This window comes from Lissotriton vulgaris, unplaced genomic scaffold (assembly GCF_964263255.1).
Source record: "Lissotriton vulgaris unplaced genomic scaffold, aLisVul1.2 SCAFFOLD_582, whole genome shotgun sequence".
NCBI classification, from domain to species: Eukaryota; Metazoa; Chordata; class Amphibia; order Caudata; family Salamandridae; genus Lissotriton; species Lissotriton vulgaris.
In genome coordinates this window covers 93,244-165,332 of record NW_028254378.1, presented here as the reverse complement: position 1 = coordinate 165,332, position 72,089 = coordinate 93,244, and positions in this window count along the sequence as shown.

The window sequence follows — 72,089 nt, the reverse complement described above, 5'->3', positions numbered from 1 at the left end:
AGTTTTCCTTTTTTCCGTATTGTTTAGTGTTTGTGGTGTCTTTGTCTGCAATTCTTTTAAGGGCTGTTTTATTGTTCTTATGAAATAGTGTATGTTATGCATTGTAAAGATTTATGCTGATAACGTTTTTTCTACTAATTGCGTTCAATTAGCACTGCCAATGAGACCTCCTGAGACTGCACTACCCAGTAGGTCAAGAGGTACAGGTCTTACGAGTGGGTTTCTTAAGACAGACCGTAAAATGTAAGTTAGTGTGGTCACATCTTGCTGTCATCCCTTCTGCTGAGCCCAGATTTGGCAGGTATGCAGGTCTGGAACAGCAGCTGGGAGAGGAGCAATTAGATGATGAAGGTGGAACAGTATCTGTTGACCAGTGGATCACAGCACAGAAGCCGCTTGGTGGCTCAGGTGCAGTCCTCCGGAGCCCAAGGAAACTCTTGCCTTTGTAACTCTCCCAAGCTAAAACCTGGAATGTGCGAAGTGTGATACCAAGTAGGCTGGACTACTGCAACGCTTTATTGCTAGGAATACTGGATTTTCTGGACAATGGATTGTGCAGAGTGCAAGCAGCAGCTTCAAAATTCTCATTAAACAGGCCAACATTTCCCTCTTCGCCAAGCGCAATGAAGGAACTCCACTGGCTGCCAATTAAGCAAAGGATCGCATTCACATCTCTCAGCACAGCTTTCAAAGCATTTCAAGGCAAGGGCCCTTTGCCCCTGCAAAGCAGACGAAAAAGATACATTCCAAAGAGGAACCTCTGTTCAGCATCTGCTAACCCTAGCAGTGTTGCTACATTTCAAACAAGCATTTACAATGCAATGGTTTCGCCTTTGTTAAAGTTTGAGCTTTTGGTATTGCTTTTGACAAATGGTCTTTTCTAACTTCTTTGATGTTATGTGTAAAACGTTGATGTGTTTTACTTTACACAGAAATATGGATTGCATTTATAATGCAATTAGTTGCAGATGCACAGTGAATTAGAATACAAGTTATTTTATAAAGCATGTTAGCATTTTCTTTAGAGCTTTAATATATTTTATAGCACAATAATATATATTTATGTACTTTGTATATAATAATGAAAAGACAAGAAAAAAGTTTAACATGTTTTATTAAAGTAAATATTTTTTTTTTATATTATTTTTTATCAAAGCAAAGTTCTGTGCAGTATTTTATTAGTCAAGTATTTGTATGATGTATCCATTTTGGAAAATCACATTAACTGTTTTTGGTAGGTGTTGTATTAATGCTTCTTCAAAGTCATCAACGTCGGCTGGTATATTCGAGTAGTCCATCAGAACTGTATTATTTATGTCAACGGATTGACAGTTTTCTACATTTTATATAGTGTGGGTGTTTGAAGAGTGGGTGTGAGTGTGGATTGTGAAAGAATGTGTGTGTAAAGAATGTAGTTGTGAAAGTGTATATTGTGAAAGATTGTGGGTGTGGAAGAGTGTGTGCGAAAGAGTGTTTTGGAAAGAGTGTTTGCGAACTGTTGTGTGTGTGTAAAGAGTGTGTGGAAGGGTGTGCGTGAAAGAGTGTTTGTCGAAGTGTGGATGTGAAAGATTGTGTGATAAAGAGTGTGTTTGAAAAAGTGTGTTTGAAAAAGTGTGTTTGAAAAAGTGTGTTTGAAAAAGTGTGTTTGAAAAAGTGTGTTTGAAAAAGTGTTTGAAAAAGTGTGTTTGAAAAAGTGTTTGAAAAAGTGTGTTTGAAAAAGTGTGTTTGAAAAAGTGTGTTTGAAAAAGTGTGTTTGAAAAAGTGTGTTTGAAAAAGTGTGTTTGAAAAAGTGTGTTTGAAAAAGTGTGTTTGAAAAAGTGTGTTTGAAAAAGTGTGTTTGAAAAAGTGTTTGAAAAAGTGTTTGAAAAATTGTTTCTGAAAGAGTGTGTGTGAATGGCTGTGTGCGAATGGCTGTGTGCGAATGGCTGTGTGCGAATGGCTGTGTGCGAATGGCTGTGTGCGAATGGCTGTGTGCGAATGGCTGTGAGCGAATGGCTGTGAGCGAATGGCTGTGAGCGAATGGCTGTGAGCGAATGGCTGTGAGCGAATGGCTGTGAGCGAATGGCTGTGAGCGAATGGCTGTGTGCGAAAGGTTGTGTGCGACAGAGTGAGGGAGCGACAGAGTGTGGCTAAAAGAGTGTGTTTGAGAGAGTGTGGCTAAAAGAGTGTGTTTGAGAAAGATTGTGTGTGCTTTTTGTGTGTGAAAGAGTGTGTGCGAATGAGTTTGTGCGAAGAGTGTGTTTGAAAGATTGTTTTTGAAAGAGTGTTTTGGAAACGGTGTGTGTGTAAAGATTGTGTGAAAGGGTGATTGTGTAAAGATTGTGTGAAAGGGTGGGTGTGTAAAGATTGTGTGAAAGGGTGGGTGTGTAAAGATTGTGTGAAAGGGTGGGTGTGTAAAGATTGTGTGAAAGGGTGGGTGTGTAAAGATTGTGTGAAAGGGTGGGTGTGTAAAGATTGTGTGAAAGGGTGGGTGTGTATAGAGTTTGTGAAAGGGTGTGTGTGAAAAGTATGTGTAATTTTTATGAGCTTACTTCAGATATTGTCCCCGATATGCTCATTAATGTGCGTAATTTTGCTCCTTTGACAGTTTTTATGGGTGAAATTGGTGGAGCAGGTGGTTGTAGAATATTTTCTGCCTCCTGCATTATTTCATGAGGAATAGTTAAGGGTATTAATCTTGATATTTTAGTTTGCTTTGTGATGATTATCACATTGTTTTTTGTTAGGAAATTCCGAATTATTATTACATTTCCTTCTTTTATTTGTTGATAAAAGTCCTCATTGTAGCATGTTGCTTTTATGGAAGCACTGTGATCAGCTAGAGCAAGGTGATATAATACTCTGTCCCCTTGTTTTGCGTTCTTATAGTTTGTTTTTGTTGAACATTTCACAATGTTAGCTCTGATGGATTTTTGGTAAGGTTTGCTTTCCGCTTGTTTTGTTTGTTTGAGTTCTTCTATGGAAATCATCTGAAACGAGAGTAAATGTTAGTACACATTCTTGACATGTTTTCCCCTTTGTAATTAGCTGGAATAAAAGTACATGTTGAAGGAGATTGTTTGCATTTCAAACTGCTACCCATAATGCTTTGTGATCACTATAATAGGATTCTAATGTACCATAGTGCATTAGATCGACATTACTATAGATATGATCTAATGTTGAATTGTAGTCTGTTGTGTATTGTTGTACTTTTTTCTGACATTGAAATTGTTCTAGCATATATTCTAATAGCAAAGTTGTGTTTTGTGATGTTTGTGTTAAATCTATGTTGAAGTCTCCCATGATTACATATTTATAATTTGGATAAAAGTTGAGTATGGTAGTTAAAACTTGTAATAATGTTTGTAGACGTACATGTGGTGGTTTGTATAGTGTAACAAATAAGTAGTCACAATTATTAAGATGCTGAGTGAAATATAAAATGTCGATTTCATGTTGTGTTTCATATATCGGTAATAAGCAAATGTTTTTCCTGTAATAAATGGCAATTCCATGTTTTGTTTGCTGATTGTTAAATTTATCAAATATAACTAGATGATATTGTTCTAGTAAAACTATTTATATCTGCTTTTCTAGTTGTATTTATTTCAGTGAGGCATATTATGTCACTATTCATGATATTTTTGTCAGATTTTATCGCAGTGTAATTTTTTTGCAGGGGCCTTATGTTATGCACAATTATGGTACACTGTTCGTTATAGCACTCTAACTGTGGTACTGATATGTGCAATTGAATGTCTGTGCGTAAGTGTGTCATTTCTTCATGTACTTTTGGATGTACAGCTATTTTGTCTTGCTGGAAGTTTTTTACATATATGTTGGCTAACGATTTAGCTCTGCTTAAAGCCACGTAATGCAAATGATGTACTCTGCTATTGTTAAAGTGTATGTAAAGTGGTTCTATAGTTTCTCCTTGTGTCCTATGTATAGTACGTGCAGATGATTGGCGCAATGGGAATTGTTTGCATATAATTGTTATATATTTTTGTGTAAATAGAAAATGCCGTGTTATAGCAGTAATTGGTGTCCAATGAGGCAAAATATTACTGTGATATATGTGTCTATTTGCTTGTCTTGTTAATTTTCCAACTGTTTCTTTATCAAAACTCATCCAAATTACACTTGGGCTGTTATTGATAGTTTCTACAAATTCCACTATACCTGTTGCACCATTTGTTAATCCATCATTGACATTTATATTGCAAGTTAAGTCATATCTTAATTGTAATGCAATATGTAATATGAATAACAGGCCCATTGTTTTAGTACTGTCTGCTGGTAACTGGTTTAGTATTTTTTTTTTTACTTCTTCACTTAGGTCTGATGCAACTGTATCCATTGCTATAGCGGTGTAAAGTGTGTATTGTGGTATATGTTCTAATAAAACTGCACTATTTATGTTATTCACTTCATTGTTAGTTCCCATATTATAATGGATAGTTTTGCTAATGTTTTCAGGTGGTTCTATTTCTCGTGTTTGTATCTGTCTTATATCTTCATTAGTTTGTTTCCCTTCTCTTAATCGGTTTAGTAGTTAGGCAAATGCTAAATCATTTTGTTGTCTTATTATTTTAGTTAACTCAAATAACTTAAAATGTGTCTGCCATAAATTGGTACTTACTGGCCTGTATGAATGTTTTGGATTGTCAAATATGTATGTGTCGAAAACTGGCTTTAATTGGTAAAAGTCTCCTATTGCTAAAATAGATATTCCGCCAAAAGGGAGATTAGACATTTTTATTTCTTGTAGTCTATTATGTATGAAATTGAATACGTTAGCCCCTACCATTGATATTTCATCTATTATTAGCAATTTTAGATGCATTAGCTCACTTTGTAGTGTACTTCTATTCTCATGAGTTAGCTGTTTATAAGTTAGTGTTAGTGAAACTGGTATTTTAAAGGCACTATGTAGTGTCTTGCCCTGAATGTTATATGCTACTTTGATGTTGGAGCTGTAAGCAATACATGTATGTTATCTGGGTTTTCTCCTGCTTTTGTATTGTAATAACGTACTAATGTTTGGTAAAGTGCTGTAATAAGGAAGCTTTTGCCTACTCCTGCACCACCAGTACAAAATGTGTAGCAGGGTGTTTCTTTTGTTTTAACCCAATGCAAATGATGATATATAAAGTTAAGTTGTTCTGCTGTAAGATTTAGCATTATACTGTCATATTGCTCCTTTGGCATTATGTTATTTGTTAGTGTTTCTTCTATACTTGTACTTCTAATGCCTAAACCAAATGATAGGTCATATAATGGCCTTTAATTATCTTGCATTTCATGGGATATGGGGTCATCTGCTTCAGTATCTATTGGTGCTATTAATGTATCTAATACACTGTTTTCATTGCTATTAGTTGTTAGTTGTTTATTATGCTTATTATATTTATTATGATTAAAGTCTACTGTGTCTTTAAGTTGTAGATAGCGTTCATAATATGTTTCGTTATCATGAATTATCTGATCTTCATTTCGCCATGGGTAAAAAAGCATTAGCAATTCCCTATAGTAATTTTCTGAGTCATTTTTTACATTAAATCTGCAATAGCGAATTACTCGTTTTTTTTATGTAGTCTGTTTCGTCTTGTAAATTTATCTCAAGTTCTTCGTCATCTGAGCTATGAAAGTTATTTTCAATAAGGAAATCGTCATGCCCTGTTTCTTGTTTTTTTTTTAAAATTTCTTCTTTTCATTATACATAGATGCATAGTCAGCTAATGTACATGTTTCTACTTTATTAGGGTGTTTGCTGTACCTCACTATAATATTATGATATTGTATTTTACAAGATGTATCTGGTAACAAATTGATGGTTTCAATGTCTTTTAATAAGTATGTACGCTTTTCATTAGGACTTGTATTAATAAATACAAAAGATCTAGAACTTTTCCGTAAAGGAATTTGAAGTGTAAGATAGGCTGCTTCTTGTGCACTTATTTCGGTACAGTTTAAGAATTTGTTACCTATATGCTTAAGTTGTTCTTTAATACTTGGATTGTGATGTACTTCTTTAGCAGCTTGGGCAATTAATTTGCTCATTCCTCGCTGTGATTTACTTATATATGATACAATATGCACATGCATATGCATCTAAAATGTATTGTATATCTATATTTGCTTGCCATGCTTGCAAAATAGTCGGATTGTCGTAATTTGACAATGATCGGGTTAGCGTTAAGCTTTGCTACATGTATTTTCCCATATCTTGACTATAGTTGTCGGACGCCATTTTGTATGTATCGGCGGCCATTTTAGTGAATGCGTTGCCTCATGGTCAGCATGCCCTTTTGTCCTTCCTCTGTACCACTGACCACCCGAGTTTGCCCAGCAACAGGCTATTTTTAGTATTGGTCAAGCTCACACATGCACAGTTTAGATTGACCAGTCATCACTTAGGAATGTTCTCCAAACTGACCAGTGGTGTTGTAGCCCCTCCCATGAGTTGGCTGTGTTCCAAAAATGACCATATATGTACCTAAAACTCTCTAACTATGTACCGCCTATGTTTTTATTGCTGTAAAACTGTATAAAAGAAGGATTTGCACCGATGTTCGGTGTGATACTTCTTGCATTGCGGAAGGGTGCTGTAGGAATGTACCACCACCCCATGGGGTCCTAATAAACTTGTCTTTTGCATTTTCTAGTTTCCGTGCCAACATCTTTTATGGTGTAGAGGGTATTCTGCGGAGTATGTAGGCCTGGAGAACCCAATACCACAGGATTGTAGTTATTTATAAAGCATTCAGCTGGTGTCCTTTTTAGGAAAATAGTATTTTTTTCTAATACAGATCGTATACATAAAGTATATTGTTTTAGATCTATGTTCATTGTATGTAAAAACTGTTCAAAAGTATAAGTTTGGAATTCTTGGCTGTTTATAATTAGATGTATTAGTTCAATGTGCTGTAAGAGCTCTGTATCTGTTTTGTCTAGTTCTATTGGTTCTAGTATAAAAGTTTCAGGCATTGGATATCTTGGATAATGATATTTGCATGTTCTTTTATGTTTGATACGGCAGTTTTTGGTATGGCTGTGTCTTTGTAGAGGTAGTAAAGACTGTATAGCTGGATCTTGAGATTTTGCACATGTAACATACTTATTAATGAAAGTAGTGACTTCATCTATATCCGAACTTTCATATAGAGGGGCATTTTCGATCCATATTATAGCATGTATATGTGGTGATCCACATTGCTGGAATTCCACTCTATAAAAGTAATATATAATGTTGCCAATTGGATTACTTTCATGCAATAAAATACAATTAAATAATTTCCTAACTTGGAAGTCGAAATGTCTTGCACATGTAATGGGATTTTGCTGTATTAATTTGCATTTAGTTTCCCATGACATATTTTCAAATTCTTCTTTTGTGCATTCTGGTTGTTTTTCTATACGCAATAATATGTTAATTAAGTGATACCATTTAGTTTCTGCAGCTGATAATGTTAAAAAAAAGGTTGGTAATCCTAATTGTCTAATCATAGCAAAGAGGTATTTTTTGCATTGCTCCCAATATGGTGGTGAGCTACGTATTGTTTTAAGGATTTTGTACCCTTCATTAAACTGTAAAAAGGTATCTAATTTATCTTTTATGTCTTTTGCAGTTATAATGTTTCCATTAGTAAAGTATTTTCTAAGCGAGATAAATATTTTACTCTGTATTTGTTTAATGTATAATGCTTTTACTTTAAAGAAAAGATTAGTAATAGACTTTGCTACTCTTAAATCATTACTTCTTACTTCCGATTGACAGATTGTGCTGTAATGTATTGGTAAATGCCTTTCTTTATTAGTTGGCCTTCGTTTCCCGCAAAATATAGTTGGGAATGCTAAATATTCAGAATCTTTGTCTTCATATAAGCCTCTTGGGGTGTAATATGCTGCAGGTGCTAAACTTAAAATATTATTTGTTTCTGTAGTAATTGTTTCATTATCTAAAATAGTATCTAAATTTCCTGCTGGAATGTTGTCTGAAGAATCAGATGTATTATTTGTATCTGAAGTCTCCTCATAAGATTGTATATCTTGTGTTGTATAATCCCAAACTTTATTGATAGTTATTCCATGTTCTTGAAACAAACTGCTAGTAGTTGCTAAATATAAAGCTGCCCGTTTTACTTTTTTTGATCTAACATTTTCGAAATGGGTATAAGATTTATAACTTAATTTTCTTTTTAATTTTATAGGAATTGTCATGTTATCATTTATTTGTCTTGGTAAAACAGTTACAGTTGTCATAACATCAGCAGGTCCATTTACTACAGCACCTGATAGGGATTTTTGGAATCCACGTGGTAATGTTTTAATTTGTAAAAAAGGTATTCTTGGTGACACTAATCTTTCTTCTAAGTTATGCAAGTGTAATACTGGTGTGATATCTGGAAATGTCATCCCATTATAAATTGAACATGGAGGTATTTTGTCCTTACAAATATACGTGTAACATGTTTGGCATATCTCATCTGTTGTGTATTTGCTAATGTTACATTCTATGAATTTTGCCCGCTTACTAATATTGTTTGTTTTTAGTAGACTTTGCTTATGCCATAGTTGATTGCAAATAGTGCAAGTGTGCTCAGGACCATATCTTATTTCAGCATGGAATATACTAATTATATTATTTGTTGTTTGATCTGTATTATTTATGCTATTATTAAGTGCGTTTTCTGTGCGTTGTGTATGTTTTCTTTTCCTATTCCTGGTATTTTGTCGATTTTGTATACTATTTGTTGTTTGAGTTTCTGATTCATCATTGGCTGTTATTGTGTTTATTATATCAGTATTGTTAATAGCTATGTGCGAATGCAAATTAGTGTGTGTTGTTAAATGCAGTGTATTGGCTTGACTAATGCTCCTTTGTGTATTTATTATAGTACTTTCTACTTGTAAGTTACTTGAAGGAATCTCTGGTAATGCATTTAGAGATATATGTGTCGTATGGACATATATGCTTTTTATAGACTTACACTTTCCATTTTTATGGTTTTGTTGTGTTTTCTCTAATGATATTTTGCTAATTGTTTTTATGTTCACTGTAGTGAATTCTAAAGTAACACTTGCTGAATTTGTAATCTTTTCTCTATCAGCTAACTTTATGATGTATTCCATAATAAGATTAATAGAGTCCATTGGTATAGCAATACATGTTCCATTATTGTGAAAGGGTGTGTGTGAAAAGTATGTGTAATTTTTATGAGCTTACTTCAGATATTGTCCCCGATATGCTCATTAATGTGCGTAATTTTGCTCCTTTGACAGTTTTTATGGGTGAAATTGGTGGAGCAGGTGGTTGTAGAATATTTTCTGCCTCCTGCATTATTTCCTGAGGAATAGTTAAGGGTATTAATCTTGATATTTTAGTTTGCTTTGTGATGATTATCACATTGTTTTTTGTTAGGAAATTCCGAATTATTATTACATTTCCTTCTTTTGTTTGTTGATAAAAGTCCTCATTGTAGCATGTTGCTTTTATGGAAGCACTGTGATCAGCTAGAGCAAGGTGATATAATACTCTGTCCCCTTTTTTTGCATTCTTATAGTTTGTTTTTGTTGAACATTTCACAATGTTAGCTCTGATGGATTTTTGGTAAGGTTTGCTTTCCGCTTGTTTTGTTTGTTTGAGTTCTTTTATGGAAATCATCTGAAACGAGAGTAAATGTTAGTACACATTCTTGACATGTTTTCCCCTTTGTAATTAGCTGGAATAAAAGTACATGTTAAAGGAGATTGTTTGCATTTCAAACTGCTACCCATAATGCTTTGTGATCACTATAATAGGATTCTAATGTACCATAGTGCATTAGATCGACATTACTATAGATATGATCTAATGTTGAATTGTAGTCTGTTGTATATTGTTGTACTTTTTGCTGACATTGAAATTGTTCTAGCATATATTCTAATAGCAAAGTTGTGTTTTGTGATGTTTGTGTTAAATCTATGTTGAAGTCTCCCATGATTACATATTTATAATTTGGATAAAAGTTGAGTATGGTACTTAAAACTTGTAATAATGTTTGTAGACGTACATGTGGAGGAGGAGGAATCGCTATCGTCCACAAGAAATCAATCCGCATCTCAACCAGCTCTGACGCCAACCTCGCCAACTCCGAACACCTCCACTTCCAGATCCACATCGACCCCAAGACCACACTCAGAGGCACCCTCCTCTACAGACCACCAGGACCCCGCGCAAAATTCAGTGAAGACATCACGGACTTCATCACTCCACACGCGCTCCCCTCCAAAGAATACATCCTCCTGGGAGACCTGAACTTCCACCTTGAGAAGATTAACGACCGCAACACCGCCACCCTCTTAGACAACCTCGCCAACCTCGGACTTAAACAACTGGTCACCTCCCCCACCCACATCGCAGGTCACACACTCGACCCCATCTTCACCTCTAGCAACCATGTCTCTTTCAACCACACTACGGAGCTCCTCTGGACTGACCACAGCTGCGTCCACTTCACCTACAACAAGCCGAAACCCATCATCCACCTCCAACCAACTCTACAAAGAAACTGGAACAAAATCACCACGGAACAGATCTCCTCATCGCTCCTTCAAACCTCCCCAGCCCTCTCTTCTAACGCCAACGAGGCCGCCTCCAACCTCACCCTTTGGTTATCCAACACCGCAGACACCTTAGCACCACTGAAAAAACGCCAACACAAAATCAAGAAGGCCTCATGGTTCAACGAGGACCTCAAGAAATCCAAGAAACTATGCCGCTCCCTTGAAAAGGCCTGGAAAAAAGACTCATCCACCAGCAACAAGGTCGCCTTCAAAAACGCCATCCGTACTCACCACCAACTGATCCGAAAAGCCAAAAAAACAGCATTCAAGGATCGACTCGACAACAACGCCCACAACAGCAAGGAACTTTTCAACATCGTCAAGGAATTTTCCAACCCCTCGGCCAACTCCAACGACATCACCCCCTCTCAAACCCTCTGCGACTCCCTAGCCTCTTTTTTCCACAACAAGATTGCTGACATCCACAACAGCTTTGACAACCAACCCGGAAGCCAACCCACCCTACCATCAGCTGACTATCTTCCCCCCGTTAACACCCTTAACGCCTGGAACCCAATCACCACTGAGGACACCATCCGCCTGATGAATTCCATCCACTCTGGATCCCCCACAGACCCATGCCCTCACCACATCTTCAACAAAGTAGACTCCGTCATAGCTCCGCACCTCCGAGACGTCATCAACTGCTCCTTCAACTCCGCTACCTTCCCAGAAGACTGGAAACACGCTGAACTCACCGCCCTTCTGAAAAAACCAACAGCAGACCCCACCGAACTCAAAAACTACCGCCCCATCTCACTTCTTCCATTCCCGGCCAAAGTCATCGAGAAAGCTGTCAACAACCAGCTCGCCGCCTTCCTCGAAGCCAACAAATCCCTCGACTCTTCACAATCTGGCTTCCGAGCAAAACACAGCACTGAGACCGCCCTCATCGCAGCAACAGACGACATTCGAACTCTACTGGACAATGGAGACACAGTCGCCCTCATCCTCCTCGACCTCTCTGCAGCCTTCGACACAGTCTGCCACAGCACCCTTTTACAGCGCCTCAGAAACATCGGGATCCAAGGAAAGGCACTGGAATGGATCACCTCGTTCCTCTCCGGAAGAACCCAGAGAGTCCGCCTCCCACCATTCAAGTCCGAGGCCTCTGAAATCATCTGCGGCGTACCACAAGGATCCTCACTTAGCCCCACCCTCTTCAACGTATACATGAGCCCCCTCGCGACCATCGCCCGCCAACACAACCTCAACATCATCTCTTACGCGGATGACACTCAACTGATCCTTTCTCTCACCAAGGACCCCAGCACCGCCAAAACTAACCTACACGAAGGAATGAAAGAAGTCGCCGAATGGATGAAACAAAGCCGTCTGAAACTGAACTCAGACAAAACAGAAGTCCTCATCTTAGGTAAATCCCCCTCTGCATGGGACGACTCCTGGTGGCCGGAAGCCCTCGGAAAAGCACCCATCCCGACAGACCACGCACGGAACCTTGGCGTCATCCTGGACTCTTCACTTTCAATGAACAGACAAGTCAGCGCCGTATCCTCATCCTGCTTCAACATCCTTCGCATGCTCAGAAAAACATTTCGCTGGATCCCAACCGAAACCAGGAAAACAGTCACCCATGCTCTGGTCACGAGCCGACTGGACTACGGAAACACCCTCTACGCAGGTACCACCACCAAACTCCAGAAGAAACTACAATGAATCCAAAACGCCTCAGCCAGGCTCATACTAGACATCCCACGCAATGAACACATCTCTGGCCACCTTAAAGACCTCCACTGGCTACCCGTCAATAAGAGGATTACTTTCCGACTGCTTACCCACGCACACAAATCACTCTACGACATCGGACCAGATTGCCTCAACTCTCGACTGTCCTTCTACACCCCCTCCCGCCAACTTCGCTCTTCCAGCCAAGCACTCGCCACTGTCCCTCGCATCAACAAAACCACCATGGGAGGCAGATCCTTCTCATACCTGGCTGCCAAAACATGGAACTCACTCCCCGCTTACCTTCGCCTCACCCAGAATCACCTAGCGTTCAGAAAACAACTTAAAACGTGGATATTTGACAAATAATCCCCCTCCCTAAGGATATCTAGCCCCCCTCCCCTCCCCAAGCGCCTTGAAACCCTCCGGGTATGTAGTGCGCTATATAAATTTTATGACTTGACTTGACTAGTTTGTATAGTGTAACAAATAAGTAGTCACAATTATTAAGATGCTGAGTTAAATATAAAATGTCGGTTTCATGTTGTGTTTCATATATCGGTAATAAGCAAATGTTTTTCCTGTAATAAATGGCAATTCCATGTTTTGTTTGCAGATTGTTAAATTTATCAAATATAACTAGATGATATAGTTCTAGTAAGAAACTATTTATATCTGCTTTTCTAGTTGTATTTATTTCAGTGAGGCATAATATGTCACTATTCATGATATTTTTGTCAGATTTTATTGCAGTGTAATTTTTTTGCAGGGACCTTATGTTATGCACAATTATGGTACACTGTTCGTTATAGCACTCCAACTGTGGTACTGATATGTGCAATTGAATGTCTGTGCGTAAGTGTGTAATTTCTTCATGTACTTTTGGATGTACAGCTATTTTGTCTTGCTGGAAGTTTTTTACATATATGTTGGCTAACGATTTAGCTCTGCTTAAAGCCACGTAATGCAAATGATGTACTCTGCTATTGTTAAAGTGTATGTAAAGTGGTGGTATAGTTTCTCCTTGTGTCCTATGTATAGTACGTGCAGATGATTGGCGCAATGGGAATTGTTTGCGTATCATTGTTATATATTTTTGTGTAAATAGAAAATGCTGTGTTATAGCAGTAATTGGTGTCCAATGAGGCAAAATGTTACTGTGATATATGTGTCTATTTGCTTGTCTTGTTAATTTTCCAACTGTTTCTTTATCAAAACTCATCCGAATTACACTTGTGCTGTTATTGATAGTTGCTACAAATTCCACTATACCTGTTGCACCATTTGTTAATCCATCATTGACATTTATATTGCAAGTGTAGTCATATCTTAATTGTAATGCAATATGTAATATGAATGGCAGGCCCATTGTTTTAGTACTGTCTGCTGGTAACTGGTTTAGTATTTTTTTTGACTACTTCACTTAGGTCTGATGCCACTGTATCTATTGCTGTAGCTGTGTGAAGCGTGTATTGTGTTATATGTTCTAATAAAACTGCACTTTTTATGTTATTCACTTCATTGTTAGTTCCCACATTATAAGGGATAGTTTTGCTAATGTTTTCAGGTGGTTCTATTTCTCGTGTTTGTATCTGTCTTATATCTTCATTAGTTTGTTTCCCTTCTCTTAATCGGTTTAGTAGTTAGGCAATTGCTAAATCATTTTGTTGTCTTATTATTTAGGTAACTCAATTCAATTCAAGGATTCTTTATTCGATGATTAAAAATCACCATAAAAGCACATAATAATAATAATAATCTTTATTCGGTTTTTGCAGTTGAAAAAACCATAAAAGATAACATAGTTATACAAACATTCAGTTTAAAAAAGATTACAATTGAATATTAAAATCAAAAGATCAGTTTTGCCGTCTTATTACAAAAAGCGGACAATAGTAAGTTACACTTACAAATTATTTCTGTGTCTCATGATAGATTTTAAAAAATTTAATATGTGGTACACAGTGCATTCAGAGTCCAGGAATTGGAGTGCTAGCATCGCTGGGCGACATTGTCTATAGCCCCATTTTTTTAATAAGGGAATAAGCCAAGTCTTTCGGAAAGGATGATAGAACTTGCAGAAAAGTATTGTATGGATGGTGGACTGTTGGGAATGGTCGTCACAAGGGCACAAGGCCATCTGGGTGCTCCAGTTGTTTTTTTCTGGAAAAGTCACCAGTCTGAAGAATAGGTTCAATCTGAACCTTGTTAGGAGCATCCTTTCATACGTGGTAATCTCTAGTGTGAGATATGGCTGAATTTTCGGAGACTGCTGTATGATGATTGCATGCGCAACAGATTTTTTTGTGGCCAACGTTGATAGTCTCAGGGAATCCAAGTGGCTCAGTGCCATTTGCTTTAGTTCTTTTTTAGAAATTTCCTTTAATTATTCTGGGTTGTAGTAATATTTCTGAATCTCCAGATCACAAAGGAAATGTCTAATATAGGAGAGCCAGGGTATTTTTTTGACATGGCCCAGCTCCATGATATCCCGTAGGATGCTTTTTGTCAGGTTGTTTTCCTCGGATAGCCAGACTCTTCTCCAGAGCATAAGAGGTTGGATTTTGATCAAATCTTCGATAAATGGGATTCCCATTTCTATATGTGAGGCATTGGTGGAGGTGCCTCGTGGGATTGATAGAAGGAATCTCGTAAAGATATTTTCCTCTTTTTGAATGGGGCCAGTATTTATATGCCCCCAGATCCCTGCACCGTTTAATGCTATGGATTGGCATTTCGCAGCATATATTTGTAGCAGTTCCACTGGAGGTCTTTTTCCAAGTTTATTTGAAAATTTCATTAGTGCCATAATTGCTCGTTTAAAAAGATGTCTCCTAGCCTCTACCGCCGCTTTCCAATTTAGGGCATCATCTATCATGATACCCAAGTAGGGGTATTGCGAGGTTCTTTCAATTTTTTGTTTTTTCAGAAAGATGGACTTTACAGGTTTTCTTGTTCCACCAACCACCATAACAAAGGTTTTTTTAACGTTTATATGTAGGTCCAAGGCAGCCATAAAATCTGCATATTTAGTTAATGATTTCTGCAATTCATTCGGAGTTCGGGCTAAAATGACAGCGTCGTCCGCGTAGAGCAGTGCGGGGATCAGACGGCCTTTTACTTTTGGGAGGTCTCTCCCCCCTCTCAACATACACTCTTCGAGGCCGTTGGTATATAGTGAAAAAAGAAAGGGGGCGAGGACACAGCCTTGCCTCACTCCCCGCTCTACCCTAAATGGTGCTGTTAGTTCTCCTCTTGTCCCGAACCTCACTCTAGCCGTGGCTTCGCTGTAGAGTTCCCTTAGAAAATCCAAAAGAGGAGGATCTACCCCCATCTCGCTCAGCAACGACCAGAGCTTAGTGTGTGAGACACAGTCAAATGCGGAGGACAAATCCACATATGTCATTAAAATAGTACCTGTTTTGGCATGGGTATATTTGGATGTCAACAGGCTAAGATTTAATGCTTGCTCGATGGTTCCAAAGCCCTCCCTGAAGCCAAATTGTAGGTCAGAGAGAATGTTTTTATCGGCAACCCACTGTTGTAACTTGCCAAGGAGGACTCTGCCAACCACTTTGCCCAGAGAGTCAAGGAGCGAGATTGGGCGGTAGCACTTGACATCTTGTCGATCCCCCTTCTTGAAAATGGGGACCATTATAGATGATGACCATGAATCTAGCAATCCGAGTTCCATAGTTGCAATACAGACTCTCGTGATTATTGGAGCCCAGAGGTCAGGAAGGAATTTGAATAGGTCAACAGGGACCCCGTCAGGGCCGGGGGCTTTTCCGGGCCTACTTAAAGATAGCGCCGTTTCAAAGTCTTGTAAGTCAACTTCCAAGGAAATAGGGAAGGTGACTGGATTATGAGTAGACTGGTACGAATCGCTATTGGATGTCGATTGAAAGATTTTCGAGAAATGATTCATCCATGTGGCCTCGTCTATAGCCACATCTATTTTTGGACCACTGGAATCAGTTAAGGAAGGGGATTTGACTATTTTCCAGAAAGCCTGGCTATATTTCGAGAGTGCGCTCTCGTGCAAGGCCTTCCATAAGGAAGTTTTTAATTCTTTTTTCCTCGTTTTCCTGGCGGTGATGTATTCTCTTCTAAGGCCTTGGATCTTTATTATATCTCTGTTAGGTTCTCCAAGAGCTTTCCTCAAGTTAGTCTGTGCTTTCGTACAGTCTCGGTTAAACCAACCTGTGGTGTTTTTCTTATTTTGGTTGGGAGTTCTAGTTAACAGGTTTTTGACGAATTCTATTATGATGTTGAAGTTTTCCAGAATTTGATTCGCATCCGCTTGGGGATCAAGACAAGTCAAAATGTTTTTATAGGCGGAAGTAACTAATCTCTTCGTAAGAATATTGGGATCTACTTTTTCCCATTTGATTGTGAAGCCGTTAATTTTGTTCAGTTCAAGCCTGTTCTGTGATAAAGTGTTGGCTATGTTTACCATCAAAGATTTCGGATGATGTAGTTGAAGACTTAGACTTAGAGCGGAATGGTCACTAAGACGGTTTTCCAGGATTTTAAATGTTCCCACTTGAGCTTTCAGTCCTTCTGTAACTAATATGTAGTCCACAGTGGTCTCGTGGCCCCTTCCTCTATACGTGGGTTCTAATTTGTTGGTTGTTTGTTGAATGGGATTCATAATTTGCAAGTCCAGGTCCAAAAGTATTTTGTTCATTGCAGGCCCCACTCCTGAGTGGGTAAAGTGGGTTAAAGGGTTATCAGACTCGTCTACTATTCCACAGGTATCAATATTGGGGCAGGGATGCAGATTGAAGTCACCACCCCAAATTACATGAGCAATGTCCACTTTCTGTTTGAGGTGAGAGTGTTCAGTTATTTTATCTTGAATTAGAGCAAGAACACTCACAAAGTTATCAGGGTCCAGGTTATTGTATGTGTTTACTATTGAAATACAAGTTTTTTTCCCTACGATAAAAGTGAGGATCTGGAAGTTCGAAAGGAGGTCTGTCTTGATGATCTTTGTGTCTACAATTGTGTTAGCCATGTAGATTACCAAACCCCCCTTAGGTCTACCTGAAGTACTGGGAAGGGCGGGAGAAATAAATGTTCTGTATCCCACTAGGTGAAGGGCAACCGTTGCCCAGGTTTCTTGTATGCAGATGATTTGGTAGTCATTCAAGAATGCGGCTGCCGAACCATCCTCAATCTTGTTTCGGAGGCCGGCCACATTCCAGAACACCACAGAAATCTGGGTAGGTTCATATTCTTGTACGTCGTTGTTCATGTGTGATATAGGTAGGGTAGACAATGGAATTGGGTGTGAAGGTGCCGCTTTTGTTAATGAGGGCTCTGGGGATTTCGTTGTTTGTCAATCGACAATTTCCAGGCCGCTAAACCTGTTCGTGGTCGGGAAGCCTAGCCAGTGTTGTCCATTACTGATGTCTTCGTAGTTAGGGCCAAAAGATTGATGGGGTGGTCTCTCCCATTGGTCCCAGTTTCCAAATCTGCTTTGAGGGCCCACGATCTGCCATGGTGCTTCTCTCTGCTGATAACTCAGATTAGATGGATACCGGGAGTTAGTAGGATCAGTAAATCGCATTGATGGATTAGGGGCGGCAATATCTAGCTCCCATGGTTGCGGGATTGGCTTCCTCCACATGTTGTCAAAGTTACGTGGGTGATTGTTATTATTGAACCTTTTTGGGTAAAAATAGGACAAGGGTCTTGTTACAATCCCCCCAGAGGAGTTGTTACGTTCCCAGGAGCATATATATTCAGCTATACTGGGGTCCTCAAACGTAATGACTATGCAGTCTCCCCGGATATTTTTTTTCCTGTAACCTACCCACGAGGTCCGGGATACTGATGCTATTTTACTCTTCCAAGGTGGCGGGACGGGACGGTTTGTATTCAACCAGTACTGGACCTTGGTTTTTAATGACCAGTTGGGTTCGGTCCCCTCACCTATGAGTTCGGGGACCCCCGTCATAACTACCACATATGGAGTGGCCTCAGGTGGTAAGTTTAGGGTAGGTATGTGTTCAGTTGTCCCTCTTGGGGCATTTTTTGTTTGCAATGTTTTAGTGTTTGTGATGACAGGGGTTTTAGGAGCGGGTGTTTTTATAGATGAAGGGTTTGCTGTTGGTGTTGGTTGGGAACTAACTTGTGGGGGGATTACCAGGGACGTGGGAGTTGGCTTTTGTGCGATGGTGGAGTTAGTTGGAAGGGTTAATGTGGTTTGTTTTTTGGACTGTGGGGGAGGTACGGTTGCAGTTTTCTTGGGAACAGGGAGAGTGGATCCTGGGTTTGAAGGGGGCTTGGTATGAGGTTGTGGAGGTAATGGAGGTATAGATTTAAGAGAGCCGATGATTTTTGTTAACTGCCTCTCTATGTTGCTGAGTCTGGTTTCTAGTGGGCGTATATGGGAATTTAAAAGGAAAGCTATCTCTGTGATTAGTCTTGCTGATTCTCTTTGTCTTCCTAAATTTTGTGGACTTAACGAGTCTGGCATTAAAGCATCTTGGAGGTCACGCGGTACGTGATGAATTGTTACCACGTTGTTAGTTGGAGGAGCAGAGTGGTTAGGAATCGATGAAGGGTTTGTATCGGTGACCAATATTGGATGCTTGGGTGTTATAGAGTTTACAGTATGAGCTGGTTTACTCTTAGCATTCCGTTTTTTTATGGCCCCCTCCCGCCTGCCTCTCATTTGCCTAGTTTCTTCAGGTGTCGGGTCGGGAAAGATATCAGGGGTTTTTTCGAGATCAGTTTCTGAGAAAGTTACAGATAATTGGGATGCTGAAAGATCGACGTTATTAGGCAGACTAAGTCTGTTTGTGGTCACCGCCGTTTGTGTTGGGGCTGGCTGTATTTCAGGAGTTTTTGCTGTTGCGAGTAGTCCCATTGAGGAACGACGTGCGATTGCCAGTTCGGTAGAAACTCTACCCTCGATTAAACTTATGCTCTGGTCAATGAAGGTATTTGCTTTGGCCAAAAAATCATACATTGGACCTAGTAATTGTTCTCCTATTCCATTCTTTTTTAATTTTTTCTGCTTGGTGGATCTCGTGTTCATTTTATAGTGAGTATTCCCCTTGAAAGGGTACTAGATTGGCCGATTGTAGAGGAGATCAAGATGTTTATAAATACCTGTGTTGGGGGAACCGGGGTGTAGTTGTTAGAGGGGTGGGCCGGACCGGACTCTCCCGTTCTCGAACGGCCTCAAACGGCCCGCTCTTTGCCCGGTCTTCGCCCCGGTGTTTGCCCCGCGCGCGTCCCGTGTGCGCGTTGCTGCCACAGGTTATCTAGGAAGGTCTGGTGGAGGGGGCGGGAAGAGGACCAGCTGCGGCCAATCAGTGCCGCGCTGCACGCTGGTCCTCGCAGTCCCGCCTCAAGCCTTAGGGACCAGATGTCGGGTTGCCAAAATCGCGTTGGTGCTCCTATGCACTTTTAGAATACCAGGAACAGGTGTCAGGCAGAGTCCTTAGCCTACGAGCGGCGCCCGCGGAGCGGGGGCCGCGAGGCGCCGCTCTGCTGTCGAGAAAGGCAGGACACGAAGGGATCAGCACTCTCTGGGATTCGGCTGCAGTACCCAGGCTGCTCACTCACCACAATGTTTTTGATGGGTGGAGGGGCGGGAAGAGGACCAGCTGCGGCCAATCAGTGCCGCGCTGCACGCTGGTCCTCGCAGTCCCGCCTCAAGCCTTAGGGACCAGATGTCGGGTTGCCAAAATCGCGTTGGTGCTCCTATGCACTTTTAGAATACCAGGAACAGGTGTCAGGCAGAGTCCTTAGCCTACGAGCGGCACCCGCGGAGCGGGGGCCGCGAGGCGCCGCTCTGCAGTCGAGAAAGGCAGGACACGAAGGGATCAGCACTCTCTGGGATTCGGCTGCAGTACCCAGGCTGCTCACTCACCACGATGTTTTTGATGGGTGGAGGGGCGGGAAGAGGACCAGCTGCGGCCAATCAGTGCCGCGCTGCACGCTGGTCCTCGCAGTCCCGCCTCAAGCCTTAGGGACCAGATGTCGGGTTGCCAAAATCGCGTTGGTGCTCCTATGCACTTTTAGAATACCAGGAACAGGTGTCAGGCAGAGTCCTTAGCCTACGAGCGGCGCCCGCGGAGCGGGGGCCGCGAGGCGCCGCTCTGCTGTCGAGAAAGGCAGGACACGAAGGGATCAGCACTCTCTGGGATTCGGCTGCAGTACCCAGGCTGCTCACTCACCACAATGTTTTTGATGGGTGGAGGGGCGGGAAGAGGACCAGCTGCGGCCAATCAGTGCCGCGCTGCACGCTGGTCCTCGCAGTCCCGCCTCAAGCCTTAGGGACCAGATGTCGGGTTGCCAAAATCGCGTTGGTGCTCCTATGCACTTTTAGAATACCAGGAACAGGTGTCAGGCAGAGTCCTTAGCCTACGAGCGGCACCCGCGGAGCGGGGGCCGCGAGGCGCCGCTCTGCAGTCGAGAAAGGCAGGACACGAAGGGATCAGCACTCTCTGGGATTCGGCTGCAGTACCCAGGCTGCTCACTCACCACGATGTTTTTGATGGGTGGAGGGGCGGGAAGAGGACCAGCTGCGGCCAATCAGTGCCGCGCTGCACGCTGGTCCTCGCAGTCCCGCCTCAAGCCTTAGGGACCAGATGTCGGGTTGCCAAAATCGCGTTGGTGCTCCTATGCACTTTTAGAATACCAGGAACAGGTGTCAGGCAGAGTCCTTAGCCTACGAGCGGCGCCCGCGGAGCGGGGGCCGCGAGGCGCCGCTCTGCTGTCGAGAAAGGCAGGACACGAAGGGATCAGCACTCTCTGGGATTCGGCTGCAGTACCCAGGCTGCTCACTCACCACGATGTTTTTGATGGGTGGAGGGGCGGGAAGAGGACCAGCTGCGGCCAATCAGTGCCGCGCTGCATGCTGGTCCTCGCAGTCCCGCCTCAAGCCTTAGGGACCAGATGTCTGGTTGCCAAAATCGCGTTGGTGCTCCTATGCACTTTTAGAATACCAGGAACAGGTGTCAGGCAGAGTCCTTAGCCTACGAGCGGCTCCCGCGGAGCGGGGGCCGCGAGTCGCTGCTCTGCAGTCGAGAAAGGCAGGACACGAAGGGATCAGCACTCTCTGGGATTCGGCTGCAGTACCCAGGCTGCTCACTCACCACGATGTTTTTGATGGGTGGAGGGGCGGGAAGAGGACCAGCTGCAGCCAATCAGTGCCGCGCTGCACGCTGGTCCTCGCAGTCCCGCCTCAAGCCTTAGGGACCAGATGTCCGGTTGCCAAAATCGCGTTGGTGCTCCTATGCACTTTTAAAATACCAGGAACAGGTGTCAGGCAGAGTCCTTAGCCTACGAGCGGCTCCCGCGGAGCGGGGGCCGCGAGGCGCTGCTCTGCAGTCGAGAAAGGCAGGACACGAAGGGATCAGCACTCTCTGGGATTCGGCTGCAGTACCCAGGCTGCTCACTCACCACGATGTTTTTGATGGGTGGAGGGGCGGGAAGAGGACCAGCTGCGGCCAATCAGTGCCGCGCTGCACGCTGGTCCTCGCAGTCCCGCCTCAAGCCTTAGGGACCAGATGTCGGGTTGCCAAAATCGCGTTGGTGCTCCTATGCACTTTTAGAATACCAGGAACAGGTGTCAGGCAGAGTCCTTAGCCTACGAGCGGCGCCCGCGGAGCGGGGGCCGGGAGGCGCTGCTCTGCAGTCGAGAAAGGCAGGACACGAAGGGATCAGCACTCTCTGGGATTCAGCTGCAGTACCCACGCTGCTCACTCACCACGATGTTTTTGATGGGTGGAGGGGCGGGAAGAGGACCAGCTGCAGCCAATCAGTGCCGCGCTGCACGCTGGTCCTCGCAGTCCCGCCTCAAGCCTTAGGGACCAGATGTCGGGTTGCCAAAATCGTGTTGGTGCTCCTATGCACTTTTAGAATACCAGGAACAGGTGTCAGGCAGAGTCCTTAGCCTACGAGCGGCCCCCGCGGAGCGGGGGCCGCGAGGCGCTGCTCTGCAGTCGAGAAAGGCAGGACACGAAGGGATCAGCACTCTCTGGGATTCGGCTGCAGTACCCAGGCTGCTCACTCACCACAATGTTTTTGATGGGTGGAGGGGCGGGAAGAGGACCAGCTGCGGCCAATCAGTGCCGCGCTGCACGCTGGTCCTCGCAGTCCCGCCTCAAGCCTTAGGGACCAGATGTCGGGTTGCCAAAATCGCGTTGGTGCTCCTATGCACTTTTAGAATACCAGGAACAGGTTTCAGGCAGAGTCCCTAGCCTACGAGCGGCCCCCGCGGAGCGGGGGCCGCGAGGCGCCGCTCTGCAGTCGAGAAAGGCAGGACACGAAGGGATCAGCACTCTCTGGGATTCGGCTGCAGTACCCAGGCTGCTCACTCACCACGATGTTTTTGATGGGTGGAGGGGCGGGAAGAGGACCAGCTGCGGCCAATCAGTGCCGTGCTGCACGCTGGTCCTCGCAGTCCCGCCTCAAGCCTTAGGGACCAGATGTCGGGTTGCCAAAATCGCGTTGGTGCTCCTATGCACTTTTAGAATACCAGGAACAGGTGTCAGGCAGAGTCCTTAGCCTACGAGCGGCTCCCGCGGAGCGGGGGCCGCGAGGCGCTGCTCTGCAGTCGAGAAAGGCAGGACACGAAGGGATCAGCACTCTCTGGGATTCGGCTGCAGTACCCAGGCTGCTCACTCACCACGATGTTTATGATGGGTGGAGGGTCGGGAAGAGGACCAGCTGCGGCCAATCAGTGCCGCGCTGCACGCTGGTCCTCGCAGTCCCGCCTCAAGCCTTAGGGACCAGATGTCGGGTTGCCAAAATCGCGTTGGTGCTCCTATGCACTTTTAGAATACCAGGAACAGGTGTCAGGCAGAGTCCTTAGCCTACGAGCGGCTCCCGCGGAGCGGGGGCCGCGAGGCGCTGCTCTGCAGTCGAGAAAGGCAGGACACGAAGGGATCAGCACTTTCTGGGATTCTGGGATTCGGCTGTAGTATATATGCACATGCATATATACATAAGTAAAAAATTCATTAAATCATTTTCAAGATCCCGATTGCAGTAATTATTATTTACATATTACAAAAAAGGGGGAAAGGGGTTATGACACATTTTAAAAAAAGATTAATAACAGTTTCTAAACATCATTTTTCTCCTCTGGTTACCCTTAAACGGACCGCCACTTTAATAAAGTTTGTTATGCAGCATAATGTTAAAGGATCAGATGCTTTCTGTAGGTAAATTAGGGCCTCTTTTGCTTGTTTCAAATTGGCTTGTTTTAAATTTTCACTAGAAATCTGCGCCTAGGCATGGTGAAGAAAGGGCAGAGTAGTACAAAGTAAAGGGAATCCTGCGGAGACCTATTGTCGCAGCCGCAGGATCCCTTCTGCTCAATTGTTGTTGAGAACCCTGTTGGTGATGCCAATAAATAAGGAAGTAAATTTAATCTAAAGCGGCACATCAAAAATCTATCCTGAGCGTTGTGCATGAGGTACAAATATGGCTCCATACCCTCGACACTCTTGACCAGGTTGTGCGCCCTCACTGTCTTTTTGAGCCCTTCAGCCTCAGCTCTCTGTTGTGCTTTTTGCTCTAAAAAAGCTTTTTTTACTAACATCTTATGCTGGGCTGCAATTGCTACAGGATTGGTGAAGAGGTTCATATAGCCAAGTGCCTCTAAGGTGCACTTTACGTAATTGAGCCATGGTATACTCATACATTTATCCCTTTCCAAGCAATCCTTTAAAATTTCTCTGCTTAAGGACGCATCAGGGTTGACCCAAATTTTTAACCAGGCCACAATTGGCATCAGTTTTACCAGATCTTCTAAGTAAGGCCTCCCTAATTCCCTGTGTGCTATAAAGCCCGCAGTGCTTGGGGGTACCCTCAGGATGGTTTTTAGGTATTTGTTTTCCTCCCGCTGAATTTTTACAGTGTTAACAAAGCCCCATACCTCTGCCCCATAGATCACTTTGGAGCAGCATATGGAACTATACAGGTTCATCACCTGTTCAGGGCTCCATCTACCTATCCTCCTACCATAACTTGCTGTTGCCCCATTGGTGGCAGTCATTTTGCTACAGTGCTCCTCAACTAGGGAATTAAATTGTAAAGCCCCGTCAAAAATTACACCTAGATATGGAAATGTTTTAACCTCTTCTATTTTGTGGTTTCCTATCGTGTACGTAAATTTGGTGCAAGGTTTGTTACCAGCCAGCAGCACATATGATTTGCCCAAATTAACGAAAAGGTCTAGGGAGCCCATAAATTTAACAAATCCATCAATCAGAATCTGTAAGCTCCTAGGCGTACGTGCGAGCAGGACCGCGTCATCTGCATAAAGCAGAACGGGGATATGACGCGCCCCCACCCTTGGGCAATCTGTCTTTAGATTTAACAAAAACTGCTCCAAATTATTTATATAGAGGGAGAATAGAAAAGGGGCAAGGATGCAGCCTTGCCGAACCCCACTCTTACAAGGAAATGAATCGGTCAGCACCCCCTCCCTGTTGACACGAACATTAGCAGAGGTGTCACTGTGAAGTTCCCTTAGGATATTAATTAGGCCACCGTCAATCCCCATAAGGGACATCATGACCCAAAGTTTCTCCCTATTAACGTGATCAAATGCCGCTGCCAAATCCATGAACCCCATATAGATGGCTTCATTGCTGGCCATGGTGTATTTGGCTGTCAGCATATAGAGGTTCAGGCATTGATCACTGGTGGACCTCCCCGTTCTGAATCCATATTGAGTGTCCGAGAAGATGTTATTTTCTTCGGTCCACTCGGCCAGTCTATTAAGGATCGCCCTTCACAGAAGTTTGGCAGATACATCAATCAGGGAGATCGGGCGATAACACTTGGGGTCATCCCTGTTGCCCTTCTTAAAAATAGGGACGATTATGGCCTTAGACCAGGACGGTGGCAGGCCACAAGCGATGGCGGTATTTATGACCCTGGTCATTATGGGAGCCCAGAGTTCTACACAGCTCATAAACAGATCAGGGGGGACTCCGTCCGGGCCAGGGGCTTTGTTTTTTGTCAAACCTTCTATTCCAGCCGTGATCTCCTTGATGGTGACCTCTATTGACGAGCCCTGATGTGAGGTCTCAGGATGCTCTTCGCTGCTACCTGTCTCGTAGTTATACAGTCCCTTATAATGAGAAACCCACTGTTCTGGGAGGATATTGGATCCTATCTCCGGGGTGTTATTTTCCTGGAAAGTAGGTTGATTAATAATTCCCCAGAACCCGGCCATGTCCCTATTTTCCCCCGCTTCTCTTAGGTCTGCCCACGCTTCTCCCTGTAGGGCTAAATACCTCCTCTTAATCTCCCTCTTGTATTTATTCCTACACGCCATAATTTGTAGGGGGTCCCTTGGTTTATTTTTAAGGCTGCTTTTGAGCTCCCTCAGAGCCTTTGAGCAGTCTCTATCGAACCATCGTGGGTTACAGTGAGTCCTTGTGGGCGTGCGGGTTTTTAATAACCCATCTATAAGGTCAGCAATCTGGCCAAATGCTTCAAGTAACCTCGGGCCTTGAACATCCATATCTAGACAATTATCAATGGCGGGTTTGCCAGAGTCCATCAGGGATTTATAAAAGGTTTCCCCGTCTATTTTGGACCACCTTAGTCTCCTACCCTGGTCTGTTACCTTCTCCCTACCTGTACCTTGGTATCTACATTTTGAGCCCGCCTGATACAACAACCCCAAAACAAGGGGGTTGTGATCACTAAAACTGCTCCATTCAATCCCTACACTAATGACTCTATTTGTTAAAAATCTGGAAACCAAGATATAATCAATGATAGATGAGCATCCTCTGCCCTTAAATGTAGGTGGGAGGGTGCCATCCCTCTGCACACCCATCATATTGATAGTGTGCTCTAGATCGTAATTAAGCCGGAGCTTACTAAAGGCTGACCCATCCGGCGTGTGGGAGAAGTGCGGCCCATTCTCTACAGGGCAATGAGACCATTCAACATCTATTGGGACCAATGCCGGGCATAGGTGACAGTTAAAGTCTCCCATGACCAGCAAAGCAGGTACCTGCCCCTTTTTCTGGGCTATAATTTCCTGACCCAGTCTGTCTTCCAACTCTCCTACAAATGAGGTGTGGACTCCCCGGCCCCATTGTTGTAAATATTGAAAACGGTGAGTCTTAGCCCCTTCCCGGTAAGTCGTACTGCTTGTATAGCATGGGAGTTCCAGTCTGGGGTGGACCAGCTGCCCGGAAGGTTTAAATCTACATAAATAGATAGTCCTCCCATGGCCCTCCCCGGTCTCGTTTTTTGCGCCGGGACAAAAAAACATTTATACCCCTGCATATGGAAGTTACTATTATCAAGGACCCATGTCTCCTGTAAGCTAATTACATGAAAGTTATTAATATAATTACGCCACTCTTTGTTGTTGAATTTAGCTGCCAGACCTGCTATATTCCAGGAGATGATTCTCAGTGCCTCGTTGACCTGCTCTATTCCCCCATAATATTCAGATTGTTTCACAGTCTCCACCCGACCTGTTTCCAGCCCGTTTCTTCCCCCTGTGAGTTCAATGGCTGTAGTCATGGGCGTGTCTGCCTCAGTCCTCCTAACACTACTAGGTGAAGTTTGTTGTACCAGAGGGCTTTGCTGCTCCAGTTCCAGTGTAGAGTCTGCTGTTTTAACAACTCTTAGGGGTACAGTTCCCATTCTGTTGATATATCTGCCCGTGTGTCAATCAACCCCCTCCAGTCCATTCAGACAACTAAATCGATTGAAACTGTGGAAGGGTAACTCCGGGCGAGGAAAAGCTGGCCGAGCGTGAAAATCATAATCATAATGTCTGCCCCTCCGGGCGACCCTCGTCCAGTTTTCACTGTTATGATTGGGGTGGATTGGAATAGGGGGGAAAAAGAAAGACACATGGAGGGTCTGAATTGTTGATTCCAATGATCTGTTCTTCCCTCGGCATATATGCGTAACAGTCCCAACATCTCTGAAACTCACCAGTATGCAATCCCCTATAATAGATTTCTTTGTTTTACCCACCCAAGGCACCCTTCTCACCATGATGATTTCGTTATTGAGGTGTACCGGGAGTTGTCTGTTCACCTTCAACCACTTGATTACCTTACTTTTCAGTGAGCAAAAGTTCTCGGCTTCGCCCACTTCAAGTGGGGGAACACCGGCCATGACGACCATAAAATCGTTTGCCTCTGGGGGGAGATTGGGCCTGCGTGGCCTAGGGGGAGGCTTCATTGGGAGTGGTAGGGCAATACTACCAATAGTTGGTGTAGAGAGAGCTGGATCTACAGGTGAAGATGACCTATTAGGATTAGGTGGATGGGCTGTGACTGAGTTAATCGTGGAAGGTTGTGGAGGGGGAGCAACAGTGGTGACCTAGGGGGGGGCTAAACTAACTGCCATATTAGAGGGCTTCTGAGGGACCTTTGAAGAGGGAATAGTCTCAGGAGATCTGCCCTGGGGGCCAAGCGAGGATTTCATACTATTTAATGTGGCCTCCAAAATGGTGAGTCTGATCTCAACCTTTTTGATACTCTCGCTAATTGGCAATAGTAATGACCTGAGCAGAAATTCAAGGTTTCCTAGCGGGACAACAGAGAGGGCGACATTGGTAGCATTGTTTACCGTGGCATCTGCCAAATCGGTAACAGTGGTGACCTTTTCAGGAGGTGTTGGGAGTTCCACTTCCGCTAACCTCTCAGGGGGTGGGGCAGGTTTTGTTGTCCTCCCGAAATCAGAGTGGGCGATTTTTGTTTTAGTTTTTCCCTGAACCCCCCTCGATTTCCTCCTGCGTTTATTCGGTGGCGGCCCACATACCCCTTGCACAGAGGTTAGCTTGGGTTTAGCTTTCCTGGCTTTAGTAGCCGGAGGGGGCTGGGAGATTAAATCAATAGTCGCACGACTTTGGCTGTTACAGGGGGTTAGGTTAATGATTGGGTCAGTCGGGTTGTTAGTACAGTCCCTCAACAGAAGTGGGACATCATCCAATGAGGTTGGCTCCTCACTAAGTGACATGGAATTATCTCCGAGGGGCCTATTTTTCAAATTTTCTATAGAGCGTCTACGCTCTGCCCTGAGCTTAATCATGGTGCTTTCCTTATCCCCTTCTCCCGCAGCCCGGGGGAAATAATTATCTAGGGTCCTATTTTTTGCCCCTCCCGGCTTCATGGGAGTGCCCTCCCTAGCCGGAGAAGGCATAACTAACCGTGGTAGGTGCAGTACTAGGAAGAAATTTAGCAGGAAAGAAAACCGATGTTCGGGAAACAAACTAAAGAGGGTAGGCCCAGCCCAGCCTAATCCGGCCGCTGACAGCCTTAGACGGTCCCGCCCTTGTCCCGGGCTTCTCCCGGCGCGCTCCCGCGAAGCGGTAGCACTGGTCACCTTTAAACACAAAAACAACAGGCTCATGGGCTGATAGGTGGGTGGGCGTGGCCAGCGGGGAGAGCAGCCCAGGTGTAGCAGATTGGGCGCGCAGGGACTCCTGGACACTGGAGTCCCTGCCTGTGTGCTCGCAGCCCCGCCGACACTATCGCCTGCCCCGCGCTCCCCACAGAGATGTTCCCAACAGCCAGCAGTCAGCAGCTTTAGCAGCCACCAAAGCGCTGCGGGACCCGCGAAGCGGGTCCGGCGAGGCGCTGGAGTAATCCTCTCTGCAGAGGCACGCAGAGTTCCAGCAAAGAACCAAGGACCAGGTGAAAGTTGTCGCAAATCCACAGAAGAGTCCCGATGGGCCGTGGGCAGGATCCGCTTTTCACTCCGTTGGTGGGGGGCGTGGCCAGCGGGGAGAGCAGCCCGGGTATATCAGATTGGGCGCGCAGGGACTCCTGGACACTGGAGTCCCTGCCTGTTTGCTCGCAGCCCCACCGACACTATCGCCTGCCCCGCGCTCCCCACAGAGATGTTCCCAACAGCCAGCAGTCAGCAGCTTCAGCAGTCACCAAAGCGCTGCGGGACCCACGAAGCGGGTCCGGCGAGGCGCTGGAGTAATCCACTCTGCAGAGGCACGCAGAGTTCCAGCAAAGAACCAAGGACCAGGTGAAAGTTGTCGCAAATCCACAGAAGAGTCCCAATGGGCCGTGGGCAGGATCCGCTTTTCACTCCGTTGGCGGGGGGCGTATAATTGTTATATATTTTTGTGTAAATAGAAAATGCCGTGTTATAGCAGTAATTGGTGTCCAATGAGGCAAAATGTTACTGTGATATATGTGTCTATTTGCTTGTCTTGTTAATTTTCCAACTGTTTCTTTATCAAAACTCATCCAAATTCCACTTGGGCTGTTATTGATAGTTTCTACAAATTCCACTATACCTGTTGCACCATTTGTTAATCCATCATTGACATTTATATTGCAAGTTAAGTCATATCTTAATTGTAATGCAATATGTAATATGAATGGCAGGCCCATTGTTTTAGTACTGTCTGCTGGTAACTGGTTTAGTATTTTTTTTTTTTACTACTTCACTTAGGTCTGATGCAATTGTATCTATTGCTGTAGCTGTGTAAAGTTTGTATTGTGTTATATGTTCTAATGAAACTGCACTATTTATGTTATTCACGTCATTGTTAGTTCCCATATTATAAGGGATAGTTTTGCTAATGTTTTCAGGTGGTTCTATTTCTCGTGTTTGTATCTGTCTTATATCTTCATTAGTTTGTTTCCCTTCTCTTAATCGGTTTAGTAGTTCAGCAAATGCTAAATCATTTTGTTGTCTTATTATTTTAGTTAACTCAAATAACTTAAAATGTGTCTGCCATGAATTGGTACTTACTGGCCTGTATGAATGTTCTGGATTGTCAAATATGTATGTGTCAAAAACTGGCTTTAATTGGTAAAAGTCTCCTTTTGCTAAAATAGATATTCAGCCAAAAGGGAGATTAGACATTTTTATTTCTTGTAGTCTATTATGTTTGAAATTGAATACATTAGCCCCTACCATTGATATTTCATCTATTATTAGCAATTTTAGATGCATTAGCTCACTTTGTAGTGTACTTCTATTCTCATGAGTTAGCTGTTTATGAGTTAGTGTTAGTGAAACTGGTATTTTAAAGGCACTATGTAGTGTCTTGCCCTGAATGTTATATGCTGCTTTGCCTGTTGGAGCTGTAAGCAATACATGTATGTTATCTGGGTTTTCTCCTGCTTTTGTATTGTAATAACGTACTAATGTTTGGTAAAGTGCTGTGATAAGGAAGCTTTTGCCTACTCCTGCACCACCAGTACAAAATGTGTAGCAGGGTGTTTCTTTTGTTTTAACCCAATGCAAATGATGATATATAAAGTTAAGTTGTTCTGCTGTAAGATTTTGCATTATACTGTCATATTGCTCCTTTGGCATTATGTTATTTGTTAGTGTTTCTTCTATACTTGTACTTCTAATGCCTAAACCAAATTATAGGTCATATAATGGCCTTTCATTATCTTGCATTTCATGGGATATGGGGTCATCTGCTTCAGTATCTATTGGTGCTATTAATGTATCTAATACACTGTTTTCATTGCTATTAGTTGTTAGCTGTTTATTATGCTTATTATATTTATTATGATTAAAGTCTACTGTGTCTTTAAGTTGTAGATAGCGTTCATAATATGTTTCGTTATCATTAATTATCTGATCTTCATTTCGCCATGGGTAAAAAAGCATGAGCAATTCCCTATAGTAATTTTCTGAGTCATTTTTTACATTAAATCTGCAATAGCGAATTACTCGTTTTTTTTTCTTTTTATGTAGTCTGTTTCGTCTTATAAATTTATCTCAAGTTGTTCGTCATCTGAGCTATGAAAGTTATTTTCAGTAAGGAAATTGTCATGCCCTGTTTCTTGTTTTTTTTTTACATTTCTTCTTTTCATTATACATAGATGCATAGTCAGCTAATGTACATGTTTCTAATTTATTAGGTCGTTTGCTGTACCTCACTATCATATTATCATATTGTATTTTACAAGATGTATCTGGTATCAAATTGATGGTTTCAATGTTTTTTAATAAGTATGTACGCTTTTCATTAGGACTTGTATTAATAAATACAAAAGATCTAGAACTTTTCCGTAAAGGAATTTGAAGTGTAAGATAGGCTGCTTCTTGTGCACTTATTTCGGTACAGTTTAAGAATGTGTTACCTATATGCTTAAGTTGTTCTTTAATACTTGGATTGTGATGTACTTCTTTAGCAGCTTGGGCAATTAATTCGCTCATTCCTCGCTGTGACTTACTTATATATGATACAATATACACAGCACATGCATATGCATCTAAAATGTATTGTAAATCTATATTTGCTTGCCATGCTTGCCAAATAGTCGGATTGTAGTTATTTATAAAGCATTCAGCTATTGTCCTTTTAAGGAAAATAGTATTTTTTTCTATTACAGATCGTATACATAAAGTATATTGTTTTAGATCTATGTTCATTGTATGTTAAAACTGTTCAAAAGTATAAGTTTGGAATTCTTGGCTGTTTATAGTTAGATGTATTAGTTCAATATGCTGTAAGAGCTCTGTATCTGTTTTGTCTAGTTCTATTAGTTCTAGTATAAAAGTTTTAGGCATTGGATATCTTGGATAATGATATTTGCATGTTCTTTTATGTTTGATACAGCAGTTTTTGGTATGGCCGAGTCTTTGTAGGGGTAGTAAAGACTGTATAGCTGGATCTTGAGATTTTGCACATGTAACATACTTATTAATAAAAATAGTGACTTCGTCTATATCCGAACTTTCATATAGAGGGGCATTTTCGATCCATATTATAGCATGTATATGTGGTGATCCACATTGCTGGAATTCCACTCTATAAAAGTAATCAATAATTTTGCCAATTGGATTACTTTCATGCAATAAAATACAATTAAATAATTTCCTAACTTGGAAGTTGAAATGTCTTGCACATGTAATGGGATTTTGCTGTATTAATTTGCATTTAGTTTCTCATGACATATTTTCAAATTCTTCTTTTGTGCATTCTGGTTGTTTTTCTATACGCAATAATATGTTAATTAAGTGATACCATTTAGTTTCTGCAGCTGATAATGTTAAAAAAAGGTTGGTAATCCTAATTGTCTAATCATAGCAAAGAGGTCTTTTTTGCATTGCTCCCAATATGGTGGTGAACTACGTATTGTTTTAAGGATTTTGTACCCTTCATTAAACTGTAAAATAGTATCTAATTTATCTTTTATGTCTTTTGCAGTTATAATGTTTCCATTAGTAAAGTATTTTCTAAGCGAGATAAATATTTTACTCTGTATTTGTTTAATGTATAATGCTTTTACTTTAAAGAAAAGATTAGTAATAGACTTTGCTACTCTTAAATCATTACTTCTTACTTCCGATTGACAGATTGTGCTGTAATGTATTGGTACATGCCTTTCTTTATTAGTTGGCCTTCGTTTCCCTCAAAATATAGTTGGGAATGCTAAATATTCAGAATCTTTGTCTTCATATAAGCCTCTTGGGGTGTTATATGCTGCAGGTGCTAAACTTAAAATATTATTTGTTTCTGTAGTAATTGTTTCATTATCTAAAATAGTATCTAAATTTCCTGCTGGAATGTTGTTTGAAGAATCAGATGTATTATTTGTATTTGAAGTCTCCTCATCAGATTGTATATTTTGTGTTGTATAATCCCTAACTTTATTAATAGTTATTCCATATTCTTGAAACAAACTGCTAGTAGTTGCTAAATATAAAGCTGCCCGTTTTACTTTTTTTGGTCTAACATTTTTGAAATGGGTATAAGATTTATAACTTAATTTTCTTTTTAATTTTATAGGAATTGTCATGTTATCATTTATTTGTTTTGGTAAAACAGTTACAGTTGTCATAACATCAGCAGGTACATTTACTACAGCACCTGATAGGGATTTTTGGAATCCACGTGGTAATGTTTTCATTTGTAAAAAAAGTATTCTTGGTAACACTAATCTTGCTTCTAAGTTATGCAAGTGTAATACTGGTGGGATATCTGGAAATGTCATCCCATTATAAACTGAACATGGAGGTATTTTGTCCTTACAAATATACGTGTTAAATGTTTGGCATATCTCATCTGTTGTGTATTTGCTAAAGTTACATTCTATGAATTTTGCCCGCTTACTAATATTGTTTGTTTTTAGTAGACTTTGCATATGCCATAGTTGATTGCAAATAGTGCAAGTGTGCTCAGGACCATATCTTATTTCAGCATGGAATATACTAATTATATTATTTGTTGTTTGATCTGTATTATTTATGCTATTATTAAGTGCATTTTCTGTGCGTTGTGTATGTTTTCTTTTCCTATTCCTGGTATTTTGTCGCTTTTGTATACTATTTGTTGTTTGAGTTTCTGATTCATCATTGGCTGTTATTGTGTTTATTATATCAGTATTGTTAATAGCTATGTGCGAATGCAAATTAGTGTGTGTTGTTAAATGCAGTGTATTGGCTTGACTAATGCTGCTTTGTGTGTTTATTATAGTACTTTCTACTTGTAAGTTACTTGAAGGAATCTCTGGTAATGCATTTAGAGATATATGTGTCTTATGGACATATATGCTTTTTATAGACTTATACTTTCCATTTTTATGGTTTCGTTGTGTTTTCTCTAATGATATTTTGCTAATTGTTTTTATGTTCACTGTGGTGAATTCTAAAGTAACACTTGCTGAATTTGTAATCTTTTCTCTATCAGCTAACTTTATGATGTATTCCATAATAAGGTTAATAGAGTCCATTGGTATAGCAATACATGTTCCATTATTGTGAAAGGGTGTGTGTGAAAAGTATGTGTAATTTTTATGAGCTTACTTCAGATATTGTCCCCGATATGCTCATTAATGTGCGTAATTTTGCTCCTTTGACAGTTTTTATGGGTGAAATTGGTGGAGCAGGTGGTTGTAGAATATTTTCTGCCTCCTGCATTATTTCCTGAGGAATAGTTAAGGGTATTAATCTTGATATTTTAGTTTGCTTTGTGATGATTATCACATTGTTTTTTGTTAGGAAATTCCGAATTATTATTACATTTCCTTCTTTTGTTTGTTGATAAAAGTCCTCATTGTAGCATGTTTCTTTTATGGAAGCACTGTGATCAGCTAGAGCAAGGTGATATAATACTCTGTCCCCTTGTTTTGCGTTCTTATAGTTTGTTTTTGTTGAACATTTCACAATGTTAGCTCTGATGGATTTTTGGTAAGGTTTGCTTTCCGCTTGTTTTGTTTGTTTGAGTTCTTCTATGGAAATCATCTGAAACGAGAGTAAATGTTAGTACACATTCTTGACATGTTTTCCCCTTTGTAATTAGCTGGAATAAAAGTACATGTTAAAGGAGATTGTTTGCATTTCAAACTGCTACCCATAATGCTTTGTGATCACTATAATAGGATTCTAATGTACCATAGTGCATATGGCTGAGATACCCGCCACCCCCTCTTAACACAATCCCCAAGAATGGGAATACGGAAACAGTTCTGAACTTTTGGAAGGCGGGAGGGAGTTACCCTCCCGGCCGTATTTATTAAAATATGAAACAAAATTAAAACATTAAAATAACAGTTTCATATCATGTACAATTTCATTTCCACATTACGATGTTTTGGCTGACCTTAACACATTTCTAATACAAAGGTTCTCCTAGCCGATACTAACATCCTACAAATGCATTTTCAAATTGAAATTGTACATCCTAACGTTAAGGGCCAACGGCAAGGTCGTAACCGGTGTCAGATCCCTAAACCAGAACTCCCCCCTCACTTGTGAGGGGTGGCCGCACAGAGGACTGCACCTCATGTGCACATACCAATTTCCCTTGTCTTGACGGGGGCCCCAATTAACTCGACGCCATCTTAATGGTCGTCCGAGGACTCGTGTGAGGTGTCTAGAAGGTAGCGTAGACCCCCCTCCCCACCCAACTTACCACATCTGCCGTCGCAGATGTCCTGGCCCCGGGAAATTCCCAGGAGAGGCCCGTAGCCCCTCCTATCCAGGGAGGGGCCTTGACCGCCTTCCCTTTCCTTTCGGCGTCCCATCCTTAGAAGGGACCGCCTCCCCGTTGAGGGGCCAATGGCCACCTCCCCCCGGGCGCTCCCATCCGTAATGGGTGACGCCCCCCCCTAGGGATCTTCCAATTACTGCTCACCGATCATGACCTTACCGCCACAGCCCGGATAGTTGACCGGCTATCCGGACCCCCCACACAACTCCTACCTAAAGGTCATGCTGTAAACTCTTTAACCAGGCTACGAGGTCTCCTATGAGTAAAGAATTCCCCACCCGGGACAAATGGACCCCATCTTCTAGATACATATGGTCCCCCCTGATACATCCATGAGGAATCGAATGCAATGTACTTGTACGGAACAGTCTACCAAGCTTGTTATTTACTTTCTTCACAGAATGATTTATAGCAGACACTGAATTAGCCCCCCGCCACACCTTTCGTGGAATCATATGGGACCATGCAATCGTGCACCCCGGAACCCTTCTCGCCAACCAACTTACAGTGGACAATATCAACTCGAGAAGTACCCGTCGACCAGTGGTCACCAAATCATTGCCCCCAAGATGCACTATGATTATAGCTGGCGGTGACCTTGTCCGCCCTAACAAACCCTCCATAAAAGTTTGAAACTGGTCAATACAGAGCCCGCCCCTTCCGTAGAAGGTCACCCTGTACCCGTATTCCCCAGCCATGTGAATCATGTCACCTGCTTTGAATACGTCCGCGGCACGCCTCACGTATGAGTGGCCCACGACCCACACCACTTTTTCCTCAGCCGGTGATCTTTGACCGCTGGTTCCCAGGTGTCGGGTCGACTGCACAGTCCGCCCCGCCTCGTAAGCTTGCGAAACTGTAAACCAAACAAAAAACAAGAAGCGTGAGTACATGATATCAGCTTCACAACATGTGCAACCGCACATACCTTTTGTAACAATTCAAGGACCAACGCCCCAACTGTTTAACTTTTTCCACACTCAGACCCCTGGCTGTAGCCTCTGTAGCAGCCCCTATCCGGAAGGAATGGGTCCCAAACTCGCCCGGGTTCAAGCCCGCGGCCGAAATTGCCATTGCAAGCACCCGCTGGAACTGAAACCTCGTCAGTGGGGTGGCATCAGCGTGTCTCAGCAAGGTCCCCCCCCATGATGCCGCCCTCTGCGCCAAATACTCCTCAACACATGCAACAGGGCACATGGGAGATCCGGGAATCCGCTGGACTACTACACTGTCCCCGATCGCACCCTGATCGGTCTTGGACCTGGCAAACGAGACAATCATCGTGTCCCCCTTAACTTGAACGTGCTCTCGGCACAGTCCCCCCCCCGTATCCTGCTTGTTCCTTGCCACCAGTTCGCTTACCCGCATAGCCCCATGGAATGCTAATGCAAAAGCGGCCCGGAATAACACTGTCTCTGAATGAGATGAACATGTCGCAGGGAGTACGGAGAGTAACAGGGCCAACCTTTCCAGACCTATCGGGTGCCTTTCATCTACTCTGCGACCCTCAAGGCGTTGCCACCCACGCAGCGCTTTCTGTACTACAAAAGACGCCGTGGGGTCCTGGATACCATGAGCCCGTGCCATAAAGGAAATGGCGGCCCGATGCCTCTGGGCCGTAGCTACCGATTTGCCTGCCTGATGTAATGACAGCAAAAACTTTAAGACATACTCTTCTTGGCCCCAAAGCTCCCCCCTAGCAGAACCCAAAAAGGACCAATAGGAACGGAACGCCCCTTCATATGCCTTCCTTGTCCTGGGTGCTAAACTCTCTCCCACGAGGTTTTGTAGTTCGGGGCACCGAGAGACCATAGAGCTTCGGGAAATGGTGCCGCCACCGGGTCCGCTGTGGGCAGAAAACCCCAGAAGGCCTGCATACGGAAACGAGAAAGCGCATCAGCAGCCTGATTCAGCACCCCTGGCACATGTCTTGCCCTAAAGAGCACGTTCAATTGCATACATAGCAAGACAATTTCCTTGAGCAATCTCAGAATCCATTTGCATCGTGCTGCCTGACTATTGATACACTCAACCACGGTCATGTTATCAGACCAGAACACCACAGAGTGATCCCGAAACCCCTCAGGCCATGTTTTCAAGGCCACCAGAATAGGGAACAGTTCGAGAAAAGCGATGTTACCTGTAAGCCCACACTCGTGCCACCATGACGGCCATGTTTGAGCTGACCAGTGATTACCAAATATGGCGCCAAAGCCTATACTCCCTGCCGAATCCGTCCACAACCCCAACTCCTCGGAGGACACCGCCGGCTTGTTCCAGACAACCCGACCATTGAAATCCGCCAGGAATGCCAACCAAATGCGCATGTCCTGGCGAATCTCTGCCGAGAGCCTCGTGCAGTGGTGCCCCTCTTTAAGACCGACCATGGCTTGTGCAATCGAGCGGGAAAAAGGGCGGGCCATTGGCATCACTCTAAGGGCAAAATTCAATTGACCCACAGTCTGCTGCAATTGATGCAAATTTACCTTAGTCTCGCTAATACATGTTTCAGGCGAGGCCCTGAATTTCATTACCTTTTCTTTGGGCAACCGGAAGCAACCCTCTTCGGAATCGAGCTCTATTCCAAGAAACTCGAGCGAAGTGGATGGCCCCACAGTCTTACCTGGCGCCAATGGCACACCAAACTGACTCATCAGACCACAAAATTCATTTAAAGCCTGTGCACATTCTGGGTCCCCGGCTGCCCCCAGGAACAGAAAATCGTCAAGATAATGCATAACATGCTGAAACCCCGTCATTCTTGTGAATGCCCATTGCAGAAAACTACTGAATTTCTCAAAATATGCACAAGATATGGAGCATCCCATTGGCATACATTTATCCATGTAATAGCGTCCCTGAAACATGAAACCAAGGAGACGCTGATCGTCTGGGTGTACCGGGAGCAACCAGAACGCTGACTCGGTGTCTGACTTGGCCATCAGCGCTCCGGGCCCCAGGCGATTCAACATGGCGACGGCATCATCGAAAGATGCGTACCGCACCGAACAAACTTCCGGGTCTATCGCATCGTTCACCGAAAGACCTCTCGGGGCTGACAAGTTATGTATCAATCTAAACTCACCCGGGTCCTTCTTGGGGACCACTCCCAAGGGTGAACAAACAAAATTAGCAACTGGTGCATGTCAAATGGTCCAGCAACCCGACCCCGGGTCACCTCCTTCCCAATCTTTGCTTGTACCACCGCCGTATTCTGCAGGACCGACAGTTGGTTCCTACACTGTGCTTTACCCTGAAAATTCCCCACCGGGATGCGGAAACCATACGAAAAACCGTCTCGCAACACCCCAGCGGAGACATGATCCGGGTATTCATTGAGCCAAGGAATCATTGCCATGGTATCAACTGGGGTAGGTAAAGGCGCCCCTCGGACTATTTCAGACCTGTTTGGCGCTTCCCCTACTTCCGTTATCACCCGTTTTGGCTCTGCACATGGTCTTGGGATGCGAGGACTGTCCACACCCCCCACATTCGTGCCTAAACTTGCATGACCCCTGGGGCCTTGTACACTTTGCCCTGTTAAAACTCCAGCAGACCCCTTTTTTACCTGTATTGCCATTCGACCTTGAATGGTGCTCGTTACTTGATCCCGCCCGAAAGGGCGCCCCAGATGAGTGGCGGGAAAACTCGCCCCCGTTCCCCCCCAACAATGGCGCCTTTGTCATGCCTGATTTCTCCATTTTTTTGTCAGGAAATGGAGTCGTAACAATCCCACGTCAGAGATGTGTCGAACTCCTTGGCCTTACGAAAAATATTATCATAACAAAACCACTGATTGCCCTCATATGTCTGAGAAAACTCCATAATACGTGTCTGGTACACGGGTAACTCGGCCAACAGTTCAGGCCTCCGTTCCCCCATAATTGCAGTGAATATCCAAAACGCTCTGCCCCAATTACCTATCGTTTCATCAACTCTGAAAGCGGCCATCTTGGCGCGCCAAACACTCGGGTGCAGAAACTCTTTTTGAACTTTCACATGCTCAATCTCGTAATGATCAGTTAATAAAGAAAACATGTTTATATATTTCTCAGCCCATATCCTCTCTTTGATTTCCATCGGAATATGCTGAGCCACTTTCTCCCTTCTCGAGGGTACTGACCCCTCCCCCGCAATCGGCAATAGCTGCTTACCTGAACCGGAAGCTGTGACCGTAGTCGCTGCCGAACTCATGCCCGCTGCGGGATGTCCCACTGGAGCCTGCGGGGGAACAAAAGGACATGGTGCCTTTGCAGCCTCTCTTGATTGCCGCAACTGCCTCATTACTGCCCTGGCGTCATCTGCCGTTGCCCCCTCACTCTCTTTCCCCAACCATGCTGCCAACTGCGCAGGGATCGGCGCCTCAGTCGGTGCATCAGGGTGCGCCGGCGGCGTCTCGGGAACCGGGGCCTCTCCCCCAGTTGCTCCCCTCTTGGCCCTTCTACCTCTCCCGTTAGGGACTACTCCCGGCAATGCTGGTCCGACGACTCGCTTAGGGCCCCCTACACCGTTCATTGCCGCCATCTGTTTCTTCATCTCGGCCATGTCTTTCACGAGCATGCGGAGCATCTGATCGGTACCGACCCGCTTTCCGACCTTCTTGCCCGGCATTGTCCAACGCTGATTCTCTGAAAGAACAAAGACAAAAAATAAAACGCTCAAAATTGGCTCTTCGTTCCGTCTCGAGCTCACGTGCAGTGGGGAGGTGCAGCTTCAGAGCACAGGAACAAGAGGATGCTTCCTTGGCTTGTCGCTCCTTTTATCCTTCTTCGGGCGGGCGTAAACCCGCCTCCACCCGCCTCCGGGGGCGTGGCTGGCGGCTTCAGTGTCTAGGACAACCCACTCTTGGGCGGGAAAAAGCGCGCCCAGGCTACGCCGCTTTGGGCATACCAGCCGAGACTCTCCTCCCGCCCAAGATGGCTTCCCGGGGGGGGGGGTCGGGGCACTCCACCATACGTTCGGGGGGACCGAGTGGTCGCCCCTTTCCATTAGATCAACATTACTATAGATATGATCTAATGTTGAATTGTAGTCTGTTGTGTATTGTTGTACTTTTTTCTGAAATTGTTCTAGCATATATTCTAATAGCAAAGTTGTGCTTTGTGATGTTTGTGTCAAATCTATGTTGAAGTCTCTCATGATTACATATTTATAATTTGGATAAAAGTTGAGTATGGTAGTTAAAACTTGTAATAATGTTTGTAGACGTACATGTGGTGGTTTGTATAGTGTAACAAATAAGTAGTCACAATTATTAAGATGCTGAGTGAAATATAAAATGTCGATTTCATGTTGTGTTTCATATATCGGTAATAAGCAAATGTTTTTCCTGTAATAAATGGCAATTCCATGTTTTGTTTGCTGATTGTTAAATTTATCATATATAACTAGATGATATTTTTCTAGTAAGAAACTATTTATATCTGCTTTTCTAGTTGTATTTATTTCAGTGAGGCATATTATGTCACTATTCATGATATTTTTGTCAGATTTTATCGCAGTGTAATTTTTTTGCAGGGACCTTATGTTATGCACAATTATGGTACACTGTTCGTTATAGCACTCCAACTGTGGTACTGATATGTGCAATTGAATGTCTGTGCGTAAGTGTCATTTCTTCATGTACTTTTGGATGTACAGCTATTTTGTCTTGCTGGAAGTTTTTTACATATATGTTGGCTAACGATTTAGCTCTGCTTAAAGCCACGTAATGCAAATGATGTACTCTGCTATTATTAAAGTGTATATAAAGTGGTTCTATAGTTTCTCCTTGTGTCCTATGTATAGTACGTGAAGATGATTGGCGCAATGGGAATTGTTTGCGTACAATTGTTATATATGTTTGTGTAAATAGAAAATGCTGTGTTATAGCAGTAATTGGTGTCCAATGAGGCAAAATGTTACTGTGATATATGTGTCTATTTGCTTGTCTTGTTAATTTTCCAACTGTTTCTTTATCAAAACTCATCCAAATTACACTTGGGCTGTTATTGATAGTTTCTACAAATTCCACTATACCTGTTGCACCATTTGTTAATCCATCATTGACATTTATATTGCGAGTTAAGTCATATCTTAATTGTAATGCAATATGTAATATGAATGGCAGGCCTATTGTTTTAGTACTGTCTGCTGGTAACTGGTTTAGTATTTTTTTTTTGACTACTTCACTTAGGTCTGATGCAACTGTATCTATTGCTGTAACTGTGTAAAGTGTGTATTGTGTTATATGTTCTAATAAAACTGCACTATTTATGTTATTCACTTCATTGTTAGTTCCCATATTATAAGGGATAGTTTTGCTAATGTTTTCAGGTGGTTCTATTTCCCGTGTTTGTATCTGTCTTATATCTTCATTAGTTTGTTTCCCTTCTCTTAATCGGTTTAGTAGTTCAGCAAATGCTAAATCATTTTGTTGTCTTATTATTTTAGTTAACTCAAATAACTTAAAATATGTCTGCCATAAATTGGTACTTGCTAGCCTGTATGAATGTTTTGGATTGTCAAATATGTATGTGTCAAAAACTGGCTTTAATTGGCAAAAGTCTCCTATTGCTAAAATAGATATTCCGCCAAAAGGGAGATTAGACATTTTTATTTCTTGTAGTCTATTATGTATGAAATTGAATACATTAGCCCCTACCATTGGTATTTCATCTATTATTAGCAATTTTAGATGCATTAGCTCACTTTGTAGTGTACTTCTATTCTCATGAGTTAGCTGTTTATGAGTTAGTGAAACTGGTATTTTAAAGGTACTATGTAGTGTCTTGCCCTGAATGTTATATGCTGCTTTGCCTGTTGGAGCTGTAAGCAATACATGTATGTTATCTGGGTTTTCTCCTGCTTTTGTATTGTAATAACATACTAATGTTTGGTAAAGTGCTGTAATAAGGAAGATTTTGCCTACTCCTGCACCACCAGTACAAAATGTGTAGCAGGGTGTTTCTTTTGTTTTAACCCAATGCAAATGATGATATATAAAGTTAAGTTGTTCTGCTGTAAGATTTTGCATTATACTGTCATATTGCTCCTTTGGCATTATGTTATTTGTTAGTGTTTCTTCTATACTTGTACTTCTAATGCCTAAACCAAATTATAGGTCATATAATGGCCTTTCATTATCTTGCATTTCATGGGATATGGGGTCATCTGCTTCAGTATCTATTGGTGCTATTAATGTATCTAATACACTGTTTTCATTGCTATTAGTTGTTAGTTGTTTATTATGCTTATTATATTTATTATTATTAAAGTCTACTGTGTCTTTAAGTTGTAGATAGCGTTCACAATATGTTTAGTTATCATGAATTATCTGATCTTCATTTCGCCATGGGTAAAAAAGCATTAGCAATTCCCTATAGTAATTTTCTGAGTCATTTTTTACATTAAATCTGCAATAGCGAATTACTCGTTTTTTTTTCTTTTTATGTAGTCTGTTTCGTCTTGTAAATTTATCTCAAGTTCGTCATCTGAGCTATGAAAGTTATTTTCAGTAAGGAAATTGTCATGCCCTGTTTCTTGTTTTTTTTTTACATTTCTTCTTTTCGTTATACATAGATGCATAGTCAGCTAATGTACATGTTTCTAATTTATTAGGGCGTTTGCTGTACCTCACTATAATATTATCATATTGTATTTTACAAGATGCATCTGGTAACAAATTGATGGTTTTAATGTCTTTTAATAAGTATGTACGCTTTTCATTAGGACTTGTATTAATAAATACAAAAGATCTAGAACTTTTCCGTAAAGGAATTTGAAGTGTAAGATAGGCTGCTTCTTGTGCACTTATTTCGGTACATTTTAAGAATTTGTTACATATATGCTTAAGTTGTTCTTTAATACTTGGATTGTGATGTACTTCTTTAGCAGCTTGGGCAAATAATTTGCTCATTCCTCGCTGTGATTTACTTATATATGATACAATATACACAGCACATGCATATGCATCTAAAATGTATTGTATATCTATATTTGTTTGCCATGCTTGTAAAATAGTCGGATTGTAGTTATTTATAAAGCATTCAGCTGGTGTCCTTTTTAGGAAAATAGTATTTTTTTCTATTACAGATCGTATACATAAAGTATATTGTTTTAGATCTATGTTCATTGTATGTAAAAACTGTTCAAAAGTATAAGTTTGGATTTTTTGGCTGTTTATAGTTAGATGTATTAGTTCAATTTGCTGTAAGAGCTCTGTATCTGTTTTGTCTAGTTCTATTGGTTCTAGTATAAAAGTTTCAGGCATTGGATATCTTGGATAATGATATTTGCATGTTCTTTCATGTTTGATACAGCAGTTTTTGGTATGGGCGTGTCTTTGTAGGGGTAGTAAAGACTGTATAGCTGGATCTTGAGATTTTGCACATGTAACATACTTATTAATAAAAGTAGTGACTTCATCTATATCCGAACTTTCATATAGAGGGGCATTTTTGATCCATATTATAGTATGTATATGTGGTGATCCACATTGCTGGAATTCCACTCTATAAAAGTAATCAATAATTTTGCCAATTGGATTACTTTCATGCAATAAAATACAATTAAATAATTTCCTAACTTGGAAGTCGAAATGTCTTGCACATGTAACTGGATTTTGCTGTATTAATTTGCATTTAGTTTCCCATGACATATTTTCAAATTCTTCTTTTGTGCATTCTGGTTGTTTTTCTATACGCAATAATATGTTAATTAAGTGATACCATTTAGTTTCTGCAGCTGATAATGTTAAAAAAAAGGTTGGTAATCCTAATTGACTAATCATAGCAAAGAGGTCTTTTTTGCATTGCTCCCAATATGGTGGTGAACTACGTATTGTTTTAAGGATTTTGTACCCTTCATTAAACTGTAAAATAGTATCTAATTTATCTTTTGTCTTTTGCACTTATAATGTTTCCATTAGTAAAGTATTTTCTAAGCGAGATAAATATTTTACTCTGTATTTGTTTAATGTATAATGCTTTTATTTTAAAGGAAAGATTAGTAATAGACTTTGCTACTCTTAAATCATTACTTCTTACTTCCGATTGCCAGATTGTGCTGTAATGTATTGGTACATGCCTTTCTTTATTAGTTGGCTTTCGTTTCCCGCAAAATATAGTTGGGAATGCTAAATATTCAGAATCTTTGTCTTCAGATAAGCCTCTTGGGGTGTTATATGCTGCAGGTGCTAAACTTAAAATATTACTTGTTTCTGTAGTAATTGTTTCATTATCTAACATAGTATCTAAATTTCCTGCTGGAATGTTGTCTGAAGAATCAGATGTATTATTTGTATCTGAAGTCTCCTCATAAGATTGTATATCTTGTGTTGTATAATCCCAAACTTTATTAATAGTTATTCCATATTCTTGAAACAAACTGCTAGTAGTTGCTAAATATAAAGCTGCCCGTTTTACTTTTTTTGGTCTAACATTTTCGAAATGGGTATAAGATTTATAACTTAATTTTCATTTTCATTTTATAGGAATTGTCATGTTATCATTTATTTGTCTTGGTAAAACAGTTACAGTTGTCATAATATCAGCAGGTACATTTACTACAGCACCTGATAGGGATTTTTGAAATCCACGTGGTAATGTTTTAATTTGTAAAAAAGGTATTCTTGGTGGCACTAATCTTTCTTCTAAGTTATGCAAGTGTAATACTGGTGGGATATCTGGAAATGTCATCCCATTATAAACAGAACATGGAGGTATTTTGATCTTACAAATATACGTGTAACATGTTTGGCATATCTCATCTGTTGTGTATTTGCTAAAGTTGCATTCTATGAATTTTGCCCGCTTACTAATATTGTTTGTTTTTAGTAGACTTTGCTTATGCCATAGTTGATTGCAAATAGTGCAAGTGTGCTCAGGACCATATCTTATTTCAGCATGGAATATACTAATTATATTATTTGTTGTTTGATCTGTATTATTTATGCTATTATTAAGTGCATTTTCTGTGCGTTGTGTATGTTTTCTTTTCCTATTCCTGGTATTTTGTCGCTTTTGTATACTATTTGTTGTTTGAGTTTCTGATTCATCATTGGCTGTTATTGTGTTTATTATATCAGTATTGTTAATAGCTATGTGCAAATTAGTGTGTGTTGTTAAATGCAGTGTATTGGCTTGACTAATGCTGCTTTGTGTGTTTATTATAGTACTTTCTACTTGTAAGTTACTTGAAGGAATCTCTGGTAATGCATTTAGAGATATATGTGTCTTAAGGACATATCTGCTTTTTATAGACTTATACTTTCCATTTTTATGGTTTCGTTGTGTTTTCTCTAATGATATTTTGCTAATTGTTTTTATGTTCACTGTAGTGAATTCTAAAGTAACACTTGCTGACTTTGTAATCTTTTCTCTATCAGCTAACTTTATGATGTATTCCATAATAAGGTTAATAGAGTCCATTGGTATAGCAATACATGTTCCATTATTGTGAAAGGGTGTGTGTGACACGTATGTGTAATTTTTATGAGCTTACTTCAGATATTGTCCCCGATATGCTCATTAATGTGCGTAATTTTGCTCCTTTGACAGTTTTTATGGGTGAAATTGGTGGAGCAGGTGGTTGTAGAATATTTTCTGCCTCCTGCATTATTTCCTGAGGAATAGTTAAGGGTATTAATCTTGATATTTTAGTTTGCTTTGTGATGATTATCACATTGTTTTTTGTTAGGAAATTCCGAATTATTATTACATTTCCTTCTTTTGTTTGTTGATAAAAGTCCTCATTGTAGCATGTTTCTTTTATGGAAGCACTGTGATCAGCTAGAGCAAGGTGATATAATACTCTGTCCCCTTGTTTTGCGTTCTTATAGTTTTTTTGTTGTTGAACATTTCACAATGTTAGCTCTGATGGATTTTTGGTAAGGTTTGCTTTCCGCTTGTTTTGTTTGTTTGAGTTCTTCTATGGAAATCATCTGACACTAGAGTAAATGTTAGTACACATTCTTGACATGTTTTCCCCTTTGTAACTAGCTGGAATAAAAGTACATGTTAAAGGAGATTGTTTGCATTTCAAACTGCTACCCATAATGCTTTGTAATCACTATAATAGGATTCTAATGTACCATAGTGCATTAGATCGACATTACTATAGATATGATCTAATGTTGAATTGTAGTCTGTTGTGTATTGTTGTACTTTTTTCGACATTGAAATTGTTCTAGCATATATTCTAATAGCAAAGTTGTGTTTTGTGATGTTTGTGTTAAATCTATGTTGAAGTCTCCCATGATTACATATTTATAATTTGGATAAAACTTGAGTATGGTAGTTAAAACTTGTAATAATGTTTGTAGACGTACATGTGGTGGTTTGTATAGTGTAACAAATAAGTAGTCACAATTATTAAGATGCTGAGTGAAATATAAAATGTCGATTTCATGTTGTGTTTCATATATCGGTAATAAGCAAATGTTTTTCCTGTAATAAATGGCAATTCCATGTTTTGTTTGCTGATTGTTAAATTTATCAAATATAACTAGATGATATTTTTCTAGTAAGAAACTATTTATATCTCCTTTTCTAGTTGTATTTATTTCAGTGAGGCATATTATGTCACTATTCATGATATTTTTGTCAGATTTTATCGCAGTGTAATTTTTTTGCAGGGACCTTATGTTATGCACAATTATGGTACACTGTTCGTTATAGCACTCTAACTGGGGTACTGATATGTGCAATTGAATGTCTGTGCGTAAGTGTGTCATTTCTTCATGTACTTTTGGATGTACAGCTATTTTGTCTTGCTGGAAGTTTTTTACATATATGTTGGCTAACGATTTAGCTCTGCTTAAAGCCACGTAATGCAAATGATGTACTCTGCTATTGTTAAAGTGAATGTAAAGTGGTTCTATAGTTTCTCCTTGTGTCCTATGTATAGTACGTGCAGATGATTGGCGCAATGGGAATTGTTTGCGTACAATTGTTATATATTTTTGTGTAAATAGAAAATGCTGTGTTATAGCAGTAATTGGTGTCCAATGAGGCAAAATGTTACTGTGATATATGTGTCTATTTGCTTGTCTTGTTAATTTTCCAACTGTTTCTTTATCAAAACTCATCCAAATTACACTTGGGCTATTATTGATAGTTTCTACAAATTCCACTATACCTGTTGCACCATTTGTTAATCCATCATTGACATTTATACTGCGAGTTAAGTCATATCTTAATTGTAATGCAATATGTAATATGAATGGCAGGCCCATTGTTTTAGTACTGTCTGCTGGTAACTGGTTTAGTATTTTTTTTTGACTACTTCACTTAGGTCTGATGCAACTGTATCTGTTGCTGTAGCTGTGTAAAGTGTGTATTGTGTTATATGTTCTAATAAAACTGCACTATTTATGTTATTCACTTCATTGTTAGTTCCCATATTATAAGGGATAGTTTTGCTAATGTTTTCAGGTGGTTCTATTTCTCGTGTTTGTATCTGTCTTATATCTTCATTAGTTTGTTTCCCTTCTCTTAATCGGTTTAGTAGTTCAGCAAATGCTAAATCATTTTGTTGTCTTATTATTTTAGTTAACTCAAACAACTTAAAATATGTCTGTCATAAATTGGTACTTACTGGCCTGTATGAATGTTTTGGATTGTCAAATATGTATTTGTCAAAAACTGGCTTTAATTGGTAAGTCTCCTATTGCTAAAATAGATATTCCGCCAAAAGGGAGATTAGACATTTTTATTTCTTGTAGTCTATTATGTATGAAATTGAATACATTAGCCCCTACCATTGATATTTCATCTATTATTAGAAATTTTAGATGCATTAGCTCACTTTGTAGTGTACTTCTATTCTCATGAGTTAGCTGTTTATGAGTTAGTGTTAGTGAAACTGGTATTTTAAAGGTACTATGTAGTGTCTTGCCCTGAATGTTATATGCTGCTTTGCCTGTTGGAGCTGTAAGCAATACATGTATGTTATCTGGGTTTTCTCCTGCTTTTGTATTGTAATAACGTACTAATGTTTGGTAAAGTGCTGTAATAAGGAAGCTTTTGCCTACTCCTGCACCACCAGTACAAAATGTGTAGCAGGGTGTTTCTTTTGTTTTAACCCAATGCAAATGATGATATATAAAGTTAAGTCGATCTACTGTAAGATTTTGCATTATACTGTCATATTGCTCCTTTGGCATTATGTTATTTGTTAGTGTTTCTTCTATACTTGTACTTCTAATGCCTAAACCAAATGATAGGTCATATAATGGCCTTTCATTATCTTGCATTTCATGGGATATGGGGTCATCTGCTTCAGTATCTATTGGTGCTATTAATGTATCTAATACACTGTTTGTATTGCTATTAGTTGTTAGTTGTTTATTATGCTTATTATATTTATTATGATTAAAGTCTACTGTGTCTTTAAGTTGTAGATAGCGTTCATAATATGTTTCGTTATCATTAATTATCTGATCTTCATTTCGCCATGGGTAAAAAAGCATTAGCAATTCCCTATAGTAATTTTCCTGAGTCATTTTTTACATTAAATCTGCAATAGCGAATTACTCGTTTTTTTTTCTTTTTATGTAGTCTGTTTCGTCTTGTAAATTTATCTCAAGTTCTTTGTCATCTGAGCTATGAAAGTTATTTTCAGAAAGGAAATTGTCATGCCCTGTTTCTTGTTTTTTTTTACATTTCTTCTTTTCATTATACATAGATGCATAGTCTGCTAATGTACATGTTTCTAATTTATTAGGGTGTTTGCTGTACCTCACTATAACATTATCATATTGTATTTTACAAGATGTATCTGGTAACAAATTGATAGTTTCAATGTCTTTTAATAAGTATGTACGCTTTTCATATGGCTGAGATACCCGCCACCCCCTCTCAACACAATCCCCAAGAATGGGAATACGGAAACATTTCTGAACTTTTGGAAGGCGGGAGGGAGTTACCCTCCCGGCCGTATTTACTAAAATATGAAACAAAATTAAAACATTAAAATAACAGTTTCATATCATGTACAATTTCATTTCCATATTACGATGTTTTGGCTGACCTTAACATATTTCTAATACAAAGGTTCTCCTAGCCGATACTAACATCCTACAAATACATTCTTAAATTGAAATTGTACATCCTAACGTTAAGGGCCAACGGCAAGGTCGTAACCGGTGTCAGATCCCTAAACCAGAACTACCCCCTCACTTGTGAGGGGCGGCCGCACAGAGGACTGTACCTCATGTGCACATACCAATTTCCCTTTTCTTGACGGGGGCCCCAATTAACTCGACGCCATTTTATGGTCGTCCGAGGACTCGTGTGAGGTGTCTAGAAGGTAGCGTAGACCCCCCTCCCCACCCCACACAACTTACCACATCTGCCGTCGCAGATGTCCTGGCCCCGGGAAATTCCCAGGTGGGGCCCGTAGCCCCTCCTATCCAGGGAGGGGCCTTGACCGCCTTCCCTTTCCTTTCGGCGTCCCATCCTTAGAAGGGACTGCCTCCCCGTTGAGGGGCCAATGGCCACCTCCCCCCGGGCGCTCCCATCCGTAATGGGTGACGCCCCCCCATAGGGATCTTCCAATTACTGCTCACCGATCATGACCTTACCGCCACAGGCCGGATAGTTGACCGGCTATCCGGACCCCCCCACAAAACTCCTACCTAAAGGTCATGCTGTAAACTCTTTAGCCAGGCTACTAGGTCTCCTATGAGTAAAGAATTCCCCACCCGGGACAAATGGACCCCATCCTCCAGATACATACTGTCCCCCCTGATACAACCATGAGGAATCGAATGCAATGCACTTGTACGAAACAGTCTAGCCAACTTGTTATTTACCTTCTTCACCGAATGATTTATAGCAGACACAGAATTCGCCCCCCGCCATACTTTTCGTGGAATCATATGGGACCATGCAATTGTGCACCCTGGAACCCTTCTCGCCAACCAACTTACTGTGGATAGTATCGCCTCGAGAAGTAGTCGTCTACCAGTGGTCACCAAATCATTGCCCCCAAGATGCACTATGATTATAGATGGCGGTGACCTTGTCCGCCCTAACAAAGCCTCGACAAAAGGTTGAAACTGGTCAATACAGAGCCCGCCCCTTCCGTAGAAGGTCACCCTGTACCCGTATTCCCCAGCCATGTGAATCATGTCACCTGCTTTGAATACGTCCGCGGCACGCCTCACGTATGAGTGGCCCACGACCCACACCACTTTTTCCGCAGCCGGTGATCTTTGACCGCTGGTTCCCAGGTGTCGGGTCGACTGCACAGTCCGCCCCGCCTCGTAAGCTTGCGAAACTGTAAACCAAACAAAAACAAGAAGCGTGAGTACATGATTACAGCTTCACAACATGTGCAACCGCACATACCTTTTGTAACAATTCGAGGACCAACGCCCCAATTGTTTCACTTTTTCCACACTCAGACCCCTGGCTGTAGCCTCTGTAGCAGCCCCTATCCGGAAGGAATGGGTCCCAAAATCGCCCGGGTTCAAGCCCGCGGCCGAAATTGCCATTGCAAGCACCCGCTGGAACTGAAACCTCGTCAGTGGGGTGGCATCAGTGTGTCTCAACAGGGTCCCCCCCACGATGCCGCCCTCAGCGCCAAATATTCCTCAACGCATACGACGGGGCACATGGGAGATCCGGGACTCCGATGGACTACTACGCTGTCCCCGATCGCACCCTGATCGGTCTTGGACCTGGGAAACGAGACAATCATCGTGTCCCCCTTAACTTGAACGTGCTCTCGGCACAGTCCCCCCCCCGTATCCTGCTTGTTCCTTGCCACCAGTTCGCTTACCCGCATAGCCCCATGGAATGCTAATGCAAAAGCGGCCCGGAATAACACTGTTTCAGGCTGGGATGAACAAGTCGCAGGGAGAACGGAAAATAACAGGGCCAACCTTTCCAGACCTATCGGGTGCCTTTCATCTACTCTGCGACCCTCAAGGCATTGCCACCCACGCAGCGCTTTCTGTACTATGAAAGATGCAGTAGGGTCCTGGATCCCATGAGCCCGCGCCATGAAGGAAATGGCGGCCCGATGCCTCTGGGCCGTGGCTACCGATTTGCCTGCCTGATGTAACGACAGCAAAAACTTTACGACAGACTCTTCCTGGCCCCAAAGCTCCCCCCTAGCAGAACCCAAAAAGGACCAATAGGAACGGAACGCCCCTTCATATGCCTTCCTTGTCCTGGGTGCTAAACTCTCTCCCACGAGGTTTTGTAGTTCGGGGCACCGAGAGACCAGAGAGCTTCGGGGAATGGTGCCGACACCGGGTCCGCTGTGGGCAGAAAACCCCAGAAGGCCTGCATACGGAAACGAGAAAGCGCATCAGCAGCCTGATTCAGTACTCCTGCCACATGTCTCGCCCTAAAGAGCACGTTCAATTGCATACATAGTAAAACAATTTCCTTGAGCAATCTCAGAATCCATTTGCATCGTGCTGCCTGACTATTGATACACTCAACCACGGTCATGTTATCCGACCAGAACACCACAGAGTGATCCCGAAACCCCTCAGGCCATGTTTGTAGGGCCACCAGAATAGGGAACAGTTCGAGAAAAGCAATGTTACTCGTCAGCCCACACTCGTGCCACCATGACGGCCACTTTTGAGCCGACCAGTGATTACCGAATATGGCGCCAAAGCCTATACTCCCCGCCGAATCTGTCCACAGCCCCAACTCTTCGGAGGACACCGCCGGCTTGCTCCAGACAACCCGACCATTGAAATCCGCCAGAAATGCCAACCAAATGCGCATGTCCTGGCGAATCTCGGCCGAGAGCCTCGTGCGATGGTGCCCTTCTTTAAGACCGACCATGGCTTGTGCAATCGAGCGGGAGAAAGGGCGGGCCATTGGCATTACTCTAAGGGCAAAATTCAACTGACCCACAGTTTGCTGCAATTGATGCAAGTTCACCTTGGTTTCCCGAATACATGCTTCAAGGGAGGCCCTGAATTTCCCCACCTTTTCTTTGGGCAACCGGAAGCAACCTTCCAGTGAATCGAGCTCTATTCCGAGAAACTCGAGCGAAGTTGATGGCCCCACCGTCTTACCTGGTGCCAATGGCACACCAAACTGATTCATCAGACCACAAAATTCTTTTAAAGCTTGTGCACATTCTGGATCCCCGGCTGCCCCCAGGAACAGAAAATCGTCAAGATAATGCATAACATGCTGAAACCCCGTCATTCTTGTGAATACCCATTGCAGAAAACAACTGCATTTCTCAAAATAAGCACAAGATATGGAGCATCCCATTGGCATACATTTATCCATGTAATAGCGACCCTGAAACATAAAACCAAGGAGACGCTGATCGTCTGGGCGTACCGGGAGCAACCGGAACGCTGACTCGATGTCTGATTTGGCCATCAGCGCTCCGGGCCCCAGGCGATTCAACATGGCGACGGCCTCATCGAAAGATGCGTACCGCACCGAACACACCTCCGGGTCTATCGCATCATTCACCGAAAGACCTCTCGGGGCTGACAAGTTATGTATTAATCGAAACTCACCCGGGTCCTTCTTGGGGACCACTCCCAAGGGGGAACAAACAAAATTAGCAACCGGTGGCATGTCGAATGGTCCGGCAACCCGACCCCGGGTCACCTCCTTCACAATCTTCGCCCGTACCACCGCCGTATTCTGCAGGACCGACAGTTGGTTCCTACAATGTGCCTTACCCTGAAAATTCCCCACTGGGATGCGGAAACCATACGAAAACCCATCTCGCAACACCCCAGCGGAGACATGATCCGGGTATTCATTGAGCCAAGGAATCATTGCCATGGTATCAACCGGGGTAGGTAAAGGCGCCCCTCGGACTATTTCAGACCTGTTTGGCGCTTCCCCTACCTCCGTTATCACCCGTTTTGGCTCTGCACATGGTCTCAGGATGCGAGTATTGCCCACACCCCCCACAGTCGTGCCTAAACTTGCATGACCCCTGGGGCCTTGTACACTTTCCCCTGTTAAAATTCCAGCAGATCCCTTTTTTGCCTGTATTGCCACTCGACCTTGAGTGATGCTCATTACTTGAACCTGCCCGAAAGGGTGCCCCAGATGAATGGCGGGAAAACTCTCCCCCGTTTCCCCCCACCAATGGTGCCTTTAACATGCCTGATTTCTCCATCTTTTGCCATGAAATGGAGTCGTAACAATCCCACGTCAGAGATGGGTCGAACTCCTTGGCCTTCCGAAAAACATTATCATAACAAAACCACTGATTGCCCTCATATGACTGAGAAAACTCCATAATACGTGTCTGGTACACGGGTAACTCGGCCAACAGTTCAGGCCTTCGTTCCCCCATAATTGAAGTGAATATGCCAAACGCTCTGCCCCAATTACCTATGTTCTCATCGACCTTAAAAGCGGCCATCTTGGCGCGCCAAACACTCGGGTGCAAAAACTCTTTTTGACCCTTCACATGCTCGATCTCATAATGATCAGTTAGCAAAGAAAACATGTTTACATACTTCTCAGCCCATACCCTCTCCTTGATTTCAATCGGAATATGCTGAGCCACTTTCTCCCTTCTCGAGGGTACGGACCCCTCCCCCGCAATTGGCAGTAGCCGCTTACCTGCACTAGAAGCTGTAACCGTAGTCGCTGCCGAACTCGTGCCCGCCGCGGTTTCACCCACTGGAGCCTGCGGGGGAACAAAAGGACATGGTGCCTTTGCAGCCTCTCTTGATTGCCGCAACTGCCTCATTACTGCCCTGGCGTCATCCGCCGTGGTGCCCTCGCTATCTTTCCCCAACCACGCTGCCAGCTGTGCAGCCAACTCGGGAGGCATATCCTCCCCGTTCACAGGGGTGACTACAACGGGAATTGGTTGCCCCTCCTTCGGTACCGGGATCGGTGCCTCAGTCGGTGTATCGGGGAGCGCCGGCGGCGCCTCGGGAACCGGGGTCTCTCCCCCCATTGCCCCCCTCTTGGACCTTCTACCTCTCCCGCTAGGGACTACTCCCGGCAATGCTGGTCCGACGACTCGCTTTGGGCCCCCTACACCGTTCATTGCCGCCATCTGTTTCTTCATCTCGGCCATGTCTTTTACGAGCATGCGGAGCATCTGATCGGTACCGACCCGCTTTCCGACCTTCTTGCCCGGCATTCTCCAACGATGATTCTCTGAAAGAACAAAGACAAAATTACAACGCTCAAAATTGGCTCTTCGTTCCGTCTCGAGCTCACGTGCAGCGGGGAGGTGCAGCTTCAGAGCACAGGAACAAGAGGATGCTACCTTGGCTTGTCGCTCCTTTTATCCCTCTTCGGGCGGGCGTAAACCCGCCTCCGCCCGCCTCCGGGGGCGTGGCTGGCAGCTTCGGTGTCTAGGACAACCCACTCCAGGGCGGGAAAAAGCACGCCCCGGCTACGCCGCTTCGGGCATACCAGCCGGGACTCGCCTCCCGCCCAAGATGGCTTCCCGGGGGGATCGGGGTACTCCACCATACGTTCGGGGGGACCGATTGGTCGCCCCTTTCCATTAGGACTTGTATTAATAAATACAAAAGATCTAGAACTTTTCCGTAAAGGAATTTGACTATTCTACTAATAGTAAAGTTCCCTATCAAGAAGCCATGAGGGCATACAAGCTAGCCTGCAACCTCACGAAAGCGACCTTTTATGAAGAGAGAATCAGGACTGCTTCCAGCTCCTCAAGAGAAATATTTATTATAGTTAAGGAACTCCTGAACACCCCCTCTCCTTCACTGCCACAAGCTACGAGCAGAGCTCGATGCAACGAGCTTGCACATTTCTTTGATAACAAGGTTAGGAAAATTCTACAAAGTATTCCTCTTAGTACACCTCCTTTTGAGTCCACCACGCAGGTCGTGAGTGGTGTGAGCCCTTTGTGGGAAGTTATCACTCCCATAACTGAGGAAGACTTCCGCAAAGAATTAGCTAATCTTAAAAGTGGTTCCCCCTCTGACCCTATGCCCATCCATATTCTTAAGAGGATGGCACAGACCATCTCCTTGCGGGCCACGGATCTCCTGAACGCCTCCTTCGGCGGTGGGGAAGTTCCCCCTAGCTGGAAGAAGGCGATGGTTAAGGCTCTCCCTAAAAAGCCGGGACTGGACCCTGACGACCTGGCGAACTTCCGCCCAATTTCTTTGTTGCCTGGCCTGGGCAAAATTGCAGAAAAGGTTGTCAACCGCCAGCTGTCCACATTCCTAGAAGGTCATAACCTGCTCAAGCACTCGCAAACAGGCTTTTGCCCTGGGCAGGGTACTGACTCTGCCCTGATTGCAGTAGTGGAGGAAGCCAGATGCATCCTTGACGCAGGAGGTTCCGCAGCTGTGGTCCTCCTCAACCTCAGCGCGGCTTTTGATACCGTCAATCACAGTATCCTTATTCAGCGCCTTACTAGGGTGGGAATATCTGGTCAGGCTTTAAGTTGGATTACTTCCTTTCTGAACGATCGGTCTTACCAGGTCTGCGATGGCACCAACCTGTCTGAGTCGATCCCCCTCCAGTGTGGAGTCCCGCAGGGCTCCTCGTTGAGCCCTACGCTTTTTAATATCTATATGGCCCCACTGGAGGATGTGGTTTCACCCTTCGGGGTGAAAATAGTGACCTACGCAGATGACACCCAGCTTGTCGTTTCGCTATCCCATCATGTAAATGCGGCAGAAAGATTCGGGTGCTGTCTGACAGGTATCATGGCTTGGATGACAGAATCTCGGCTAAAACTCAATGGTTCCAAAACGGAACTTATGATGCTGGGCAACCTTTCCACTTCCCTTCCCAAAACTATGTGGCCCCCATGTCTGGGTGAGGCGCCCCAACCCAAGAATGAGATTAAGAGCTTGGGAGTATGGTTAGAGCCCGACCTGACGTTCAGAGTACATACGAAGAAAGTGGCAGGGATCTGCTACGGTTTGTTACGCTCGGTCCGAAAGGTGTTGCCTCTTCTCCCCTTTAGTTCAAGGAAACTCCTGATTCAGGGGCTAATACTGTCAAGGCTGGACTACAGTAACGCCTTGCTGCTCTGTGCCCCTGAATCAGCCATCAACACCCTCCAGCGAGTACAAAATGCCGCGGCCAGGGTTTTGACAGGCACTGAAAAAAGAACTTCGGCCAAGCCTGCTCTTAGAGCTCTCCATTGGCTCCCCATTCGGGAGAGAGTCAAATTTAAGGCCCTTTCCATCGCCTTTAAGTCTCTCCAGGGAATGGGCCCCCCAATCCTCAGGGACCTTATATGCCCCTACAAGTCCTCGCGTCCCCTCCGTTCTGATGGGAGTAACTTACTGACTATCCCCAGAGTAAAGAATGCTCGCTCAGGAGGCAGGAGGTTCTCTGTGAACGTAGCCAAGATCTGGAATGATCTTCCTGCAGCTCTCCGTCTGGAACCCTGTCTCCAGAGGTTTCGGAAATCTTTAAAGACATTCCTTTTTCCACGAGGATTATGAGTCCGCTTTCTGAGGATCCTGGAATCTAGCTGAGTGTATCAGCGCTGGGACGCTCTTGGGCAGCCATGCGCTTAACAAATCTAATTTAATTTCATTTCAAGTGTAAGATAGGCTGCTTCTTGTGCACTTATTTCGGTACAGTTTAAGAATGTGTTACCTATATGCTTAAGTTGTTCTTTAATACTTGGATTGTGATGTACTTCTTTAGCAGCTTGGGCAATTAATTTGCTCATTCCTCGCTGTGATTTACTTATATATGATACAATATACACAGCACTTGCATATGCATCTAAAATGTATTGTATATCTATATTTGCTTGCCATGCTTGCAAAATAGTCGGATTGTAGGTATTTATAAAGCATTCAGCTGGTGTCCTTTTTAGGAAAATAGTATTTTTTTCTCATTACAGATCGTATACATAAAGTATATTGTTCTAGATCTATGTTCATTGTATGTAAAAACTGTTCAAAAGTATAAGTTTGGAATTCTTGGCTGTTTATAGTTAGATGTATTAGTTCAATTTGCTGTAAGAGCTCTGTATCTGTTTTGTCTAGTTCTATTGGTTCTAGTATGAAAGTTTCAGGCATTGGATATCTTGGATAATGATATTTGCATGTTCTTTTATGTTTGATACGGCAGTTTTTGGTATGGCCGTGTCTTTGTAGGGGTATTAAAGACTGTATAGCTGGATCTTGAGATTTTGCACATGTAACATACTTATTAATAAAAGTAGTGACTTCATCTATATCCGAACTTTCATATAGAGGGGCATTTTTGATCCATATTATAGTATGTATATGTGGTGATCCACATTGCTGGAATTCCACTCTATAAAAGTAATCAATAATTTTGCCAATTGGATTACTTTCATGCAATAAAATACAATTAAATAATTTCCTAACTTGGAAGTCGAAATGTCTTGCACATGTAATGGGATTTTGCTGTATTAATTTGCATTTAGTTTCCCATGACATATTTTCAAATTCTTCTTTTGTGCATTCTGGTTCTTTTTCTATACGCAATAATATGTTAATTAAGTGATACCATTTAGTTTCTGCAGCTGATAATGTTAAAAAAAAGGTTGGTAATCCTAATTGACTAATCATAGCAAAGAGGTCTTTTTTGCATTGCTCCCAATATGGTGGTGAACTACGTATTGTTTCAAGGATTTTGTACCCTTCATTAAACTGTAAAATAGTATCTAATTTATCTTTTATGTCTTTTGCACTTATAATGTTTCCATTAGTAAAGTATTTTCTAAGCGAGATAAATATTTTACTCTGTATTTGTTTAATGTATAATGCTTTTACTTTAAAGAAAAGATTAGTAATAGACTTTGCTACTCTTAAATCATTACTTCTTACTTCTGATTGACAGATTGTGCTGTAATGTATTGGTACATGCCTTTCTTTATTTGTTGGCCTTCGTTTCCCGCAAAATATAGTTGGGAATGCTAAATATTCAGAATCTTTGTCTTCATATAAGCCTCTTGGGGTGTTATATGCTGCAGGTGCTAAACTTAAAATATTATTTGTTTCTGTAGTAATTGTTTCATTATCTAACATAATATCTAAATTTCCTGCTGGAATGTTGTCTAAAGAATCAGATGTATTATTTGTATCTGAAGTCTCCTCATAAGATTGTATATCTTGTGTTGTATAATCCCAAACTTTATTATATGGCTGAGATACCCGCCACCCCCTCTCAACACAATCCCCAAGAATGGGAATACGGAAACGGTTCTGAACTTTTGGAAGGCGGGAGGGAGTTACCCTCCCGGCCGTATTTATTAAAATATGAAACAAAACTAAAACATTAAAATAACAGTTTCATATCATGTACAATTTCATTTCCACATTACGATGTTCTTGGCTAACCTTAACACATCTCTAATACAAAGGTTCTCCTAGCCGATACTAAACATCCTGCAAATGCATTTCTAAAATTGAAATTGTACATCCTAACATAACGGGCCAACGGCAAGGTCGTAACCGGTGTCAGATCCCTAACCCAGAACTCCCCCCTCACTTGTGAGGGGCGGTCGCACAGAGGACTACACCTTTGTGCCCATTTCCAATTTCCCTTGTCTTGACGGGGGCCCCATGTTAACTCGACGCCATCTTAGTGGTCGTCCGAGGACTCGTGTGAGGTGTCTAGAAGGTAGCGTAGACCCCCCTCCCACCCCACACAACTTACCACATCTGCCGTCGCAGATGTCCTGGCCCCAGGAAATTCCCAGGAGAGGCCCTGCAGCCCCTCCTCCCCAGGGAGGGGCCTATGGCCGCCTTCCCTTTCGGCGTCCCCGTCCTTAGAGGGGACCGCCTCCCCGTTGAGGGGCCAATAACCGCCTCCCCCCGGGCGCTCCCATCCGTAATGGGTGACGCCCCCACCTCTAGGGATCTTCCAATTACTGCTCACCGATCATGACCTTACCGCCCGACCAAAATAAATACGACAATCTAAGGCTAAAGAGGAGAAAAACAATTATACTTAAGCATTCAAAGTATAACTCTACAGAACATCACTGTTCAACTCTGGTGCAACTACTTTTGAATAACATGTTGAAAATGAAGATTATCAACTTTATTGCATATCAAATCACCAACTTTCTTCAGAACAACCTGCAAGAAAAAACAATACCACGTCACACGACTTTATTCAAACAACTCGCTGTCATCAGGGGCTGGTGGGTGGGTTCAAAATTGGCTCTTCGTTCCGTCTCGAGCTCACGTGCAATGGGGAGGTGCAGCTTCAGAGCACAGGAACAAGAGGATGCTTTCTTGGCTTGTCGCTCCTTTTATCCTTCTTCGGGCGGGCGTGGACCCACCTCCAATCCGCCTCCGGGGCGTGGCTAGCGGCTTCGGTGTCTAGGACAACCCACTCTTGGGCGGGAAAAGGCGTGCCCCGGCTATGCCGCTTCGGGCATACCAGCCGAGACTCGCCTCCCGCCCAAAATGGCTTCCCGGGGGGATCGGGGTACTTCACCATACGTTCAGGGGGACCGAGTGGTCGCCCCTTTCCATATGGCTGAGATACCCGCCACCCTCTCTCAACACAATCCCCAAGAATGGGAATACGGAAACGGTTCTGAACTTTTGGAAGGCGGGAAGGAGTTACCCTCCCGGCCGTATTTATTAAAATATGAAACAAAATTAAAACATTAAAATAACAGTTTCATATCATGTTCAATTTCATTTCCACATTACGATGTTCTTGGCTAACCTTAACACATCTCTAATACAAAGGTTCTCCTAGCCGATACTAAACATCCTGCAAATGCATTTCTAAAATTGAAATTGTACATCCTAACATTACGGGCCAACGGCAAGGTCGTAACCGGTGTCAGATCCCTAACCCAGAACTCCCCCCTCACTTGTGAGGGGCGGTCGCACAGAGGACTACACCCGTGTGCCCATTTCCAATTTCCCTTGTCTTGATGGGGGCCCCATGTTAACTCGACGCCATCTTAGTGGTCATCCGAGGACTCGTGTGAGGTGTCTAGAAGGTAGCGTAGACCCCCCTCCCACCCCACACAACTTACCACATCTGCCGTCGCAGATGTCCTGGCCCCGGGAAATTCCCAGGAGAGGCCCTGCAGCCCCTCCTCCCCAGGGAGGGGCCTATGGCCGCCTTCCCTTTCGGCGTCCCCATCCTTAGAGGGGACCGCCTCCCCGTTGAGGGGCCAATGGCCGCCTCCCCCCGGGCGCTCCCATCCGTAATGGGTGACGCCCCCACCTCTAGGGATCTTCCAATTACTGCTCACCGATCATGACCTTACCGCCACAGGCCGGATAGTTGACCGGCTATCCGGACCCCCCACAAAACTCCTATTTAAAGGTCATGACTGCAAACTCTTTAACCATGCTACGAGGTCTCCTATGAGTAAAGAATTCCCCACCCGGGACAAATGGACCCCATCTTCTATATACATATGGTCCCCCTTGATACACCCATGAGGAATCGAATGCAATGTACTTGTACGGAACAGTCTACCAACCTTGTTATTCACTTTCTTCACAGACTGATTTATAGCAGACACAGAATTAGCCCCCCGCCACACCTTCCGTGGAATCATATGGGACCATGCAATCGTGCACCCTGGAACCCTTCTCGCCAACCAACTTAACGTGGATAGTATCAACTCGAGAAGTACCCGTCGACCCGTGGCCACCAAATCATTGCCCCCAAGATGCACTATGATTATAGATGGCGGTGACCTTGTCCGCCCTAACAAACCCTCCATAAAAATTTGAAACTGGTCAATACAGAGCCCGCCCCTTCCGTAGAAGGTCACCCTGTACCCGTATTCCCCAGCCATGTGAATCATGTCACCTGCTTTGAATACGTCTGCGGCACGCCTCACGTATGAGTGGCCCACGACCCACACCACTCTCTCCTCAGCCGGTGGTCTTTGACCGCTGGTTCCCAGGTGTCGGGTCGACTGCACAGTCCGCCCCGCCTCGTAAGCTTGCGAAACTGTAAACCAAACAAAAAACAAGAAGCGTGAGTGCATGATATCAGCTTCACAACATGTGCAACCGCACATACCTTTTGTAACAATTCGAGGACCAACGCCCCAACTGTTTCACTTTTTCAACACTCAGAGCCCTGGCTGTAGCCTCTGTAGCAGCCCCTATCCGGAAGGAATGGGTCCCAAACTCGCCCGGGTTCAAGCCCGCGGCTGTAATCGCCATTGCAAGCACCCGCTGGAACTGAAACCTAGTCAGTGGGGTGGCGTCGGCGTGCCTCAGCAAGGTCCCACCCCATGATGCCGCCCTTTGCACCAAATACTCCTCCACGCATGCAACCGGGCACAAGGGAGATCCGGGTATCCGCTGGACTACTACACTGTCCCCGTTCGCTCCCTGATCGGTCTTGGACCTGACAAACGAGACCACCATCGTCTCCCCCTTAATCTGTATGTGCTCTCGGCACAGACCTCCCCCCGTATCCTGCCTGTTCTTTGCTACCAGTTCACTAACCCGCATAGCCCCATGGAATGCTAATGCAAAAGCGGCCCGGAATAGCACTGTCTCTGATTGAGATGAACACGTTGCAGGTAGTACGGACAGCAATAGGCCCAACCTTTCCAGACCTATCGGGTGCCTTTCATCCACTCTGCGACCCTCGAGGCGTTGCCACCCACGCAGCGCTTTCTGTACCACAAAAGACGCTGTGGGGTCCTGGATACCATGAGCCCGTGCCATAAAGGAAATGGCGGCCCGGTGCCTATGGGCCGTAGCTACTGATTTGCCTGCCTGATGTAATGATAACAAAAATTTCAGGACATACTCTTCTTGGCCCCAAAGCTCCCCCCCAGCAGAACCCAAAAAGGACCAGTAGGAACGGAACGCCCCTTCGTATGCCTTCCTTGTCCTGGGTGCTAGACTCTCTCCCACGAGGTCTTGTAGTCCGGGGCACCGAGAGACCAGAGAGCTTCGGGAAATGGTGCCGCCACCGGGTCCGCTGTGGGCAGAAAACCCCAGAAGGCCTGCATACGGGAACGAGAAAGCGCATCAGCTGCGTGATTCAGCACCCCTGGCACATGTTTTGCCCTAAAATGGACGTTGAGTCTCATACATAGCAGGACAATTTCCTTAAGCAATCTCAAAATCCATTTGCAACGAGCTGCCTGACTATTGATACACTCAACCACGGTCATGTTATCAGACCAGAAGACCACAGAGTGATCACGAAATCCCTCCGGCCATGTTTTCAAGGCCACCAGAATAGGGAACAATTCGAGAAACCCAATGTTACCTGTAAGCCCACTCTCGTGCCACCATGACGGCCATGTTCGGGCTGACCAGTGATTACCAAATATGGCGCCAAAGCCTACACTCCCTGCCGAGTCTGTCCACAACCCCAGCTCCTCGGAGGACACCGCCGGTTTGTTCCAGACGACAAGACCATTGAAATCCGCCAGGAATGCCAACCATATGCGCATGTCCTGGCGAACCTCTGCCGAGAGCCTTGTGCGGTGGTGCCCTTCTCTTAGGCCGACCATGGCTTGTGCAATCGAGCGGGAGAACGGCCGAGCCATTGGTATCACTCTCAGGGCAAAATTCAGTTGACCCACAGTCTGCTGTAACTGATGCAAATTTACCTTTGTCTCGCTAATACATGTTTCCAGCGATGCCTTAAATTTCATTACCTTTTCCTTGAGCAACCGGAAGCACCCCTCTTCGGAATCGAGCTCTATTCCAAGAAACTCGAGCGAAGTAGACGGCCCCACTGTCTTACCTGGTGCCAATGGCACGCCAAAGCGTCTCATGAGATCACAAAATTCATTCAAAGCCTGTGCACATTCCGTGTCCCCGGCTGCCCCCAGGAACAGAAAATCGTCAAGATAGTGCATACCATGCGAAAACCCTGTTATTCTTGTGAACGCCCATTGCAGAAAACTACTGAATTTCTCAAAATACGCACAAGAGATGGAGCAACCCATTGGCATACATTTATCCATGTAATAGCGTCCCTGAAACATGAAACCAAGGAGACGCTGGTCATCTGGGTGTACCGGGAGCAACCGAAACGCTGACTCGATGTCTGATTTGGCCATCAGCGCTCCGGGCCCCAGGCGATTCAACATGGCGACGGCCTCATCAAAAGATGCGTACCGCACCGAACAAACTCCCGGGTCAATCGCATCGTTCACCGAAAGACCCCTCGGAGCTGACAAGTTATGTATCAACCTAAATTCCCCTGGGTCCTTTTTGGGGACCACTCCCAGAGGCGAACAAACAAAATTAACAACTGGCGGCATGTCATATGGTCCGGCAACCCGACCTCGGGCCACCTCTTTCCCAATCTTTGTTTGTACCACCGCCGTATTCTGCTGAACCGATAGTTGGTTCCTACATTGTGTTTTACCCTGAAAATCCCCCGCCGGGATGCGGAAACCATACGAAAAACCATCTCGCAACACCCCAGCAGAGCTATGATCTGGGTATTCGTTCAGCCAAGGAATCATTGCCATGGTATCAACCGGGGTAGGAAGAGGCGCCCCTCGGACTATTTCAGACCTGTTTGGCGCCCCCTCTACTTCCTGTGTCACCCGTTTTGGCTCTGCACATGGTCTCGGGATGCGAGGACTGCCCGCACCCTGTACATTCATGCCTAAACTTGCATGACCCCTGGGGCCTTGTACACTTGCCTCTGTTAAAACTCCAGCATGCCCCTTTTTTACCTGAGTTGCCATTAGTCCTTGAGTGCTGATCATTGCCTGATCCCGCCCGAAAGGGCGCCCCAGACGAGTGGCAGGAAAACTCGCCCCCGTCCCCCCCCAACGATGGTGACTTTACCATGCCTGATTTCTCCATTTTCTGCCAGGAAATGGAGTCGAAACAATCCCATGTCAGAGATGTGTCGAACTCCTTGGACTTACGAAATATGTTATCGTAACAAAACCATTGATTGCCATCATATGTCTGAGAAAACTCCATGATATGTGTCTGATACACGGGTAGTTCAGCCAACAATTCGGGCCTTCGTTCCCCCATAATTGCGGTGAACATTCCAAACGCTCTGCCCCAATTACCTATTGTTTCATCAACTCTGAAAGCGGCCATCTTGGCGCGCCAAACACTCGGGTGCAGAAACTCCTTTTGATCTTTCACATGCTCAATCTCATAATGATCGGTTAATAAGGAAAACATGTTTATATATTTATCAGCCCATATCCTCTCTTTGACGTCCATCGGGATATGCTGAGCAACTTTTTCCCTTCTCGAAGGTACCGACCCCTCCCCCGCCATCGGCAATAGCTGCTTACCTGGACCGGTAGCTGTGACCGTAGTCGCTGCCGAACTCACTCCCGCTACTGGTTGTTCCACGGGAGCCTGTGGGGGAACAAGAGGACATGGTGCCTTCACAGCATCTCTCGATTGCCGCAACTGCTTCATCACTGCCCTGGCATCATCAGCCGTGGCCCCCTCGTTATCTTTTCCCAACCATGCCGCCAACTGTGCAGCCAGTTCGGGAGGCATATCCTCCCCGTTCACGGGGGTGACTACAACCGGAATTGGTTGCCCCTCGTTCGGGACCGGGATCGGGGCCTCAGTCGGTGTATCCGGGTGCGCCGGCGGCACCTCGGGAACTGGGGCCTCACCCCCTGACGCTCCCTTCCTGGCCCTTCTACCTCTCCCGTTAGGGACTACTCCCGGCAATGCTGGTCCGACGACTCGCTTGGGTCCCCCCACACCATTCATTGCCGCCATCTGCTTCTTCATCTCGGCCATGTCTTTTACCAGCATGCGGAGCATCTGATCAGTACCGACCCTCTTTCCGACCTTCTTGCCCGGCATCGTCCAACGCTGACTTACTGAAAGAACAAAGATAATATTAAATCCTTCAAAATTGGCTCTTCGTTCCGTCTCGAGCTCACGTGCAACGGGGAGGTGCAGCTTCAGAGCACAGGAACAAGAGGATGCTTTCTTGGCTTGTCGCTCCTTTTATCCTTCTTCGGGCGGGCGTGGACCCACCTCCAATCCGCCTCCGGGGCGTGGCTAGCGGCTTCGGTGTCTAGGACAACCCACTCTTGGGTGGGAAAAGGCGCGCCCCGGCTACGCCGCTTCGGGCATACCAGCCGAGACTCGCCTCCCGCCCAAAATGGCTTCCCGGGGGGATCGGGGTACTCCACCATACGTTCGGGGGGACCGAGTGGTCGCCCCTTTCCAATAGTCATTCCATATTCTTGAAACAAACTGCTAGTAGTTGCTAAATATAAAGCTGCCCGTTTTACTTTTTTTGGTCTAACATTTTCGAAATGGGTATAAGATTTATAACTTAATTTTCTATTTAATTTTATAGGAATTGTCATGTTATCATTTATTTGTCTTGGTAAAACAGTTACAGTTGTCATAACATCAGCAGGTACATTTACTACAGCACCTGATAGGGATTTTTGGAATCCACGTGGTAATGTTTTAATTTGTAAAAAAGGTATTCTTGGTGACACTAATTTTTCTTCTAAGGTATGCAAGTGTAATACTGGTGGGATATCTGGAAATGTCATCCCATTATAAACTGAACATGGAGGTATTTTGATCTTACAAATATACGTGTAACATGTTTGGCATATCTCATCTGTTGTGTATTTGCTAATGTTACATTCTATGAATTTTGCCAGCTTACTAATATTGTTTGTTTTTAGTAGACTTTGCTTATGCCATAGTTGATTGCAAATAGTGCAAGTGTGCTCAGGACCATAACTTATTTCAGCATGGAATATACTAATTATATTATTTGTTGTTTGATCTGTATTCTTTATGCTATTATTAAGTGCATTTTCTCTGCGTTGTGTATGTTTTCTTTTCCTATTCCTGGTATTTTGTCGATTTTGTATACTATCTGTTATTTGAGTTTCTGAATCATCATTGGCTGTTATTGTGTTTATTATATCAGTATTGTTAATAGCTATGTGCGAATGCAAATTAGTGTGTGTTGTTAAATGCAGTGTATTGGCTTGACTAATGCTGCTTTGTGTGTTTATTATAGTACTTTCTACTTGTAAGTTACTTGAAGGAATCTCTGGTAATGCATTTAGAGATATATGTGTCTTATGGACATATATGCTTTTTATAGACTTATACTTTCCATTTTTATGGTTTCCTTGTGTTTTCTCTAATGATATTTTGCTAATTGTTTTTATGTTCACTGTAGTGAATTCTAAAGTAACACTTGCTGAATTTGTAATCTTTTCTCTATCAGCTAACTTTATGATGTATTCCATAATAAGATTAATAGAGTCCATTGGTATAGCAATACATGTTCCATTAGGATGTGGTATTGCATTTTTATTTTGGCTATGTGACTCAATTATAAAGTATGGATGTATAGTTTTAAATACAGCAATTGTATATTTACCTATATAGATCAATACACCATTTTGCGAATTAATTGTAGAAGTTAATGTTATCAATTTACTATGTAAAGTTTGTGCTGATTTTGTTACTTCGTCTCTAAAGCAAGTCTTGAGCTTAATAGAATATACTATGTCATTGCTTTGTATATAATTAGGTAAATTTTGAGGTTGCATACAATGTTGTTGATTAATAGAGTGCATGTCTGTGTACAAAGCATCTCCGAGATTCATAATACATTGTAAATCTACAGTATCCCAAATATATGCTGGTTTACAGTAGTTTTGTAGAATATCAAATATACTATTTTGTAAAGAATGTGTATATTGTATACTATTTGCAATATGTGTAATTCTTTCCTGTGCATGTGTGTTATTTAAATAAGCTAATTCTTGTTGTGCTTCTGTTAAAATATTTTGATCTCTGTTGGTATTATGTGTGTTAGTTTGCTTGTTGTGCAATGTGCTATTGTCTATACTTTTAGGAAGTATTATGGCGTACTTTCAGTAATAGGTTTATGTGTATGATAGCAATTACTTGAATATGTGTTGGTATGTAAATTATTTGTTGATATTGTCTGTTGTTGTACATTTATGTGTGTGCTACTAATATGTTCTCTTTCTGTGTTGCCTTGAAGTGTTTTTTTAAGTATACTTGCATATGTGTTAGTAATAGTAGTGTTTTGAGGTGTATTAGAATATTGTGTTGTAGTTATGTTTCTGCTGTTTGTTTTATATATATCCTTAGGTGTTGTTGTTGGAGTTAAAAGTGTACTGGAATATATACTAGTACTAGGAGTATTATGTAAAGATAGTAAGGGCTGTTCCGTATAAATAAATGTGTTTTGTTTACATTTAGCTCTGTGAATGATTTGTTTTGCAGTTTCTATCGGTGTTTGAAATGCCTGTGTGAAAAAATTAGGACATACTTTAGTAGAATACACAAAGATTTTTAGGTGCTACAGCATTCCGATTTTGTTCATTAACTACCATTGCTTTTTGAAGGGACTCTTTTTTTATCGTACTAAGCTGTATTGGAGTTAATTAATAGATTACGCAATTCATATTTGGTTTCTTAAGATAGTGTGCCAGATTTGTGATGTACTCAAAGTTTTTCAAATGTGAACTGTATAGTAATACATGTTCCATCTCTGTGAGGCATTCCAGTGCTATCACGACTATGTGAGTCAAATACAAAGTATGAATTATGTTTTTTTAAAATGGATATAACATAAATTTCCATGCAAATTAAAACACCTGAGTTTAAATCAAGTGCATGTTTTAATATTATTTGCAAATTTGGCAACGAAGGGTCAAATTGTTGTATTATGTCTCCATAAGAAGGTTCATTAAGCTTAAGTGAATAGATAGTCTTATTGTGTTCTATAAAGTTTGGTAACTAATAAGGATGCATAAGTTTTTCTTTATGAATTGAACGCATATCTGTATATAAAGCATCACCTGATTCCATATTGTAATGCAAGTCTTCTTTAGTCCATGTATTGGTATCTTTGGAATAGTTGTGTAAAATTGCAAATGTACTATTTGGTAAGCATTGATACCCTCTTGAATTAGCTAAAAATTTGTTATGGCCTTGATGATAATCTGCGACTAGTATTTGCAGCATCTTTTTCTAATTTTAAAAGCAATTTCTTATTGTATTAATTTTGTTGTTGCTTGAAGTTTTGTTCTAGCTGTGTCCTATTTTTAGATATATATATACTAAAGAAGAAACGTGCTTTAGAACATAGGAGCAGGGATACTATTTGGAGCACACAGGTGTCAAAAGTCTTACAGATACAGGATGTTGACAGTTTGGTGAGTGCATTTGAGTTGTGTGGAGAAGATGTGAGTGGTTTGGATGATGTGGAAATATTGGATAGGATGGGATTGACACTAGGAGGGAGAAGTGTTACGAACCATAGACCCAAATCCACTTTCAACCCTATAACTCCCCATGACAACCTGGAAACCTTTCATGAGATAGTCAATAGAGATCTTCTTGTCTTGTGGGAAAAGAGTAAGAATAGACATGCCCACAATTTGACACCGCAGCAAAGGGAAGCTCTGAAAACTCTTAATGCTGATCAAAGCTTCATAATCAAACCCTCAAAACATTGCCACCCTCGGACAAAGGTGGCAATGTTGTTTTATGGGATGTCAATTTGTACAGACAGGAAGCTAGAAAACAACTAGAGCTATCAGGAAACTATAGAAGGGCGAACAGGGAGGAATATGAGATGAGTATCTCCACTTACCACGATAAGCTGAAAAATTGGAGAGGCTGGAATCTGTTAGCTGAGTCTGAGTTCAGGTTCCTGCATGTACAACACCCGGTCTCCCCCTGTTTCTATATGCTACCCAAAGTCCACAAGGACAGGGACAACCCACCTGGAAGACCAATTGTATCGGCCAGTGGTAGTCTCCTTGAAAGTACCTCTATTTTTCTGGACACCTTTCTCTTTCCGTATGTTTTGAATCTCCCCTCATACTGTAGAGACAGCACTGATTTTATCTCTAAGATTGAGGGTATCAGATGGAGGACAGTTTCTGTATGGTTACGATTGACGTGGTCTCTCTGTACACGTGCATTAAACACATCGATAGTCTGAGAGCTTGTAGACACTTTATGAGGGACCGATCGATATTCTACCTTAACCAGACGGAAATGCTATTGGAAATGCTGGAATTTTGCCTCACTAATAATTTTGCCTCACTAATAATTTCTTCCTGTTTGAAAATATCTGGTACAAGCAGGAAGTTGGGACTGCCATGGGGAGTTGTTTTGCTACAAGTTTTGCATGTATGTTGATGGGATGGTGAGAGGAACAAATTCTATGGTCTGAGGACAATGTTGATGTCACCCGCCATATTGTATTTTACACCAGGTACATAGATGACATCTTTCTGATTTGGGATGGAACAAGATCTGATTTGAACAAATTCCTTCTTAACAGCAATAAAAATGATGTGAATCTTAGATTCACGAGTAAGGTAGATCCCTTAAAAATGGACTTTTTGGGGGAGGAGCCAAGATGGCCGACAGGACGGACGTGTAGGCTCCCAGCTCCGCGAGCCTCTTATTCTTGCACCGGTATCCTGACATCAATCCTGATCATCAGCCGCGGCGCCACGACCGCGCTAACGTGCAGATCACGACCGCGTTCCTCCGAGGGCTCTACTGGCCGTGTGGACGACGATACGGTAACTCGAGCCGTTCGCCATTGTGTCCCCCTGGACCTCGCTCTGATGGCCGCTGCGGGATGATGCTGCGTTGGGAGGACTGACACGGGAGGCGCCGCACCTCAAACTGGAATTGCTGCCGGTGGAGTGAAACGGCGGGGTCATCCTCCTCACCCGGGGCTCTCCGAACTTGGATGCGGTGGGCGCTGGCGGGTTGGGACCCCTAACCCCCTTTGTTCTCCGGAGTGGCTCGGCTGGAGGGCTGCCTCGGCTCCGGCTGGCGGCGCCGCCTGCGCCGGGGGCCGCCTTCAGACCAGCGGCGAGGGGTCGCTTGCTGTTTGCCACTCGGACTTGCGATCTGCACCTCTGCCGGCGCCCCCGCCTGCAGCATCCCGATTTTTGATCGTCTCTCTCCCCCTCCCTTTTGTATCCGGATGGCCGTGGTGAAGATGGCGGACTAGGGGAGATGATTGCTTCTTTGTCCTTTGGCTGTCCTGCCCTGCCTGCACCGCCCCGCTCCTATTCTCCGGGGACAACGACCCAAATGCCGGATTGTGAGGCCCCGCAGCGGGCCCCGACTCGTATGGAGATCCTGGCGGCTCTTGTGGATCTGGGTTCCACATGTCGGCAAACTGCTAGAGAGTTGAGCCGCAAGTTCGAGGAGGTGATTTCCGTACCGGGACACCAGCTGCCTGTAACTATCCACGGCCCGGATACTATGTTACAGCTGGCGCCTGCCACGGAGCTAATGGGTTTTGGCGACAGTGTTGCTGAATTATCTGCCGATGCGAAGGTGGATACATTGTCTTTCTCCACCCTGTACTCTGATGCTCAGCCTCCGCCATTACTGCTTCCACACAGTTTGCTGCCACCCCGACGGCTGGACTTCCTTGCTGTTCTTGCTGCTGGAACTTCATCCTCTCCCCAGTCGGTGTTATCCTCTCCTGTGTGTGCTGGGAAGCCCTCCCTTTTTGTCAGTCGTCCCCCCGTGGTTCGGGGCCCTGCACCTCTTTCTACCAGGTTTTCTCTTCGTTGGGGACGGCCATCTTGTCCCTTTGTTTCGCCTTCGGCATGGTTCCCGAGGTGGCCATTTCCGGACGGACTGCAACGCTCAGGCCAGGGGTGATGTATTTTTGTACTGACTTTGCTTGCCTAGCTGCCGGACATCGGGACTTTCGACCTACTTTGGAACTTCTGACGGCGTCTTGTAGTGGCCAGCATGGGGTTGTATTTGGAGGGCACAGCTGCTGATTTCTGCTTGAGGGATGGGGGTTCGGTTTGCAGTTGGTCTTGGGGTGAGTGCGGATGGAGGGGTCCCTGCTGCGGCTTTCTTTCTTTGACTGATTGCATTTTGGGTTGGGTTGTCCCTCGATGTATTGGGAGGCTACATGGTTGGTATAATTGATTGTTCTGTGCTACATCTGACAAGGTCTCTGGTGGGTCGTGGTGGTCGGGTGGGAGGTTAGGTGTGGGCTGGGAGCCTGGGTAATAATGTTGCGGCTTATTGTATTGCTGATTACGTATTGATTCACTCCCCACTGTATTGCTTGCTACAGTTTTATTGATGTTGTTATTGGGGTGGGGATTGCTTATTGGACTGGCGGAGCTTGCGCGCATGTTTAATTGACCCTCCTCCCGGTTCTTTCTTAGGGACGTTCAGGGACGGGGTTCCTGTTCATACTCCCTATGTCATTGGAATTAGTTCTTTATTCTTATTTTCACTTTCGCTTTCTCTTCTTCTTCCTTTCTCTTTCCTTCTATATTTCGGGTTTACGGGGCGACAGACACTCTGCTAGGGGGGGGTAAGCCATAGCCTCTGCATGTGTGTAGGGTGGGGGGTTAATTATTAGTTGAGTTTTTTCTTTCTATGGTACCATTTTTGCTTTTCTTGATTTTCCCTTTTTTCTTAGGCCCGTGTTGGGAATACTGGGGGATGGGTGGTGGTGCCATTGGAGATGGGTTGCTGGGATAGCTTCCTGTGGTCTTACTATTCTGTGGCCATCCTCTGGTCGGGACTTGCATGTTGTAAATTGCTCTGCCAGATATAGATGTTTTTGTCGAGTCCCGCCTACATGGACCTTGCTTTTTCTTTTCGTTGTTTGAGTGCGGAGCAGTATGACCTGACTTTACTATTTGCGCAAACAAAAGACTTTGAAAATTAACTTACATTGCTCCTGGGCCGAGGTATGACGGCGCTCTCCAGTCTACTCCTGTACTGCAACCATTGTCATGCCGCATTACCATGGCGTCGTATTGTATGCACCAGTGCTGAATGTGTGACCGTGGCCGGCCGGATGGTTGTGGGCCCGTATTTGTACTGTCTTTTAGCACAATAAAGGTTTTCAAAAAAAAAAAAATGGACTTTTTGGATGTCACAGTCAGGATAGTGGAAGGGATGATTGAAACAGACCTATACAGGAAACCCACTTCCGGG